This window comes from Triticum aestivum, chromosome 4D (genome assembly GCF_018294505.1).
Source record: "Triticum aestivum cultivar Chinese Spring chromosome 4D, IWGSC CS RefSeq v2.1, whole genome shotgun sequence".
NCBI classification, from domain to species: Eukaryota; Viridiplantae; Streptophyta; class Magnoliopsida; order Poales; family Poaceae; genus Triticum; species Triticum aestivum.
In genome coordinates this window covers 159,546,887-159,618,975 of record NC_057805.1, presented here as the reverse complement: position 1 = coordinate 159,618,975, position 72,089 = coordinate 159,546,887, and the positions used below count along the sequence as shown (strand labels likewise).

General features: G+C 46.9%; 1 long non-coding RNA gene across 1 annotated transcript; it reads left to right on the top strand.

The window, feature by feature from the left end:
* The first annotated feature begins 53,242 nt into the window (after nucleotides 1–53,242).
* Nucleotides 53,243–55,310, top strand: LOC123099823 (uncharacterized). Its single transcript, XR_006448241.1, has 3 exons — nucleotides 53,243–53,466; nucleotides 53,563–53,822; nucleotides 55,086–55,310. It is a non-coding gene; the product is annotated as an uncharacterized lncRNA (long non-coding RNA).
* The last annotated feature ends 16,779 nt before the right edge of the window (nucleotides 55,311–72,089 follow it).

The following is a 72,089-nucleotide window of genomic DNA, read 5'->3' as shown; positions in this document are numbered from 1 at the left end:
TCCCGTTGTAGGGCAAGGGGATCTCGGCTACGTCGAAGACGATCCTCTCCGTCCTGTAGTTCAACTCTCCTCCAAACGTCACGGGCAGTGTGACCTTTCCCTTCGGCTGGCTCCTCCCCGGATTGACCCCTTGAAACGTGCCCGTTTCCTCGAGGTCTCCATCAGGGATTTGCAACTTTTTGATCACGACAGGCGAGATCAGGTTCAGGCCGGCCCCGCTGTCAACCAACATCTTGTTCACTCTGAGGTTGCGTGTTGTTGGTGAGACCAACAATGGCAAACAACCGACCGCGGTAGTGCGGTCAGGGTGGTCCTCGGCGTCAAAGATGAGGGGCGTGCTGGACCACTTCAGCGGCTTCTGAGCGTCGAACGACGGCTCTGCTGTTGTAATCTGACGCGCCCACTGCTTGAGCTGGCGATGAGAGGTATGCAGCGAGGCGCCGCCATCGACGCACATGGCCTCCGTAGCCTTCTGGAACCCTTGCTCACCAGACTCTTCGTCCTCGTCATGATCATCGTCTTCTTGTTTCTTGTCACGGCCCCGGGCGGGCCTCCCTTGCTGGTTGTCCTTGCCGGGGCGGCCTCCTTGGCCGCCACGCTTCTTGCCGGACCCCTCCGCACCATCCTGGTCCTTCTCCTTGTCCCGCCTCTCGTACTCAGCCTTTTGCTTCTCAGCAAGCAGCTCGACTTGCCGGCAGTTCTGGAGGTCGTGGCCCTTGGTGCAGTGGATTTTGCAGTATTGCTTGCCAGAGCTTCCTGGTTTGTCGGTAGCCACCAAGGCCCAGCAGGTGGCGCACCCGGCAATCTCCTTGCCGGGGGCGTCTGCCTTGACCTTCTTGCCGGCACCGGTGTCGTTAGATCCCTCAACGGCAAGCACGGCCTTGCCTTTGCGTTTCTTGTTGCGACGCCGGCCCTTCTTCGTCGGGGTAGCGGCGTCTTCATCGGTGGAGTCGGTTTCCGCGCCGGCGTCTTTGTCGGGGTACTTCCTTCCCTCTTCAGCCCGAGCGCACCTATCGGCCAGAACATAGAGCTCGGCCACATCCTTAACTTTGGTCATCGCCAGCTCTTCGCGCATCTTGCGATTGCGCATGTTCTGGTGGAATGCTCTAATCAAAGCGGCGGGATGAACGTCGGGGATGTTGTACTGCACCCGGCTGAATCACTGGATGTACTTGCGCAGGGTCTCCCCTTCCTTCTAGGGAATGATATGCAGATCACTGGCCTGACCATGAGCTTGGTGGCCTCCCGTGAAGGCGCCAACGAACTCATGGCACATATCCGACCAGGAAGAAATGGAATCCGCCGGCAAGTGCATCAACCAAGACATCACATTGGGCTTCAGCGCCAGCGGGAAATAGTTGGCAAGCACCTTGTCGTCACGAGCTCCAGCAGCCTGCATCGCGATGGTGTAGATGCTGAGGAACTCGGATGGATGGGTCTTGCCGGTGTACTTCTCGCCGACGTGAGGTTTGAACGTGCGGTGGGACAGCCACTGGAACTGCCGCAGCTCACGGGTAAAGGCCGGGCAGCCCACCTCATAAGGTAGGCCGCCGGAGCCCCCCGGTGCCGAGTGGTCCATAGCGGGTCCCGCCCGCTTGTCCGACTAGCGGCGCGTTTCGCGCCGGCGCTCGACGGTGGTTCGAGCGTCTTCGTGAGCTCGTTCTCGAAGGACCTGGCGCTGGTCGCGAAGGGTCCGCGGGTCGGACGACGCTATGGAGATGTTATCGCAAGCGTCGTCACGACGGGCCACGCCCACTGCGGCTGGCGAGGAGGAGGAGAGTGCACCGTGGCCGCAACTCCCCCGGTCCTCCCAGCGCCAGCATGTGGTGGCTCGGTGGAGCGCCGACCCGAGGGCCCGCCGCTCGCGGATCGTCTTTGTTTGCGACGACGACGAGGCTTCGGATGGTGGCCCTCCACTCGTCGAGCTTCTCCGCAGCAGGAGGGAAGTCGAGGAGCAGCTGCGCGCGTGCCAAAGCTTCCGCTGGCGTGGGCGGCGGTGACAGCTGCGTGGATCGCGGCGCGCTTCGACTTCTAACTACGTTAGAAGGAGCTCCGTTACGACCCAGCGGCTGCGTGCCATTTTCGCCAGCGCTTCGGCAAGCGTGCTGAACCCCTTCATCTTGCGGATGACGCACAGGGCTCTTCTCATGGCGGTGCCCAGGGTCACCGACGTGGTGACGCTGCTCGGCGCACACCATGGGAAGAGCGCGCGGTGGTGACTGGTGTGGGCGTCCTGGAGGTCGCTGCGCCGCCCGGGGGTGGCACAGCAACACTCCTGGAGGGGCCCGCGCCGCCTGCGGGGGGCCCAGCTCCGTCTTTCGATCCGGCGACGTGTAGCTGGTCGTCTGGCGCGCGAACGACGCCGCTCGCCAGGCTCCGACTGCCTGGGCGATGCTAGTGCTCGCGGGCTGCGGCCCGGGTCCTGTCTGCTACCGGTCCGCTGCTCGTCCGCACCGGCGCGGGCCGTTCGGCTCCGAACGAGCCGATCGCCGTGGCCGTCTTCTTCTTAGGAGCCATGGCGATGAAGAACTGCTTGGCTAACTACCAGACCATATTCTCACAATTGCGCCCCCCTACCTGGCGCGCCAAAGATGTCGGTGTGGAACGACACCTATGGGATCACAAGAATCCCTACTACGGTTGCCGGGGCGCAGGGTTGCGAGGAGAGCAGGGCTAGTAGACAGCACAAGGATCGTTTACCCAGGTTCGGGCCGCGAGGATGCATAAAACCCTAGTCCTGCTTTGGTGGGTGTATTTCTGAGAGTTCTTGAGCTCTCGAACTAGCTGTGGTCAGTGCGTGGTTCGAAAGAGCCGAATCCTTCTCGAGTATGCTATGGGCCTCCTTTTATAGCTGGAAGGGGCTGCCACAGTGACACACAAGAGGTGGAAAGGCATACAGTGCTCTGAACTTATCGCTCGTATTACAGGACAAGACGCATTTAATGCGTAGTGTAGGTGTCCCCTTGCTTTATTGGCGACAGGGGCGAGGCCCGTCCAGTCCGTCGCCGCTCCTCCTCGCCTTGACACACGCCCTGGCCAGTGAGGTGTGTGGTGCCATGTAGGCAGCCAGGCAGCTGAGGTGGCGCGGTGGTGGAGCCTTCATGAAGATCTGCATGCCGCCACGCACGCGCTCGATGAGTTGGCCTGGGAGCTACATGTTGCCACGCAGGTGCCTGCCCAGCTGGTTGGGCTGGCAGCTGCATGTGAATAGTGGAAGCTTGGTTGGCGCGGGCCTGGCGGTGGCCCCGCTGGCGTCCTTGGCGAGGGCCTTGCCGGGTGGCCCGGCAAGGGTCTTGCCATGGCGCGTTGTCGTCCCCGGCAAGGATCTTGCCAGGGGTCTGGTGGCCTTCCTCGGCAAGGATCTTGCCGAGGATCGTCGTCTTCTAATCCTCGTCTGATCTTGAATATGTCTTCACAAAGATCTGCATGCCACCACAGAGGTGCCTTCCCGAGCCCTGGCCCCATGTTGATGAGGGTGTTGGGGGCCGTGGGCTCAAGGGTGGCTCGCTCTGTTGGTGTGGGGCGAGCTGTCCCGGCAAGGGTCTTGCCGGGGCCGCTGAGGCCGCCCGGCAAGGGTCTTGCCGGGGGAATCTGCTTCGTCCCTCTGCTCTTTCTGGTCTTGGCCTTGGCGTTACTTTGATTGTCTTGGGCTTCGGTCTTACCTTGGCTCACCTCCCCTGCTCTGCGTGGTGTGGTCATGGGCGCGGCTCCGACTGCCCGTGCACAGGTAAAGGGGTACAAAAGCGTGCCCTTCTTTTTGTACACCGACATGAAGACCGCCATGTTGAGGAGGAAGAACTATACCAACCACCGTCACCAAGAAGTAAACTTCCGCATCGAAGACCATGTGTATCTACGAGCTACTCCTGTCAAGAGAACCAAGCATTTTCATGTCAAGAGAAGCTCACACAAAGATTATCGACCCCCTCCGAGATCGCTACGAGACGAAGAGAAGATAGTTACCAGATGGAGTTACCACCTGAGTTACCCACTGTGCACAATGTTTTCCACGCGACACAACTCCGAAAGTGTTTTCAACTTCCTAACTAGCCCTATCTCTGTAAGGACATCGATCACCGAGCCATCGACCTCCAACCCAATATGACTTACGCGAGAGACCCCAATTGCAATCTAGATCAAGCAGGATGTCATACACGAAGCCACGCCATCGAGTACTTCAAGGTTCAATGGAGCACCATTCGGAAGCACAAGCAGTATGAGGACGTGAAGACTACCCCCACATCCAGTTTTCGTATTCCTTTCCACGCCTAGTTTGGGTATCTCGGGGACGAGATTCTTGTAAGGGGGGTAGATCTATCACACCCTGTTTTTCATGCCACAACACTTAAGTCAATAAATCATGCTAAAATGTGGTTTGGCAAAAACTTTTGAGTATTTTGGACTTTGCTTGATTTGCTTTTTGTTTGTTGTTTGCAAGTCCTCTAAAACTCAAATAAATCCTCCAACTCATATACTCCTTCTCCTTAATCCAAAAAAACTTTCCTCAATGATCATGCCATGTGTTTAGGACATAATAGTATTTTCTTACAAAAACATTTTGGCCAAAAAGTATTTTCTAAATTAGGTTTTCCAAAAACCCTGAATTGAGACTTGAACTACAAGTACTTAATTTAGGGCACGAAAAATATTTCAAAAATTATATTTGACTCCTATTAGATATAGAACTCCCAAAAACCACAAAGATATAATTTTAAAAGTTATTTTCTTATTTTATTTAAAGGCTTTTTCTTTAGGCCAGAAATGGTCTTTAATAGGTTAAAATTATTTTAAAGCTTCAAAAATATTTGAGAAAAATCAGGGAAACTCAGTGGACATCTATTTTCCATATATAAGAGTTTCAACACATGGTCATGTTCAAATTATTGGTCAAACCCCTCAAAAACCCTTTCTGGATATTTCTAGCTTTTGAAATATTTACAAAGGAAATTTTCTTCATTAATTCCAAGAAAATTCTGCCATGTCACATATGACATATTTGATGATCTTGCAAAGCCCCTCATCATCAAACCCCCTCAGAACCATTTCTGTCCATTTTGAAGATCAAGAAAACATCGTCAAACCCCCTCAGAACCATTTCTGTCCATTTTGAAGTTTGAGCAACTCTACATTGCCAAACATGTCCAAATGCTCTCAAACCTGGTGCACATGCTCAAATGGTGTAATTATGCATCTAGACCAAATAGCACAAGTTGGAGAGAAGGATATCTTGATCAAAGTGCCCCAAAACCCTTTCTGTCCAGAACCAAATTTGAACAACTCTACATTGCCAAGTGTGTCCTTTTGATCTGAATTTTTGTGGGCATGTTCAAATCATCAAATGATGACACTACACCAAGTGGTGCATCAAGGAGAATAGCTTTTGCATGACTAAATCTTGGAAAAGCCATTTCTATTGAAATCTAGGGTTTACCAAAGTTACATTGGCTACTTTGCCCAAATGAGCTCAAACTTGGTGGAACACCCTAATTCCATGTGCCATTTCATCCTGTTAAGTTTCATGTCAAGTGAAGTTAAATTTCTTTCCCAAATCACCATCAAATACCTTCTGGCAGAATTTCAAAATGCAAGTTTCAATCCCTTCCACTAATCTCCATGACCTGAAACTCTTCCCACAGCCTCATCTGGTCCTCCTCTAACTACTACATGCTTTGCTGCCCAAGGAGCAATGATTAAGGGGGGCAGAGACCCTTTTTTCTTCTCTGGACAGCCACTTTCCCCTCCCCTTCTCATCTCTCTCCCACTCCTGGCAAGTTCCAGAGCATCCAAAGCCTCCCTCCCTCTTGTTTATTCTCCCTGCACACGCCAGACACAAGTGGGCGCGCGGGTGCATGCAAAAAGCCACGGATGCCTGCCGTTTGCATGCTCTGGAGCGCGTGGCAGAGCACCCGAGCGTTGACACCGCGTCCCCCGACCGCCTCGAGCCTTCCCCTCGCGCCAGTCGAGGTGCCTCGACGTCTGCAACACGCCACCGTGCAGGCCCCCTCGTCTCTCCCTCTCTCTCAGCTCCTGCGGTGCGTGCCCAGAGCCGCCCGGCTCGACCAATGCTCGTGCAGCTCCTGTGGCCGCGTGCAGCTCACCCCGCTCCTCCTCTCTCTTCCTGGCGCCCCACTCAACTCCCACGAACGCCGTAGACAGCCCCTCGCCCTCTCTCCTGGCCTCCCGGGCCGTTGCCGCAGCCACCCATGCGCCGCGTCCACGGTGAGCCACGGGTCGGCTACTTAAGGCCACCCCTGAGCCCCCACTCTACTCCTTTGGCTCTCTCTCCCTCCTGTGCACCCCCTGGACCGACCCACTTCCCTCCTCGTGCCCTCCATCGCCCTCCATGGACGGGGAACCGCCGCCACCCCCGTGCTAAATTCGGGCTGTCCCGAGCCTCACTTCTCTCCCTAGCCATTCCGGTGCCTCCTCACCACCACCTCGCCTCATGCCCCATTTCCTCCTTCCCATGCCTGCCCCGCTATGCCGAACCTCGCCGACGGCCTCCTCCGCGGCCATCCGAGCCATCGCCGCTGCAGCCCTCCCTGGCGTGCGTGAAGCACGTGGATGGGTGCGGCGTGGCCTCCTGAGCACGCCGGTGGGCGGAGCATCACCGGAGACGCCCTATAGCGCCGGCGGCCGGCGTCGAACGCCTCCTCTGTCTCCCTTCGCGCCCACGCGGGAGGTTGGGGACGAACCTGCAGGCGGGCCCCGCTCGTTAGTGGCCCAGCCACCGGGCCACGCTGGCAAGTGGAGGCGGGTTTGCCCTCTCCCGCGTCCCCGCAGCGAAGGCGCACTCCGGCGAAGGCGCCATCGACGTGGCCCCCAGCACGCGCGTGGCCGTGCAGCTGGGCCGGCCCAGTGCGTTGCGGCGCTATGCTGCACCCAGTGCGCAGTATAGGTATAACCCCCCCCTTTTGTCTTTTTCTTTTTCCAAAAACTGGTAAAATCTCCCACATATTCATATTACCCCCAAATTTGATGATTCAAATTTCTACTAGTTCATAAATTCCTTCTCTATCATAGGGTGCAATTTGCACATTTTTCCAGAAACATTTCCTTCACAAATGTTTATGAAATTCTACTTTTCCATTTCTGTCATAAACTTTAGAAAATCACAGAGGGCTCAAATTTGATCCAAATGCCATGATTCAAATTCGTATATGCTTCTAAGTTCATAACTTAGTTTATGAACATTTTTATTAATACTTTCTGTACCACACAAAACTAATGAGCCATTTCTTCATATTTATCAACTTGGCAAATTCATAGGAAAATCATATGAACTCCAAATCCAGTGAAACCAACTCCTAGATGCTTCTAAAATCATTCTTTGTTCAATGGGTGCCTTTTCTCGTTTTTCAAAAAATATATTTCTGTACACTTCTTGCAAATCCATAAACCTCTTGATTCCATCCTATCAAAATGTTTAGAAATATCCACTGACCCAATTCCAATGAAACCAGTCTAGTTATTTTCCATATAACCAGAGATGTCCTAGAAAAGTCAAATTAATATTTTTAGAGCACTTTTATTTTCTGCCTTGTTGTGTTGCTTACTATGATTGTTTCCGACGTTAGTTGACGAAGTAGACGAAATACTCGGAGATGGACCATAAGATTTGAAGACTCTGATGAACTAGGCAAGCAGCCCTTTGACCATGAGGAACCATCTTACATAATAATAGCATTTTTTGCTTCACTGAGTGCATGATATACCTTGAATGGCAACCTTGCTAGGCTTGCCTCCGTTGCATACTCCATTGATACTTGCATTGTTCATGACTCTACCCTTGCTTAGAGTTGTGTTGGTGGGTTATAGAAATATGTTATAGTAAATGGCTACGCAAAGTGGGTCAGGGTTATGCATGGAAAGAAACAAGTGTGGTTTGACATACTTGCAAACAGCCCCAGTGGGTGCCACTGATGCCCCTGGGAGATGATGATGAACTAGGTCACTACTTGGTGGAGAAGTAGTGTACCGAGGCTTGATAAAAGTGTTGTTTACAGAGACGGATTAGATTTAATATTTGTCGACCCTCCCAACCAAACATGCGCGACCACTCTACCCTTATATGGGAAAGGGCTTTATTGATTACCTAGGCCGATACTAGCTTGGAGCCCGCATTACTAGTGACGGGAGAGTCGTTGTTGCGCTCCCTTGGGACAGGGTCGTGCCAGGTAAGGCGGCCATGACTGTTTTTACAGGCCACCGGACACACCGTTGGTACCCCGTGCTTGTGGTATGTGATTAATATGGGAGCGTGGCTCCACAAATTTTGAGACATGAATTGTTGGGCACGGGGGCTGCTACCAATCGAGTGGACTCTATGTTAGTGTTGTCTAGGGAAAGATAGTGATCGGGTGCTTACCCCGGGTACTTGAGGTACCGCGGGTCGTGGATGACACGGAAGTTCCCCGGATCTTGTGGGTAAAGTGTGCAACCTCTGCAGAGTGTAAAACTATTCGAATAGCCGTGTCCACGGTCAAGAACAGTTGGGTGGTGCTGCTTAGACTATGTCCATATGTTTCTGACAAACAACACAGTTTGGTAAATTTGTTGACGTGATTCGTGAGGAAGTCACGATGAGCTTGAGTATGAGTTGTTCACAACTCTATCCCGATGTTGATGTCTGCAACCTCCTGATACTTGTTGCAGATGCATTCATAGCCTTGATAAAATGTTGATCATACTTGCATGAGAAAAACTAGCATTCCGCAAAACTGCCAATTTAGCAGTAGAGCCGTGCATATTTATTCTATTATCACTCTTGGGTTGCTTGCGAGTAAATTCAAAGTACTCATGGGCTTGCCATTGGTTATTTTATTGGTAGGCATGAAAGAACAGGAATACGAGGAAGAGTTCTTTGGTTACGATCGTGCGAACTCGGACACTTCCCAGTCAGAATGCCTGTAGGGTTAAGGCAGATGGCATGGGTCCAAGTTACCGCCGAAGATTTCCACTGCGAAGTTATACTCAAGACTTGACCATAATGGTCATAATTTATGTAAGACGGTATGTATGGATGTAAGACTCTTGTTATACAGCTTATGTGTGTTCAGTGAGCATTGATCTCTGGGATCACTGTACACGTGCATTCGGTGATCACGACTTACGAGTCGTGGTCCCCACAGTACAATACGTTCGTTTCTCTTATGAACGTACAATATACTCCCTCTAATCCCACAGACCCCCCTCCCCGTGGGTCATTTCTATCATAGAAACAGACCACCTTTATCTCCTTGCACGACACGCAATTGATCTCTCAACATCAATCGATATCGTCAAGATGTGTCGGGGCATGAACCGAATGGGATGTCAAAACTAAGACTGGAAGCAACACGTAGTGAAGTCAAAGTGAAAATTTAAATGAACCGTTTGTGTGTATGCATGTCGGACAAATTACAACATTGGAAATACAAGCATTGTCCAGGCCGACATGCGAATGATACTCGGTGGAATGTTCAAATGATGCATGTGGGAGGATGGACTCGACCGGAGGGCGGCATGATCGATGGAGAAGAGGGTTGGAGACGAATAAGAAATAAGCAACGCCGCATGATTATACCTGAACTGCTTAAATAAACAATAAGTTGTCTCGTTTTCCATTCCGTCTTGGTCGTGGAGTAAGATACTCCCTCTGTTTTTATTTACTCTGCATATTAGGTTTGACTGAAGTCAAACTTCATAAAATTTGACCAAATTTATAAAAAAAACTAGCAAGATGCCCGTGTGTTGCACGGAACATCAAGATCTTGTGGGAGAAAAGGATGAACGAGGGAAGGCCTTATCTGCAAATGTGGAGAGGTGTGCGGGTAAATTGTCATAGTTTCCTTCCTATCCGTTTGATATAGATCAGACGGCCTATACTTCAGGATGGTAGGCACACCATCATCACCAACTCTGCTTTTTATCTACACTAGCAAGATGTTGATGCGTTGCACGGAAACATTAAGATGCATTTATATGAGTAGTTTATCTTGTGAGAGAAAAGGATGAACGAGGGAAGGCCTTATTTGCAAATGTGGAGAGGGGTATGGGTATCTCTTTGCAAAATTGCCATAGTTTCCTTCCTATCCATCAGATATAAATCAGACGGCCTATATTGCAGGATGGCAGGCACACCATCAACACCAACTCTATTTTTTATAAGTAGAGACTAGCAAGATGCCCGTGCGTTGGACGGAACATCAAGATGCATTTGTATGAGTAGTTTATCTTGTGGGAGAAAAGGATGAATGAGGGAAAGCCTTATTTGCAAATGTGGAGAGGGGTGTGGGTATCTTTTTGCAAAATTGCCATAGTTTCCTTCATATCCATCAGATATAAATCGGACGGAGTCTTATAAAAAACAGAGTTGGTGATGATGGTGTGCCTGCATTCCTGCAATATAGGCTGTCCGATTTATATCTGACAGATAGGAAGGAAACTATGACAATTTTGCAAAAAGGTACCCACACATCTCTTCACATTTGCAAATAAGGCCTTCCCTTGTTCATCCTTTTCTCTCACAAGATAAACTAGTCATACAAATGCATCTTGATGTTACCTGCAACACACGGGCATCTTGCTAGTAGGAGTAGAAATATGAACATTTACAATAGCAAATATATATGATGTGAAAGTATATTCAATAATGAATCTAATGGTATTGATTTGTTATTGTATATGCTATTATTTCTGTCTATAAACCTTGTCAAAGTTTACAAAGTTTGACTTTGAGCAAAGCTAAAATGCGGAGTAAATAAAAACAGAGGGAGTACGCAGGGACTAGTATAGTTACTACTACCGGAACATGGTAAGTTGGACCCCTAAATGCGGGCACGGACCGGGCACACCTCAATTATTCTTTCAAACAGACGGATACCTACATTTAGCACACCATCCGGCTACTTAATCAAGTGTTACGCTTCACTACTTAAAAAGGAAAAGGGTGGTACCGTACCCAAAACCACCACACTTGGGGCTAGGGTAACAACTTGGTACTGTACCACATTTGAACCAGGGCACAAAAACCACCTGTTCTGCGCCTAATGCGCAATGCGGAGCACTGACGCTCGAATATGGCCGGGAAAACAGGGAAACTGACATGTGGGGCACACCTATCGGGATGATGTGGCGCAGACTAGTCCAATGGAGGAGCTGGCCCACGACCTCCTCGCCACCGGCAACCGTTCATGTGGGTCATGGGGGGCAGCAATGTGGCGCAACTCCAACACCGCCTTTGGACAGCGCGACCGCGGTGAGCGACACGCTGATCATCGCTGGACACGGTCTGTTTCAGTGTGCCGAGGATGGCGTTAGCGTTGTGGCACGACCAGCAGATCAACACCCAGCTCATTGAGGATGCACGGGGAGCCGAAGTGCGAGTGCGCCGCGACGCGTCCGCGGAGTGGTGTAGTGCGGCCAACTGCATCCCCAGGACCTAAGACCATGCCAGGTCGTCTTGCTTTTTCAATGACATGTGGGGTCGCATGTGAGCTAAGGGCATCTCCAACGTTGCCACGACCGCAGCTGACTACCCTGGCACACCAAAAACCGTCGTCCCTCGCATCATCGTGCGGTGCGTTCCCGGCCGGCGCCAGCTGCCCCCATTCATGTCGTCCATCTGTATGCCATCGTCAAGAGGCTCGGTGCCCGAGAAACCAACTCTGGTGACCTAATGATGCACCCGGACGCTTTGGCCTCACCGGAATGCGCTACTTAAAGCAGCAATGCCCAGCTAACCTCCACACCATAGCGCATCATCCTGCAACCTAGCACCACATCCACCATGACCGCGAGTGCAACGCTCTGTGCGACAGCTTTGTCTTCGGGGATGAAGCTCGAGGTCGCCGCCCTCGCTCAAGTCGCCGCTCGCGACACAATAGCGGCGTAGCCGGACGCGGACGCGACTGCACAAGCGGTGGCCATGATGGCGGCCGACGACGGGAGCACCGTCAGCCATGCATCCTACTTGCCGCCGTCCAACGTCCGGCACCTCCGAGGTCGGGGACTCCTCCGAGGATGAGTAGGGCATGGGAGGCGGCAGGGCATGCTGTGCCAACTGGCCGGTACATCTCACGTGTTCTACTCTTCCTCGCCGGAGACCACACCTTCACTTCACGGGTCTTGAACCCCGCCCCCGTACATGGACATCGCAGATGGAGGACGTCGGTCGCCGTCGTAGAATAGGTTTAGGGTCGGGTTTCTTTTATTTTTGTGTCCTATAAAAGTTCGAAATGTAATGAAAATCTGCCGTGTTTGCATTAATGTCGGCCGGTGTATGTGAACTTTCACAATAATATAGTATATTGTAGGAGTACTAGCAAGATGCCCGTGCGTTGCACGGAACATCAAGATCTTGTGGGAGAAAAGGATGAATGAGGGTAGGCCTTATCTGCAAATGTGGAGAGGAGTGCGGGTAAATTGTCATAGATTCCTTCCTATCCGTTAGATATAGATCGGACGGCCTATATTGCAGGATGGCAGGCACACCATCATCACCAACTTTGCTTTTTATTGAACCGAGACAAAGCTAACATGCAAAGTAAATAAACACATAGGGTCTACATACACAATTTATCTTAGGCACTCCTATAGTACGTCCACTACACATTCACGCATTTCACATCTTTCTACATCTACGGGAACCTACAAAAGGGTTAACGTAAATTGCCTCTCTCTCTCCTCCCTGATTTTCATGGTGGTGGGCCCCTCCCACCCCCCAATCTACAATCTACGAAAGGGTCACATTGTGTTAATTACGTAACTGGGATTACGTAGGTGTAGCATTACTCGTCCAAAAAAACCAACTAAGCCAACTTCCCAGCATATCGCGTAGGAAAAGACCCGGCTGCGTCGTTTTAGTCGGGATTACCGGATTACTAGTAGTAGTAGCGATGGATCGCGCGAAGCACTAAGTTTTTTTGAGGGGGCGAAGCACCTAGTTTAAAAGGAAAAAAGGCGGTACACTCACAGCACCCCTGTCGTGGTCGCATTGCACCTCACACACATTTGGTCCTGCACACGGCTCACGCAAACGGAACGCGCTTCGGCTTGCCTCTTCACTGACACGTGGGACTGCACTTGGAGAAACCGACCATGCGCCAAACTCCCCCCGCCCACCGCGCGAAAATCCCCCCCAAATCCCAAATTCAACCGCCCTTCGGCCAACTAGCCAATAATATTCCCCAAACCCCCCTCCCCTCCCCCCCCCCCCGCGTCACCCTCCACTCCATTTGCTCCACCAAAGCCGCCCTCCCTGTTGCGTCGATACGTCGGCTCCGCGGTTCGTCGAGGGGACGCACGGTGATCCTCTCGCTCCCACAGTACGCTCTCGTAGACTGCTGTCCTCGAGCTGCGCCGCCACCGCTGGCGACGTTCGTGTGGAGGCGCACAGCGGTCAGCGCCACCATCGCTGGCGATGTTCGTGTGGAGACGCACGGTGGTCAGCTTCTCCCACGGTATGCGCATTCTAGACTGAGGCCCAGTGCATGTCGGTGTAGCGTTGAATGTTAGCTAATAGACGTTGTTAATCTCACTGTTTGCCAAAGTAGTTTACAGTCAATATGCTCTGCTTATGAAGCTTCCTTGCCCTGTTCTGCACTCGATTTGCTTAGCTGAGATGGCATGCCAAGCCCTATTAGTTGCTAAAATATCCTACCATATATTTATTGTGACGTAGATTGTCATGGTCTAGTAGCCAATCTGTTAGGTGAAATAGCTCTACACCATTTTATACTCGATCTTTGTTGCTGCGATGGCCTTCGATAGTTTGATGGTTGTGTGCTCGGCCTCATTGACTGCTGAAACAGCCTGCCATAATTTAGCACTCAAATCTGTTTGCTGAATTAGCTTTAAATATATTTTGTTACTTAGATCTGCTCGTCCAAATATCTTGCAGTAGCTTTAGACAATGACCTAGGTATTTTTTCTGGACTTCATAAAAAAGCATATATGTTTTTCCTGTAATATCTAGTAGAAGAACTAATTTGTATGTCTAACAGATGGACAGGACTTGGATAACTTCTGCTCGAAGATTCTCCGTTGCATATGTCGAGGGGGTTGAAAACTTCATGAACTTTATCAAAGCTGAGTACGGTGGTCCAAAATCAGATGTGCTCTGCCCGTGTAGCAGTTGTATGAATTCAGTTACAAGACCCCAGTGAACTGTGCAAAATCATATACACTTGTATGGGATGTCGGTCGCGTATACTAGGTGGGTTCATCATGGTGAAGTTGTGAACGTCAATGTTACTGACTACGTGGAAGCAGCAGATCACCATCTTGATCTGCCTGATGCTCAGGTGGAAGAGGAGGAGGAGGTGATGGTGGCGGAGCTAGTGAGTTTGACCAACATTGAAACAATGCTATGAAATGCTCGGGCATTTCGTGAACTTTCACCTGCAGAAGAAAAATGGTGGGCCCGCATGTTGGAACAATGCAACGTGGCTGTCACCCCAGGAAATAAGCTGTCGGTATTCTCAGCTACGGTCACCTTTCTTCAGGTGAAGACATCTGAGCAGATGACCAAAAAATTATTCGATGCGATGTTGGCTGCTTTCCGCAAAGCTTTCCCAGATGCGTCTGAGCTGCCACACACCTACAGTAAAATGAAGAATTTCCTTCGTGTAGTTGGAATTGGATATAATATGATCCATGTTTGTAAGAATAATTGTGTTCTGTTCCGGAAGGATTATGCCAACTTAAGTGAATGCCCGAAATGCAAATCATCAAGATGGAAAGATGGCGATGCTGTGAAGAGGATTCCTCGTAATGTTCTGAGACATTTTCCAATTACACCAAGATTGCAGAGGTTGTTTGATGATGCTGAAACAAGAGAGGATGTATTGTGGCATTCTAGGAACCAGGAGTACATAGATCAGAATAATGAGCCATCCATCTCATGGTAGTGAGTGGAAAAGCTTCAATCGGAAACACAAAAAGGTTGCTGCTGACCCGAGAAACATTAGACTTGGCTTAGCTTCAGATGGATTTAACCCATTCGGCCACCAGAGTGCCACACATAGCATGTGGCCATTGATTGTTATCCCTTACAACATGCCTCCAAATGTCTGCACCAAAGAATCAAACTAAATGATGGCCTTGCTCATCCCAGGTCCAAAAAGTCCTGGAAAGGATTTCGATTTATTCATGGAGCCTCTTGTGGAGGAACTTCAACAACTATGGAGGGGTGTTCTCACTCGAGACCTATATAGCAGCCCACCAGCTGATTTCTTTTTGCGTGCTGTTATAATTTGGTGCATCCATGATTATCCGTCTTTGGACACTATGTCAGGGCGAACGACACATGGTTACAATGCATGTGTTCACTGTGACAGGAATCCGCTGTCATACGCAATACTTAGCAAGATCTGTTACATTGGACACAGTTGTTTCCTTGCCAAGGACAAGCTACGTCCTACAAAATACCAAAGACCTGTGTTCAATGCAAAGCATGAAAACCTGATGCGCCAAAGAGGCTCACCGCCGATGAGTTGCAAGTGGAATTAGAGAAGGTCAGGCATATTACACCAGGAAACCATCCTGGTAATGGTAGCGGGAAAAGAAAGCGCGGCAAGGAAGAAGAGAGATTATTGTTTTCCCGCAGGTCCACTTTGTCGGACTTGGAGTATTGGAAAGATTTGGATCTGTGGCATAATCTTGATGTGATGCACATCGAGAAAAATATATGTGACAGCATTATCGGCACACTTCTTAATATTGAAGGCAAGACCAAAGATACCTTAAAATCTAGGATTGATTTGACATACCTGGGTATCAGAAAGGATTTGCAGGTGGAAGATGAAGGTAAACCACGGGATATGGCACCATCTGTGTACGTCTTGGACAAGGTAAAAAGAAAAGAATTTTGTGAGGTCCTGTCACGTGTGAGATTCCCACATGGATTTGCTTCCAACCCTAAAAGGAGAGTCAGTGCAGATGGAAACAAGGTACAAGGGTTGAAAACTCATGACTGCCACGTCCTACTTCAAAGGGTTTTACCTGTTATCCTTAGAGGATTGGGCCGCCCTGACTTATACAGAGCAGTTGTAGAGTTGGGACAATTCTTCAGGGAACTCTGTAGTAGAAATATCAGGGTAGATGCTTTGGAGCGTCTTAGAGACAAGATACCAACTATCCTATGCGACCTTGAGAAGATATATCATCCAGCCTTCTTTGATGTGATGGTGCATTTGGTTGTTCATCCACCTGATGAGGCACTACTTAGAGGTCAAGTACAGTATGGCTGGATGTACCCTATTGAAAGGCGGCTAGGCACTTTCAAGGGCTATGTGAGGAACAGAGCTAGACCCGAGGGTTCCATTGCAGAGGCCTACATTGCTACAGAAGCATTGACATTCTGCTCAAAATACATTGAAACAGCTGATCAGCTTAGCAAACAGGTGGGTGAAGACAATTCCGGGCTTAATGTTTTCGATTATTCTGTTTGAGTTACAGGGAAGAGTCGACAAGAGGACAAACCTAAAGATTTGGACAAAAATGATTTGGTATGTGTTGAATAACTGTCCTGAGATACTACCTTATATCAAGTAAGTGCTAAGTGTTGCAGCTTATACATCGTAATCTACTAAACTTGCAGCACATTCTTATATATTTAGATGTTTGACGCAATCACTATGTTGTGTAGCATCTACAAAAAGGAGTTACTTCCGCAAAATCCAAGAAACATTGACAAACTGGTTATGGCAGGATTTGAGAAATGGTTCAAGAGCCATGTAAGCTTTTGAATTGCATTGTCAGTTTTTTTAGTATATTGAGTACATAAGATGATCAGCTTGTCTATTTTCTAACCATAGGTTAAGAAGATGCGGGAGGATGCGCAGGCAGTTGATGATGCCCTTTACGCACTAGCAATGGGTCCCGATACTCGGGTAAGACATTATGAATCTTGCGTTGTTGGAGATGTGCGCTACAACACCCTTGCACGCGACAAAGGCAGGAAGACATAAAACAGTGCCATCATGAGCACGGATACGTACGACAGATAGACAACTGAAATGTATGCTAACATAACAGACATTGTTCAGTTGTAGTATATCTCTAGTTTCGAGGATCATCAGTGTGTGGTTCTGTTGTGCTGTCGTTGGTATAACCTGTTTTCTAGGATCGCAAAACCGAGAGCTGATGATTATTTCAAATCCATCAATGTCAAGGTGGCGTACCAGACCAACGAGCCTTTTCTTTTGGAAAATCAAGCATCACATATATTTTTCTTAGAAGACACATTTGCACGTAGCGATGACCAGAGAGTATTGCAGGTTTGAGCAGAGGAATTTGTTTAATGAAGTTGCACAACAAGATGATGCTTACACTGCTCCTGATGTACAAGATTTCACAGATGTTCCTAATATCTTTGAGAACCATCACGTCAATGACGCTGGCGAAAAGATTGCCTGTCGTGATGTGGACATACAAGAGTTGATCAAGAAGAAGCCAACGTTCGAGGACATTGAGGATGAAGAAGAAGATGCCACTCTGGGGAATTACGAATCAGACTGATACACATGGCGAAGATGTTGACGCTGCTGCTGCGGATGATGATTAGATTGCTTTTGTCGTATTTGCCAGTCAGAAGACGTTTTTTTATCTACTATGTGAAATTGTGTTTGCTATGACAACTGAAACCTGATGAACGTGTTGTTTAGTATTTTGCTATGAGAACATCACTTGTTATGTATGTTCATTTGTGTTTGGTGTGTATGACGACTAAAACATGATGACATTGTTGTTTAGTTGTACTCATATTTGGCTATCAAACTTGAATTTGATGACATAGTTTGTTGTTGGACTGCAATTTGCTCGACGTCTTCGAATGGGAACAAAGCTGACTTGACAGGGCCTCTGCTAATTTATTTATTTATTACCAAAAGGGCCTATGCTATTTATTCATTTATGAGCAAAAGGGGATACCCCCCATTTCTGTTAATAGAAATCATTAGATGTTCACAACACTACACCCAGCCTGCTACACAGGTTTCATTCATTACTAGTTTCAGCAAAGTGCTCATGTCATAGCCACTAAATACATCACAAGTGCTACATACACTGCAAATAAAGAGACAATCATCCTACAGAGCACATCGATTTTGCCCATTATCTTCACAAGATCTTCTATCTCCTCATTGTTGTCAAGGCTGTTCAGCAGCTCTTGCTTGGCCATGATCAGAGGAACTGCGTCTTTAACCTTCTGCTCTGCATCTTCCTCTTCTGTCGTTCCTTCGGTTACTTGTCCAACACCCCAACCTGCTGGTACTGGGATTCCTCGGCTAACCAAATAATCAGCGTAGTTGCATTCCCCCACATCAGGAACTTCCCAGAAATACAAATCACATGAATCTTCCCTTTTCTGCACGAATCAAATTGGAAGATCATCAACAAAACTATTAAAAAAATCAACTACTGAAAGCAGCAGAACAACACTTAAACATATTATTACCCCATGATTCGAGCATTCCTAGAAGACTCGGCCAGGGTTCAGGATTGTGGTTGAGAGGCGACGGATGACTGCGTGATTTGCAGCAGTGGCACCACACCAACGGCAGCGGGTTGCGATGAGCAACTCGCTGCGGTGCGTGTGCCGGCGAGGGTGTGATGAGACCCACAGGAGATGGTACGGGTGGCAACTTGGCGCATATCTGGTTGTTGCCTGCTGAAGAGCAGGTGGACGAGCAGCCAGCGGACATGGTTGCTGCGGCCATAGCTTCTGATGCTAGGACAAGTAAGTAGAGAAGAGGAGAAGCGAACGTTGGATATGTCAGTTTCATTACTTGCAGAGTAGCATAGCACCATATATAGTCATAGTCTAGGTTTGGATTCAAACCAGCTACAGGAGCACGTCTCTCTTTTTTCTAAAACTCAGCAACGTCTCTTTACTGGTACACTAGCTTGTTCTGTACGCCTTCTCAAGTCTTTGATTTTTTTTCTTTTTTTGCGAGGAAGGAAGGAGGACAAAATTGAGAGTTCATGGGACTCGAACCCAAGACCTCTCGGTTGAAAACCAAGGGTGCTAGTCACTTATATGGCGAACGTTCCCTAGGAGGAGGAGGGCAGACGAACGCATTTTCCTCGTAGTTTTAGTTGCGACGCAAGATCGAACGGTCGCAGTTTCGGGAATGTTATCAGGCGAACGAGCCCAGTTTTTCTTTTCTTCCTATATATAAAAAGTATGCTACTTGGTGTCAGCTTAGTTAACAAATGATTGTGCCAACCTTGACCGTTGGATTGACATTCAACGTCTGTCGTGTTTCTTCAGTCTCTTCTTCCTCCAGCCGCCAAAGCCAAACCAGCGCCGGCGGGACCGCCTGCTCCCGCCGCCCACGGCTGGTTATGCTGCCACGCACGCATGGTGGCCACATCGCACCCTAAAACTTTGCGCATCTTCCCCGGCTCCTGTTCGTTCCCATCTGAGGCCTCACCAATGTCCTCCGCCTTGGTTCGCTCGCCGCGGCGCCGCCCTCCGGTGTTGTCAACATGGTCAACAACTGAGAGGAATAAGGAGATGAATGTACATGGTGAGGATGACAGTAGGGACCCAGCAGCGCGCGCAGTAAATTTTTTTCAGGACGGAGAAGGGTATCAACTGGGTAGTTCGGGAGCTGTGGCCCGTCTGGCACATGACCAGCCCAGTTTGTTTTTTTCCTTTCTGAAAATGGCTAGCCCAGCTATTTTGTTTTTTGCAGAATAACCAACGTACACCTACTTGCTTTTCTACGCCCTGTTGGGCCGGAAATCTTTCAAGACGAGGAGGGATGCATTTTGCCCAGAAAATGGGCTATAAGTAATAAGAAATGGGCTATAAGTAATATTAAATGGGTTGTAAAATGAAAAATTACAACAAATAGGCAATTAGTTCCAAAATACTTTTTTCTTTCGGATTTTGATATTTTAAATTTCATTGTTTTTGTGCGGGTAAAATTTCATTGGATTTAAATTAAGGTATGTTTAGTTTTTAAATTAATTTGAATCTGGCTAGCAATTTCGGGTTGTATGCTGTTTGGGACAGATTTGGAGGCTGACTTGTGGGTCTACTAGGTTGACGTGTACGAAAGGCTTTGTCAACTTAGTCCACAAACGATTCTAGCAGCAGTGACCGTTGGATGTTAATCCAACGGCCGTGATGCTTCTTCAATATCTGATCTTCTTACTCCAGCCGCCCAAACCAGCGCCGGTGGGACTACCTGCTCCCGCCTCCCGTGGCCGGTTGTGCTGCCGCATAGGCCGCACCGCCCCACCCTACTCCATTGCTGGCCAGGCCATTCCTCTACTCACCCACACCTCCTGTTATTTTCCGGCGACGGCAGCCAGACTAGTAAACCCTCGTACTCCCCACCACGTGGGCAACCACTACCGAGTCTTCCCCGGCTCCGTGTCATTCCCTTCCTAGGCCTCGCCGTCGTCCACCGCCCTGGTGCTCTTGGCGTGCCGTGGTCAACGTAGTCAACGAACGACATCCATCGGACGTGGACTGTACGTGGAGAGGCTGACAGCTGGGTCCATGACCGCACACAAGGAAATGCCTCCTTCTTACACGCAAAATAATGATTCCTACACCTGACATCTGGGACCCACCGGAAGGGCCTCTATATTTCGCGAAAAAAGGTTCCCCCCGCTGACAGGTCGGACCCACCAGCTATATCTTCGCATGCAAGGAAGTGCCTCCTTATTACGCACAAAAAAATGAATACTCCCCCTGCTAGCTGGGATCCAGCATAGTGGGAGGCTGACATGTGGGTCTACTAAGTTGATGGGGACGGAGGGCTTTGTCAACTTAGTCAATATGAACGATTCTAGCTCCAGTGACCGTACGATGTCCATCCAACAGCCGTAGTGCTTCTTCAACCTATGGTCTTCTTGCTCCAGCCGCCCAAAGCAGCGCATGTTGTGTCGCCTGCTCCTGCCTCCCGTGGCCGGCTGTGCTACCGGGGAGGCCTCACCACCCCCCTACTACTCCCACCGCTGGCCAGGCCCTGCGGCTACGGCAGCCTCACACCACAGCCGAACCAGTGAACCCTCGTACTCCTCTCCGCGTGAGCATCCACTGTCGCGTCTTCCCCGGCTCCACGTCGTCCCCTTCCTAGGCCTCGCCGTCTTCCACCGCCTTGGTGCTCTCGGCGCGGCGTAGTCAATGTGGTCGACGATCGACTTCCATCGGAAGAGTACTGTACATGGAGAGGCTGACAGCTGGGTCCACGGCTGCACACAAGGAAATGCCTCCTTATTACGCGCAAAATAATGATTCCTCCACCTGACAGCAGGGACCCACCGGACGGGCCACCGTATTTCATTAAAAAAACGTTTCCCCCTGACTGCTGGGACACACCAGCTAGTCGCCCCTTTTAAAGTCAGTATTTATGCGGCGCTGAACTAATGAGCAGATACCTAACCTTCGAAGGAGAAGAAAAGACGGATGTGTCTTTCATTCATATCAATCAGATGTGCTTTGCTCAGGACTCCCATTTTACCATTGCTTAAGCCATATTACATAAAGCATAGTGAGTGATACGCAATGCTGGTACCACCATGTTTTTTTCCTCACTCTATGTAGCCACACTCGTTTGTCCATTTCTACTTATTATTATCTTCGCACGCAAGGAAGTGCGTCCATTCGGGCAAAAAAATGTTTCGCCCCTGACTACTGGGGCCCACAAGCTACATCTTCGCACGCAAGGAAGTGCCTGACAGTCGGGACCCACCTAGTCGAAGCGTACATAGCGTTGTCATTCTGGTCACGAACGTGTACGTACATATGATCGGTCTGTCTGTAGGCTGCAGCAATGAACCGTGGCCGTGTAAGGAAGGGCACGTGTCGTAGTAGAGGCGCGCACGTAGCATGTACACGTATGTACAACAGCCATGGTGCAAGAAAGTAAATACGGCCACGTACGTACATACGGGCGAGGTCTCGAACGCCTACTCGTGATACGTACAGCCAGGGCTCGTGTACATGGCTGGGTCAGAACGGAGAAACTGCGTCGTCGTCATGTTCATGGGGAGCCAACCGGCTGGGTCGGAACGGAATGCATCGTCGTGTTCATCGGGAGCCAACCGGCTTGGACGGAATAGCCAATGGAAACGAGGCCTGGCGTACCGCAGAACAGAGGAAACGGCCTTGTGTTCGACCAGCCACGGTCGAAATGGGATCTTGTTCATCGGGATGGGTCTGGCGTACCGCAGAACGGAGGATGATAGAGGCAAAGGTGTCCCGATGTTTCGATGAGATGGTGGCTATCGTTTTCTGTAGGAGTCGACCTTGACGATCTGACTACGAATGTGCGAGACATCGCGCCTTAGCAATCGCTAAACCAACTTCCGAGGGTTATTGACCACGCCGGAGCACGATCAACCTGACCACGAGGGCCTGTTTCCTGCGAGCAAACAAAGAAGAAGCAAAAAACTAAGATTGCAATCTAGATATTGCGAATATAAGAGGAAAGCTTTATTAATGAAGGTGGGGTTCTGTGACATCTTGGTCTGGTCGTTGAACACAAACGAAGTACGCGAAGTTGCAACTATGGCCAACTTTTGATCTAAACAAAACCCAAAGTCTAAACGATGCCCTAGGGGCTGTATATATGGAGGAAGAGGAGGGAATTTCGTGGCCCTTGGAGGAGGGGTCCGAAACCCACCCTAACTCTTGTTTCCCCACACATACGGACTCTAAAAACAGCCTATATTGAAGTATTTCGAAATTACATGGGCCTGGCCCAAAAATAAGGTGACGCAGCACCTAGAATAGCCTCTGGACGAAAATTATGAAGTGGCATCTTGTATATTTCGTCCAAGGCTTCATGCACTCATTATGGTGGCTTCAAAGTCCTGAAATCATCACTTGAAACTCTGTTCTTGTCTCCCTTGCGCATGCCATCAACTCCATGCTTGTTCTTGCTCCAATGTTCATCCTTCTCCAAGCTAGGCCCTTCATTTGTAAGCAAAACAAATGTATCCAATTTAGGCAGCATCATATTCTCATGAACATTAGAATCATTACCAAGAAACGAAAGTACCTGGTAATTTAATTGGCGTGCGCGAGCTCTAGTAATCGGTCCAGTATGTATAGTAGCAGGGGTTGTGGGTGTAACAATGGTATTGATGTCCTCATCATCCTCCCCTTCTTGAAATGAAGTCGTCCTCGACGGAAGCTCATCTTCCTCACCCAAATAAGGCTTCAAATCTGCAATGTTAAAAGTGGGACTAACCCCAAAATCTGCAGGCAGCTCAAGTTTATATGCATTATCATTTATTTTCTCTAACACCTTAAAAGGACCATCAGCACGTGGCATTAGCTTTGATTTGCGCAAATTAGGAAACCTATCCTTACGCAAATGTAACCAAACAAGATCTCCAGGTGCAAAGACAACATGTTTTCTACCCTTATCTCCAGCAAGTTTATATTTAGCATTCATACGCTCAATGTTTTCCTTAGTTAACTCATGCATTTTTAAGATCAATTCAGCACGTTGTTTAGCATCAAAATTAACCTTCTCCGAAGATGGAAGAGGCAACAAATCAATGGGTGCACGAGGTAGGAAACCATACACAATTTCAAAAGGGCACATCTTAGTAGTAGAATGCAACGAACGATTATAAGCAAATTCAATATGAGGCAAGCATTCTTCCCACATTTTCTTATTATTCTTCAAAACAGCCCTAAGCATAGTAGACAATGTTCTATTGACTACTTCAGTTTGACCATCAGTTTGGGGGTGACAAGTAGTACTAAAAAGCAGTTTAGTCCCCAACTTAGCCCATAAACATCTCCAAAAGTGGCTAAGAAATTTAGTATCACGATCTGAAACAATAGTATTTGGCACACCATGCAAGCGAATAATTTCACGAAAGAACAAATCAGCAACATTAACAGCATCATCGCTTTTATGACATGGTATAAAGTGTGCCATTTTCGAGAACCTATCCACGACAACAAATATGCTATCCCTCCCCTTCTTTGTTCGAGGTAAACCTAAAACAAAGTCCATAGATATATCCTCCCAAGGAACACTAGGTACAGGCAAAGGCATATATAAACCATGAGGATTGAGTCGTGACTTAGCTTTTTGACATGTAGTGCAGCGAGCAACAAAACGCTCAACATCCCGTCTCATCTTTGGCCAAAAGAAATGTGTAGCAAGTATATCCTCCGTCTTCTTCACGCCAAAGTGTCCCATTAGTCCTCCTCCATGCGCCTCCTGCAACAACAAAAGACGAACGGAGCTAGCTGGAATGCATAGCTTGTTAGCACGAAACACAAATCCATCGTTAACGACGAACTTGTTCCATGTTCTACCTTCTTTACAATTCTGCAATACATCTTTAAATTCAGCATCATGCACATATTGATCTTTGATGGTCTCCAAACCAAATATTTTAAAGTCAAGTTGTGAAAGCATAGTATAACGACGAGACAATGCATCAGCAATAACATTTTCTTTACCCTTCTTGTGTTTAATGACATAAGGGAAAGTCTCAATGAATTCAACCCATTTAGCATGTCTACGGTTCAGTTTTGCTTGACTTTTAATGTGTTTCAAAGATTCATGATCAGAATGTATAACAAATTCTTTGGGCCATAAATAATGTTGCCATGTTTCTAAGGTCCGAACAAGAGCATATAATTCTTTATCATAAGTAGAATAGTTCAGACTAGGCCCACTCAATTTTTCAGAAAAGTATGCAACAGGTTTGCCATCTTGTAATAACACACCTCCTAATCCAATTCCACTAGCATCACATTCAAGCTCAAAAGTCTTATTAAAATCAGGAAGTTGGAGTAAAGGAGCATGTGTCAACTTATCTTTCAATATCGTGAAGGCTTCTTCCTGTGCGGTACCCCAAACAAAAGGCACATCCTTCTTTGTAAGCTCATTGAGAGGTGCAGCAATGGTGCTAAAATCTCTCACAAAACGCCTATAGAAACCAGCGAGTCCAAGAAAACTCCTCACTTGTGTGACCGTTTTGGGCTGCGGCCAACTCTCAATAGCTTCAATCTTGGCTTTATCAACTTCAATTCCCTGTGGAGTAACAACATAGCCAAGAAAAGATACTCGGTCGGTGCAAAAGGTGCACTTCCCAAGGTTACCAAACAAACGTGCATCACGTAGAGCAATAAAAACAGCACGTAAATGTTCCAAATGTTCTTCCAAAGATTTGCTATAAATCAGTATATCATCAAAATAGACTACCACAAATCGTCCAATGAAAGCACGTAAAACTTCGTTCATTAGTCTCATGAAAGTACTAGGTGCATTAGTTAACCCAAAAGGCATGACTAACCACTCATATAAACCAAACTTAGTTTTAAATGTTGTTTTCCATTCATCTCCCAATTTCATACGAATTTGATGGTATCCACTACGCAAATCAACTTTGGAGAATATTGTAGAGCCACTCAATTCATCAAGCATATCATCTAGCCTAGGAATAGGATGACGATAACGAATAGTAATATTATTAATGCCTCTACAATCAACACACATACGCGACGTACCATCCTTTTTAGGCACTAGTATAATAGGAACAGCACAAGGACTAAGAGATTCGCGTATATAACGTTTGTCGAGCAGCTCCTGTACTTGACGCATAATCTCCTTCGTCTCCTCTGGATTGGTACGGTATGGTGCACGGTTGGGCAGCGATGCACCGGGAATTAAGTCAATTTGATGCTCAATCCCTCGAATAGGTGGTAATCCCGGTGGCACGTCTTGTGGGAAGACGTCAGCGAACTCCTGCAAAATGTTAGTGACAGCAGGGGGCAAAGAGGAAGGCACGTCCTCGAATGAAAATAATGCCTCTTTGCACACAAAAGCATAGCAAACAGATTTGCTAAAATCTAGCTCATCAATATCAGATTTGGTGGCAAGTAAACATGCACTTTTCAATTTAATTTCAGAAGCAACACCAGATGGTTTATTATTAGGCTTCATTTGTTGCTCAAATTCTTTTGCCACAATCTGATTTTTCACTCTTATTTTTCTCCTGTTTTGCTTTATTAGCTCTATTAATATCATCTTTCAAAATGGAATCAGGAGTCATAGGAAGCAAAGTAATATTTTTATCCTTATGAACAAGAGTATACTGATTGTTTCTACCATGGTGTACAGAATTTTTATCAAATTGCCATGGTCTACCAAGTAATAAGGAACATGCTTGCATAGGTACCACATCACAATCAACATAATCAGCATATGTAGAGATACTAAAATGCACACGAACAGTACGTGTTACCTTAACCTTGCCGCTGTTGTTGAACCATTGGATGTAGTAAGGATGTGGATGTGGTCTTGTGGTGAGAGATAGCTTCTCCACCATCTCCATGCTAGCCAAGTTGTTGCAGCTCCCTCCATCTATGATGACGCGAATAGAACGTTCCTTCACAACTCCCTTTGTATGGAACAAATTATGCCTCTGATTTTTCTCAGCTTGTGTAACCTGCACACTCAAAACACGTTGAGCAACTAAACATTCATACATGTCAGCATCTTTAGTAGCCATGTATTGCGTCTCATGATCAGAATCATCTCCACCGTGTTCTTCATGTGTAATAAGAGCCAAAGTCTCCTCAACATAGTCACTAGCGGACTCATACCCACCATCCTCAGTAGCAATCATCACACGCTGAGATTTGCATTCTCTCGCAAAATGTCCTGTTCCCTTACAACGACGACAAATAATATCACTTGTGTGCCCTGTTGATGCCATGGAAGAAGAAGAGCTCTGCGCAGGCCCGGCAGCTGTGCTCTTAGCAGAGAGTGGTGGTTGTGCCTGCTTTCTTGTATCACGGCTGGAGGTGGCACCTGATGGTGCAGTGGAAGTAGAGGATGCACGTGGTGTCCCTGATGAAGGTCGACCTGCAGAAAAGTTAGTTCGCGCCAATGCCTGTCGATCCTGCACGTCACGTTCAGCTTTACAAGCAAGATGGAATAAACGAGTGATATTATTATACTCCTTATACTCTAGAATGGTCTGAATCTCTCTATTTAATCCACCCATAAAACGTGCAAGCATAGCTTCGTTCTCCTCAACAATACCACATCTAATCATGCCAGTTTGTAATTCCTGATAATATTCTTCTACATAATTTTTTCCTTGTCTTAAACGCTGCAATTTTTGCATTAATTCACGTTGATAATATGGTGGAACCCAACGAGTACGCATAGCAGTTTTCAAAGCAGCCCAAGTAGCTGGAACAGGATATAATCTACAATGTTCAGACCACCAAACACATGCAAAGCTAGTGAAAGCATAAACAGCAGCAGGAACACGTCTCTCCTCAGGATATTGTAAACATGTAAATCGTTGTTCAGTTTCTAACTCCCAAGTAAGATATATATCAGGAACATATCTACCCTCAAATGGTGGAATATTCAATTTCAATTTAGGGAGATGGTCATGATCTCGTACCTGAGGGGGGGGCCCTAACATTGCCATTATTTGCATGTGGACGACCTGGTGGTTGTGGTGCTGGTGGTTGCACGTAGTTCTGATTTTGATCGACCTCATCCTCGTAATCTCCCGCATAATCATCCTCCGCATCAGCAGCAGGAGCCACGGAAGTATCAACAGCAGCACCAACAGTTTGGCCAGGCTGAAGAAGGACACGGCTCGCTCGGCGGAGGGTTGTTTCGCGACATGGAGGTAGTTGTTGTTGTTGTTGTTGTTGTTGTAGAGGTGCGGCAGGTGCAGCCGGTGGTGGAAGATGCGCAAGCAGTTCATTAAATCTGTTATCGAGCTTTGTTTCGAACGTCTTCTCAAGTCCAATGATCTTCTCCATGGCCTCTTCGAAATTGTTCAGCACATCTTGCACCTGTTCAGTCATCATTTGCTGAAACTTATCATGAAGCTCCTTGTTCGTTAAGTTCTCCCAGTCAATCTCGTCGGCTTGTGATCCTGGCATGGTTAGCAGCAATAGAAACACACAAGAGTATGATCCTACAGACTACTAACAAGTGGTGGTGGTGGCGGGTGTCACAAATCCGTCAAGCAAATCTAAAATTCTTACCAGTTCTTACCCAGCAGCAGGCGGTGATCGGCAACCGTTGTAGTCACAACTCTCAAAGCTTGGATAGAGCGATTACCAGGGAGAGTCAAACGCACGTCGTAGATGTATGTGGAGCTGGGAAGGCTTATAATATGGTAGCAAAAAGGGTCAGCAATAATCAATTCAGAGATGCAAAGTTGAATAAACGCTCAACGACGGTACTGTGCTGGTCATAGGCTAGACCGTGCTAGAGACACGAGCCTAGAACACTAACAAAATCACGTCGCTGCACGTAAACAAGGGAAAAGCACACTCTGGAATTTTTTTTCGCTCTGTTTTTTTGGCGTTCTTTTTTTTGCGAAAAATCACTATAATGGCGAGTGTCTCAAAACTCTTCCCAGGTCAAACTGACAGGATGGGCACAAAATTGTTTTTTGACTTTTTTCGGAAATCAGGGCAGCGACGACGAAAAAGTGTGACAAAAAATCACTATGATGGCACGTGGCTCAAAAGACTCAGAAAAGCCTAAAAATAGGATAGGGATTTTTTTTCCGAGACCTACTCAGGCAAGGAAACACGAAACGGAAAAAAAAGATGGATCTCGAAAACAAACCTAATATGAAAAGAACTCGGATTGGTGGTGGATATATGGTGGTAGGATATGGCAGCGGTGGTGGTATATGGTAGCGGTGGTGGTATATGGATACGGATTGGTGATGGTATATGGATACGGATTCAGAGCGGTGGCGGATAAGCGGTGGTGGTAGCTGGCAGGGGCGATGATGATGGTGCGGCGGCGGCGTGACAACTTATGACCAGAACTCGAAACTTTAAAAGACTAGACTCTAAGACCAACAACTTGACACGACGATGCAACCGCAAATTCAACAAAGCAAAAACCCTAAAAAGATTATGCAAAGGCTCAGATTGATTCGGATATGATGAACTAACCCTATTTTTTATGGCTTTTTCGTGGACTGTAGGTATGAAGAACAGACTCAATCTAAACTACAAAAACTGTAAAATCTCACCAAGCAACCTGAAAATCTAATACCACTTGATCGAGGCAAAGGTGTCCCGATGTTTCGATGAGATGGTGGCTATCGTTTTCTGTGGGAGTCGACCTTCACGATCCGACTACGAACATGCGAGATGTCGCGCCTTAGAAATCGCTAAACCAACTTCCGAGGGTTATTGACCACGCCGGAGCACGATCAACCTGACCACGAGGGCCTGTTTCCTGCGAGCAAACGAAGAACAAGCAAGAAACTAAGATTGCAATCTGGATATTGCGAATATAAGAAGAAAGCTTTATTAATGAAGGTGGGGTTCTATGACATCTTGGTCTGGTCGTTGAACACAAACGAAGTACGCGAAGTTGCAACTATGGCCAACTTTTGATCTAAACAAAACCCAAAGTCTAAACGATGCCCTAGGAGCTGTATATATGGAGGAAAAGGGGGGAATTTCGTGGCCCTTGGAGGAGGGGTCCGAAACCCACCCTAACTCTTGTTTCCCTACACATACGGACTCTAAAAACAGCCTATATTGAAATATTTCGAAATTACATGGGCCTGGCCCAAAAATAAGGTGACGCAGCACCTAGAATAGCCTCTGGACGAAAATTATGAAGTGGCATCTTGTATATTTCGTCCAAGCTTCATGCACTCATTATGGTGGCTTCAAAGTCCTGAAATCATCACTTGAAACTCTGTTCTTGTCTCCCTTGCGCATGCCATCAAGTCCATGCTTGTTCTTGCTCCAATGTTCATCCTTCTCCAAGCCAGGCCCTTCATTTGTAAGCAAAACAAATGTATCCAATTTAGGCAGCATCATATTCTCATGAACATTAGAATCATTACCAAGAAACGAAAGTACCTGGTAATTTAATTGGCGTGCGCGAGCTCTAGTAATCGGCCCAGTATGTATAGTAGCAGGGGTTGTGGGTGTAACAATGGTATTGATGTCCTCATCAGAGGAAACGGACCTCCTACGGTCGAAACAGGGTCCTGTTGATCGGGAGGGGTGTGGCGTACTGTCAACACACGGCGGTAGTAAGAACTGAACTGAGGCTTGAATCCAACATTCGTACAAGTCTATGGATTAGTAACACGTGATCCTGATAGAAAGATGAGAAGCCTAGTTCTTCATCCCCGTAGCAGAGAAAAGGATGACTCACATCAGAAGGACATAAGGTAAAGGAGTAAAAAGAGCCTTACGTTCCCTTCCACAATCAATTCCCTTATATAGCTAAAGCATTTCTAGACTCGACTTCGACCAGTCTGGCTTGGTAATCCTACAGGCAGTCAGGCTCTGATACCAAAGCTGTCGGGACCCCGATCCTAGGTCACACCAATCTAGCATGTATTCCCACGGGTGCCACCTAACCTGGCCCGGGACCGTTTGCGCCTTTTGGCTCACGTATATGATAGTGTCGCTAGCATCCATATGACAGAGAACGCGGGCCGACATGACTACTCATGAATCCAAAGTGGCACTAACTTACAGGGACAGACATACATGACCCAGCAACGAATGTGTCGATCATCAACGTATCAACCCAAGTTGTAGCAAGCTACAAGGACTTCAAGGAACAACGCGTGACATTTCCCTGAAGGGACACACACAGGAACGAAGAAGACACATGCCGACCAGCCTAAGTGTTCCGGAGCAGTAGCAAGCTACCATGGCTCAAGGAAGCACTAGGAGACATTTCCCCATAAGAGAGGCTACCAAGAATAAACAACTAGGTTGTCGGATCCCACACATACCAAGCATTTCAATAACATACACACAATATGCTCGATATGTGCAAATACAACATGGCATCACAACATAACTCTATGACTCAAAGTATTTATTCATTAGGCTCTGAAGAGCCAGATGTTACGAACATGGGTCTGATGACCCAGCATTCAAGTCATACAAGCAACAAGCACATGCGGAAGCATAAACATGTCTGAGTACAGACAACTACAAATGAAAAAGGCTGAGAAACCTGACTAACTACAAGGCCCTCCCAAGGGTACAAGATCATAGCTGAGGTAACAAGCTAAAAGTCGAAGTCCATGCGGAACTACTAGTGAGACTGAGGTCTCTCTGCAAAACATAAATTAAACAAACGTGGGTACAAATGTACCCAGCAAGACGTACATCAGAACTAGCTACATATGCATTACTATCAACAAAGGGGTGGTGGAGTTTAACTGCAGCAAGCCAGCTTTGACTCGGTGGCTATCCTGAACTACGACTTCAAGTAACTCTTTTGAGGTGTCGCACAAGAGTCTACATATTCACCAATCAATACACCACTATGGATCCGCTCCCGTCGCCCTACGATAAGGCCATCCATAGCACTCATGCTTATCTTGCGCATTTTAGAGTATCCACTTTCACTTTTCTATGAACTGTATAGGCAACCCAGAGGTCCTTTACCGCGGACGCAGCTATTCGAATAAATCATTTATAACCCTGCAGGGGTGTACGTCTTCACACACGCTCTCGCCACTTACCACCATGTACACGTCATGTATCTCGGCAACCTTCAAGCGGAATCCTGGCGAGGGTGTCGGCCACGACCTGACTAACCACTCAAGTCTCTAGTCTAGGTTTATCGCCTATTCGGGTTCCATCCACAAGGAGGCCCGGCCAGGGTGTCGCTCACGGCCCCAAACGATTTGTACAGGGTTCCCAAGCCCACCAAACGGGCGACGCTTGGTATACCCAGCCACGGTGCCTAGTCTGTCCCAAGCACACCTATACCGGGTGCCACTTGGTAGACTACTAACACAACCTACAAACACCAGAAACTAGTTGCAACTCCTGGACAGAGATCAGGTTGATTAATAAGTCGAGAGAGCTTGGAGTGCCCGGAGCCCAATGTGTGGTAGTAGCTATTCATGGATCACAAACACAGAATTCAGTTCCTGACGACGGTTCCAATGAGACAACCCACCATGTACTCCTACATGGCCTCTCACCGCTACATTTACCAAATCCTGTTCACACACTTAGCTCTCAACAATAAGACATGTTCACCACATTCCAATTCATCCCCGATGAATCAGACCTGACTTAACTCTAAGCAGTAGCAGGCATGACAACAAGCATGAATGAGTAGGCACATCAGGGCTCAAACAACTCCTACTCATGCTAGTGGGTTTCATCTATTTACTGTGGCAATGATATGTCATGCAGAGGAAAGGGGTTCAACTACCGCAGCATCTAACAGTTGAATCGTTGTTGTCCTAATGCAGTAAAAGAGAGCAGAAGCAAGAGAGTGGGATTGTATCAGAATGAACAATGGGGATTTGCTTGCCTGGCACTTTTGAAGATAGTATAGCTCTTCATCGGTGTCATCGAACTCACGATCGGAACATACGTCTACTGAGGGGAACAACCACCGGCAACAAAGAAAGACACAATCAATGCAATGCAACAATATGATGTATGATCATGACATGGCAACATGCTGTGATTTGAGCTAATGCAACTAGCAGTGATTTAAATGAAGTTGATTTGAACCAAGGGTTCAAATTCAAACCCTGTATGCGATTATTTAAATGCCAATTATGAAAATTGTCATATACAGCAACCTTAGGTTGTTCAAACATGCATGAAAATGGTACAGATGGAAAGATTGGATTTTTCTGATCATTTTTCATATATAATTTATTTCATCCTGAGCTACGGTTGATTTTCTATGATTTTTAGAAGTTTATAACATTTTCTGGAATTTCCTGGTTAATGCCAGAAAAGCTTTACTACGTCAGCAGGGTCAACGGTGACGTCAGCAGGTCAACAGGGTTGACCAGGGTCAAACCAGACATGCGGGACCCGCATGTCATTGATACAGCGCTAATCAGTGATTACGTTTAACCTAAACCAAATCTTAACAGGGCCTGGCCCCACCTGTCATGGACCCAGGGGGTCATTAGGTTAGTGCCTAATGGCGTTTTTGCCAGAGTTAGGCCGCCGGCCATGGCCAGACGCGACGGAGGTGCTCGGGAATTGGCCGCAGGGCTTGGTTTGAGGCATGCTTGGGCTCGTTCGAGAGCCCTCGCTGGCGCGCGTCGAACGGTGGCGGTGGTTGGGCCTGTGCTGGCCGGAGGCGACGGCGGGGAGCTCGGCCGCGGCGGCCGGAGCTCGGGCGTGAGTGCGGGCAGTGTTGCGGTGTGAAAACGAGCACGGGGAAGGAGGGGAAACGGAGGATAGTTCACGACGGGTCGGCGGGCATGCTCAGCGGGCTCGCGGAAGGACGAACGGCGACGGGGCATTGACGGCGATCTCGGGCGGCCAGGGTCGAAGATGGCGGTGGCGACGGTGATGCAGGCCGTCCGGGCTTGCTTCCTTCGGCTTGGAGAAGCTACGCGAGGATGCAGAGCTCGGGGGCACGACCGAGGGGCGAGGGGACGGCTGTGGCTGCGCGGGCAGCGAGCGGCGGCGATGGCAGCGGTTGGGCGCGGGAGAGAGAGAGATCCAGGGAAGGGGGAGAGAGAGCGAAAGAGAGGGAGGGCTCGATCCAGACGGCACCGCCGAGAAACTCACGGTGTCGCGCTGGCGGGGAGGCAGCAGGCAGGCGGGTAGGTGCGTGGCGTGTGCGCGGGCGCCGTGCGTCTCGTCGGGCACACGCCCTCGTCCTTCTGGCGCAAGGAGGAGGACGACTGGCATGGCAAGATGGGTCGGCTGGGCTGCACAGTAACCGGCCGTGGTAAGTGCCAGGTAGGTTTATGTTTCCCTTATTGTTTTCTTTTTCTATTTCTTTTGCTCTGTTTTGATTTAGCAATAATACTAAACCATTTCATAAAATCTTGGAAATAATTATGGGTGCTTTCTGAATTATTCCAGTGACCCTTAACAATTTCCAACATTTTTGGAGCATCTAATATATATATAGCCTTCAAATAGCTCCAATTCAAATATGATTGAATTAATTCAAGGTCCAAATATGTCTTACAAAAATGTAAACCATTTTTGGTAGATGCTTCCACCTTGATCCAGAAATGATGAACATTTTTAAAGGGCATTTTGAAATCATTGAATAAGATTTTAGTTGAACCTATTTGGATTCCTTTTGATGCTAGGGTTTAAACATCCCCATTTCAAATTTCCATGAAAGTTAAACATGATGCAAGCAAGATGCAAACAATAGGAAGCACCAGAAGCTACGGATGTGACAACTCGCCCCCACTAAACAAGAATCTCGTCCCGAGATTCAAGTGTATGGTAAACGGAAGAGGGGACTCGAACTATCAAAATCTTCATGATCCAACAGCCCTTCTCAAAGATGTTGATTATTGCATCATATTGATTGACGTCTTTGCCTTCAAGATCTTCATCCAACATGATGACGACAAAAAAGAAACTCTACAGGAACCGATCTTCTTGAAGATCGAGCAACTCACGATCAACTCATGGAATGAGGCATGATAACATCTCTCGAGCTGAGAGACAAAACACATATGAGGAGCGACGGGAAGAAGCAGACGATGAAGGTTCAGATTGGTAGGCAACAATTCCACACTTAGGTAGATGGTGCATGGTTTCAAGATAGAGATGAAATAATTGCAATGATTCCATATCGGGGCACCTTAGAAGAGGTGACTCGTAGAATTATTCCCTTAAGTGGAAAAAAGAATTCTTTTGATACAAAGATCATTGAAACTCTTTATACCAGCCTAAGGCAATCACAAACGATCGTGTGAAGGAGCTTGAAGAAATGGCATACTCATACTAGAATGGATGATGTGGGCTACCTTGTTGAAGACAACGCAATGGATGATTTGTGCTTATCATCGGAAATAGATGGGACCCATGGTAAGCCTACTTTTGAAGATGATCCTGAATAACAATTATTGAAAGTGCAGACCATAGCAGAATGGCACAATGGCAGGTGCAAGCTGGGAACAAAATGCAAATGTTGGGAATGTTCCAACCATCATATCTGCCTGAGATTTAGATCTGGTTGGTAATAGGATATTCCAGACAACATCTCTAAAAAGGAAAGGTTGCAGCACAATCGACGAGATGATGTTGCGAGATTCTCGGGAGATGCACTACGATAGCAAGCTCCAATACATGAGCTGGTTCTGCTACACGCATGTGAACACGCTGTCCCAGACAAGCATGACCACATAGTAGTCTTACAACACTACCGAGTTCTGGTTGGGAACCATCATTGCGGAGAGCGAAGCCCTTGCATAAGTCATATGATTAGCTCTTATGAAGGAACTTCTTCTCCTTGAAAAAAGTCAATCAGTGGCTTGGTGTGCTAGGGATTACATATGGCATGGAGATGATCAGTCTATCAGCCATAGAATGCTTCACACGTGCATGACTGACTTGGGATGATTCCAAAGGAAGCAAAAAACAAGATTTCTCGAATTCATGGCGGCAACTTGCTTCAAATGCACATGAACTAGAGGAAGTCACTTCTTTCATCCAAACATATGCTTCATGAAGGGGACATGAAGATAATGCTTACAAAAGTTTCCAACACTAACTTAGATGTCCAACATGAATCATGGGCAAGATGAAAATGTTGTCAATGGGCTCAACAACAATCCATCCGGGCTTCCATATAGGTGGAATTCCACAATTAAGTGAACGCGGTGATAGCATTGGTTAGACCAAAAGATGTAATGGTGTATGCTTAGGGATCAACCACGAGTCAGACAACATTACGAACATCGTTGGTCCTTATTTGATTTGACGATAGCCCATGCGCAAATCAAAGATTGGATAAGACAATAGCGCCGACAATTGATCACGAGGATCAATCAATGAAGATATCATCTTTATTCAACAAATACACAAACACAAGGATATCCCTTTGGAGATGAACTGAGCAAGACAAGCTTTCATCTTCCAACTCTCCAAGTTGTTGTCTAGCTCAACCAACTAGCTCAGGGATATCCAACACAGGTTCTTGGAGAAGGGGTGGTTTATAAGAAAACCAACTTGATCGCGAGCTCAACATAACGGTCAGGGGACAACCTTGTGATACTTCCGAGAGGATATTCAGAAAATCACAAACCACCGATATGTTATTAAGCTCGGGAATAATCCTGCTTTTCAGGGCAATACGATATGATCAAATAAGCGAGGGATTGGCACAATCCTAACTCATTGATCGAAGTGTGCACCAGAAATATGGACTAGGTAACACGATCAATCTTAGGATGATGATTCAATAACCAGCACGCAAAGAATGAGAGTATTGTCCATTAACTATCAATTCACTTGTCGGTATTCCGATTACAATAACACGGATACCGAGGAATGAACGATGATGGTGAGAGGTATCACTGTATCAAGAGTTCATAGGAGGTGGTGCAATTACCATGACATTCTTGACATAAAGATGGTAATACCCCAAGGTAGAACAGATCAAAGGCTGGATTGGCAATTTGATCTACGGAATACAATTGCTTTGACCCAATTCTAGATATGGATGACGTATTGGAGTTTGTTTCTCCTAGTCCTTCCAGAATAGAATAGCTTGACAGACCTCAAGAGTAAAAGGCATCGATGAACACGAATGCGCACATACTCTTGACTATCAATTGATACACGAGGGTCGGAATACAACCGAAGAGGGACAACTCAAAGGAACATAGCACTTTCTGAGTTGTGGATGCATAGATTAGTATGTTGAACAAGCTCAACATATTTCTTCCGGATAACCGATGTGGCAAGGTAGGATTGCAGAGTCACAACTATAACAAAGAACTCATTACGAGCACTCTGGTTGTGATCTTTTGGTTCAAAGAACTTCTGCCATAAGCAGTTCATGGTATTTGGAAGAAGGAAATACCACGGACATCGAGGACTATCACAAAGGTTACTAATATCCCAAAGGAACAAGCAACACTATCAACAAGAAGTAAGTAGAGTGAATCTTGGGTTCAAGGACCCGGAATAGAATGCCTACTAACTAAATGGCATCACGGGATGCTTTCGAGAATAATGGCCAGAATCATCACACTGGGGATACAAGGCATTGCTAGATTACTAGGTGGTTCTCTAAGACGCCTAGGGTCATAATAATAGTTCCAACATATATACCGAGGCAATGAAGTACCTCAACACACTGGTTAGTGTGGTTAATCTGGCCCAAAGGAACATCAGGAACGGAAAGAAGGGAGTTGCAAATGCATTAGACTATTTAGAAACCTGGGATGACTCGGACAGCATAACGGCTGTAAATGCTCAAAAAGATTTGAGACATCCTACAAAAATGGTGGCATAACCACTCAACATCATAATATCAATGTTCCGAGAGCAACTGTCAACACACGGAGGTAGTAAGAACTGAACTGAGGCTTGAATCCAACATTCGTACAAGTCTATGGATTAGTAACACATGATTCTGATAGAAAGATGAGAATCCTAGTTCTTAATCCCCGTAGCAGAGAAAAGGATGACTCACATCAGAAGGACATAAGGTAAAGGAGTAAAAAGAGCCTTACGTTCCCTTCCACAATAAATTCCCTTATATAACTAAAGCATTTCTAGACTCGACTTCGACCAGTCTGGCTTGGTAATCCTACAGGCAGCCAAGCTCTGATACCAAAGCTGTCGGGACCCTGATCCTAGGTCACACCGATCTAGCATGTAACACATCATATCACTTTGCGGCCTCACGCACGGTATTCCCACGGGTGCCACCTTACCTGGCCCGGGACCGTTTGCGCCTTTTGGCTCACGTATATGATAGTGTCGTTAGCATCCATATGATAGAGAACCCGGGCCGACATGACTAGTCGTGAATCCAAAGTGGCACTAACTTACAGGGACAGGCATACATGACCTAGCAACGAACGTGTCGATCATCAACGTATGAACCCAAGTCGTAGCAAGCTACAAGGACTTACAGGAACAACGCGTGACCTTTCCCCGAAGGGACAGACACGGGAACGAAGAAGGACACATGCCGGCCAACCTAAGTGTTTTGGAGCAGTAGCAAGCTACCATGGCTCAGTGGAAGCACTAGGAGACATTTCGCCATAAGAGAGGCTACCAAGAATAAACAACTAGGTTGTCGGATCCCACACATACCAAGCATTTCAATAACATACACACAATATGCTCGATATGTGCAAATACAACATGGCATCACAACATAACTCTATGACTCAAAGTATTTATTCATTAGGCTCCGAAGAGCCAGATATTACAAACATGGGTCTGATGACCCAGCATTCAAGTCATACAAGCAACAAGCACATGCACAAGCATAAACATGTCTGAGTACAGACAACTACAAATGAAAAAGGCTGAGAAGCCTGAGTAACTACAAGACCCTCCCAAGGGTACAAGATCGTAGCTGAGGTGACAAGCTAAACGTCGAAGTCCACGCGGAACTACTAGTGAGACTGAAGTCTCTCTGCAAAACATAAATTAAGCAAACGTGAGTACAAATGTACCGAGCAAGACTTACATCAGAACTAGCTACATATGCATTAGTATCAACAAAGGGGTGGTGGAGTTTAACTGCAGCAAGCCAGCTTTGACTCGGTAGCTGTCCTGAACTACGACTGCAAGTAACTATTTTGAGGTGGCGCACACGAGTCCACATATTCACCAATCAATACACCACTATGGATCCGCTCCCGTCTCCCTACGAGAAGGCCATCCATAGCACTCACGCTTATCTTGCGCATTTTAAAGTATCCACTTTCACTTGTCTATGAACTGTATAGGCAACCCAGAGGTCCTTTACCGTGGACGCGACTATTCAAATAAATCATTTATAACCTTGCAGGGGTGTACTTCTTCACACACGCCCTCGCCACTTACCGCCATGTACACGCTCATGTATCTCGACAACCTTCAAGCGGAAGCCTAGCGAGGGTGTCGGCCATGACCTAACTAACCACGCAGGTCTCTAGTCCAGGTTTATCGCCTATTCGGGTTCCATCCGCAAGGAGATCCGGCCAGGGTGTCGCTCACGCCCCCAAACGATGTCTATAGGGTTCCCAAGCCCACCAAACGGGCGATGCTTGGTATACCCGGCCACGGTACCTAGTCTGTCCCAAGCCCACCTATACCGGGTGCCACTTGGTAGACTACTAACACAACCTACAAACACCAGAAACTAGTTGCAACTCCTGGACAGAGATCGGGTTGATTAATAAGTCGAGAGAGCTTGGAGTGCCCGGAGCCCAATGCGTGGTAGTAGTTGTTCATGGATCACAATCACAGAACTCAGTTCCTGAGGACGGTTTCAATGAGAGAACCCACCATGTACTCTTACATGGCCTCTCACCGCTACCTTTACCAAATCGTGTTCACGCACTTAGCTCTAAACAGTAAGACGTGTTGACCACATTCCAATTCATCCCTGATGAATCAGATGTGACTCAACTCTAAGCAGTAGCAGGCATGACAACAAGCATGAATGAGTAGGCACGTCAAGGCTCAAACAACTCCTACTCATGCTAGTGGGTTTCATCTATTTACTGTGGCAATGAGAGGTCATGCAGAGGAAAGGGGTTCAACTACCGCAACATGTAACAGTTGAATCGTTGTTGTCCTAATGCAGTAAAAGAGAGCAGAAGTGAGAGAGTGGGATTGTATCGGAATGAACAATGGGGATTTGCTTGCCTGGCACTTCTGAAGATAGTATACCTCTTCATCGGTGTCATCGAACTAATCATCGGAACATATGTCTACTGAGGGGGAACAACCACCGGCAACATAGAAAGAACACAATCAATGCGATGCAACAATATGATGCATGATCATGACATGGAAACACGCTATGATTTGAGCTAATGCAACTAGCAGTGATTTAAATGAAGTTGATTTGAACCAAGGGTTCAAATTCAAACCCCATATGTGATTATTTAAATGCCAATTATGCAAATTGTCATATACATCAACTTAGGTTGTTCAAACATGCATGAAAATGGTACAAATGGAACGATTGGATTTTTCTGATCATTTTTCATATATAATTTATTTCATTCTGAGCTACGGTTGATTTTCTATGATTTTTAGAAGTTTATAACATTTTCTGGAATTTCCTGGTTAATTAAAATGCCAGGAAAGCTTTACTGCGTCAGCAGGGTCAACGGTGATGTCAGCAGGTCAACAGGGTTGACCAGGTTCAAACCAGACATGCGGGACCCGCATGTCATTGATACAGTGCTAATCAGTGATTACATTTAACCTAAACCAAAACTTAACAGGGCCTGGCCCCACCTGTCATGGACCTAGGGGGTCATTAGGTTAGTGCCTAATGGCGTTTTAGCCGGAGTTAGGCCGCCGGCCATGGCCAGATGCGGCGGAGGTGCTCGGGAATCGCCCACAGGGCTCGGTTCGAGGCGTGCTTGGGCTCGTTGGAGAGCCCTCGCTGGCGCACGTCGAACAGTGGCGGTGGTCAGGCCTGTGCTGGCCGGAGGCCACGGCGGGGAGCTTGGCCGCGGTGGCCAGAGCTCGAGCGTGAGCGCGGGCAGTGCTGTGGTGCGAAAGCGAGCACGAGGAAGGAGGGGAAATGGAGGATAGCTCACGACGGGTCGGCGGGCATGCTCAGTGGGCTCGCGAAAGGACGAACGGCGACGGGGCGTTGACGGCGATCTCGGGCGGCCAGGGTCGAAGATGGCGATGGCGACGGCGATGCAGGACGTCCAGGCTTGGTTCCTTCGGCTTGGAGAAGCTGCGCGAGGATGCAGAGCTCGGGGACGGCTGTGGCTGCGCGGGCCGCGAGCGGCGGCGATCGGGCGCTTAAGAGAGAGAGATCCAGGGAAGGGGGAGAGAGAGCGAAAGAGAGGGAGGGCTCGATCCACACGGCACCGCGGAGAAAACTCGCGGCGCCGCGCTGGTGGGGAGGCAGCGGGCAGGCGGACAGGTGCGTGACGTGTGCGCGGGCGCCGTGCGTCTCGTTGGGCCGGCTGGGCTGCACAGTAACCGGCCGTGGTAAGTGCCAGGTAGGCTTATGTTTCCCTTATTCTTTTCTTTTTCTATTTATTTTGCTCTGTTTTGATTTTCCAATAATATAAACCATTTCATAAAATCCTGGAAATAATTATGGGTACTTTCTGAATTATTCCAGTGACCCTTAACAATTTCTAACATTTTTGGAGCATCTAAAATATATATAGCATTCAAATAGCTCCAATTTAAATATCATTGAATTAATTCAAGGTCCAAATATGTCTTATAAAAATGTAAACCATTTTTGGTAGATGCTTCCACCTTGATCCAGAAATGATGAACATTTTTAAAGGGCATTATGAAATCATTGAATAAGATTTTAGTTGAACCTATTTGGATTCCTTTTGATGCTAGGGTTTAAACATCCCCATTTCAAATTTCCATGAAAGTTAAACATGATGCAAGCAAGATGCAAACACTAGGAAGCACCAGAAGCTAGGGATGTGACACGTACCGCAAAACGGGACTCCATGGGATACTGTTCATCTCCACCGTCGACCTCCTCCAGCCTCCATGGGCTACTATTCATCCACCGTCGACCTCCTCCAGCCTCCACCTACGACTGTTCATCCACGGGCTCCTGTTCATCCAGCCTCCACCGCACGCTCCTCCGTCGGCTACTGTTCAACCACCCCTCCACGTGCTGCTGTTCATCCAGCCCTCCACCGGCTACTGTTCAACCAGCCCTCCAGGGGGTCGTCCTGTTCATCCAGCCCTCCACGGGGTCCTGTTCATCCACCCCTCCACCGGCTCGATCGATCGGGGTCCTGTTCATCCAGCGGCAACGGCCTCTACTACCACGGGGTCCTGTTCATCCAACCCCCCACCGGGAACTATTCATCCAACCCCCCCCCAACAACGCTCACTGTTCATCTAGAGGCAGCATCGATCGACTTCAGTTAGCAACAGTAGCGAAGGAATCACTCGGGTTCAGTTAACAGAAAGGGATCGATCGATCGCTCGGGTTCAGTAACGCGTAGCCTGCAGTGCAATCGCTTGGGTTCAATTAGAGCCAAACGCCTCGCTCGGGTTCAGTTAGAGCGCAATGCCTGACACACACGCGCGTACATACGAGAGAAACGCGCATCGCTCGGCCCCCGACCACCCACCGTAACCGGGAACTCCCCCGATATTTTCCTCGCCCTCGCTTCTACCACGGTTTTTTCCGTCATGGACGGCCCGAAGAATGTCATGCAGCTACATCTCCGGCCCGCCCAGGACGAAAAGCCCATTTTCTGTCATGATTTTTTGTCAAAGAAGTAGGAGCCCACCACATCTATGATGATACCGGGTTTTGTCACAATTATCGTCATAGAAGTGTCATAAGAATGACACAAAAAAATTCGTTCGGCCCAAAATGTCACGGATGTGTCTTTTTTTGTAGTGCAAGGAGCTGGCCCGCCACGGCCTCCCCAGGCGATGACAACGGCCCATGCTACTGGCCATGCGGAAGGGGCCACCCCCATGGTGCAATCCCCTACGCGGCAGCCGGCGCGGGAGCCACGTGACCAAGAGCTCGACGATGTCTCGATGGCTTCATCCGACCCTCGAGCACGTCAAGGCCAACAGCAAGTCCTGAAGGACAGGCAGAGGGAAGGCGCGCGCGTCACCATCGGGCAACGCCACGACACCCACCCCCAGTCTGATAGGAGTGATGGCCCCAACGTCGACGAGCCCGCGCTCGATGAAGGTGGGTACCTGCCTTTCGAGGTTGTGTGCCCCCTTCACCCGTGAGTTGCGGCAAGTCCGTTGGCCGTCCACTCGCATGTTCAAGCCAGAAATACTAGAGAAGTATGATGGGAGACTGAACCCGGCAGAGTTCTTGAGCATCTACACCATCGTTGTTCAAGCTGCCGGGGGAAGAGACGAGAAGGTGTTCGCCAACTACTTCCCTTTGGCACTTAAGCCAAATGTGAGGTCTTGGCTGATGCACCTACCGAAGAACTCCATTTCAACCTGGGCTGACCTGTGCCATGAGTTCGTTGGCGCCTTCACGGGCGGCCATCAAGAACCAGGATGGCCCAGCGACTTGCAGCTCCTCTCGTAGAAGGAAGGAGAGACTCTGCGGAAGTACATGCAGAGATTCAGCCGAGTACAAAAGAACATTCCAGACATCCACCCGGTAGCTGTGATAGCTGCATTCCAGTCCAACGTACGCAATCGTCGGATAAGTTCCAAGATGAACGTTCGATTGCCCAAGACTGTGAAGGAGCTTTACACTCTAGTGGATAAGTGTGCTCGAGTAGAGGAGGGTAGGCGGCTCCCCAGAGAAGAGGATGGCGTCGACATTGACTCAGAGGATGATGACGAGGTCACCAGTCAGAAGAAGAAGAACAAGAAGCGCAATAAAAGGCGCAAGGATAAGGCAGTGATGACCATTGAGGGATTAGGCATGCCTAGTACCAGCAAGGCCAAGGCCGAGGTTCCCGGCAAGGAAGTTGCCGCGTGCACTGATTGCCAGGAAGGCGCGACTGCCGAGAAGGCTAGGAAAGGTGATGGCTCGTACTACAAGATCCATCGGACCAAGGGCCACGATCTCCAGGAGTGTCATCAGGTTGAACAGCTTGTCAAGAAGCGGAGGGATGAATATGAGAAGCGAGATAAGGATAAAGGTCAGAGTGGCACTAGAGGGAAGGGCCGGGGTGGCAGAGCAAGCCGCCCCGGCAAGGCTCCTCAGAATCAAGGGAAACCCGTCGAAGGTCGTGAGAAGGAGGATTGCAATGATGAGAGTGATGGAGGAGATGAAGAGGAAACCAGCGAGCAGGAATTCCAGAAAGCCACTGACGCCCTGTGCATTGATGGGGGCGCATCTCTGCACTCCTCTCACCGCCAACTTAAACAGTGGGCGCGTGAAGTCAATGTGGTGGAGCCAGCGACAGATTCTCGGAGGCCGCTCAAGTGGTCCCGCACACCCATCATCTTTGAGGAAGAGGACCACCCTGACCGCACCACTGCGGTAGGGTGCTTGCCGTTGTTGGTCTCACCAACAATCCGCAACCTCAAAGTTACAAAGATGTTGGTTGACGACGGGGCCGGGTTGAATATGATTTCTCCAAAGGTCATCAGCAAACTTCAGATAGCAGAGGAAGAGCTCGAGCTTACTGGCACGTTTCAAGGAATCAACTTCGGTAGGAGTCGTCCTAAGGGGAAGATCACGTTGTCGGTGACATTCAGGGGGAGTTGAACTTCCGGACTGATAAGATTGTGTTTGATGTGGTCGACCTCCCCCTGCCCTACAATGGAATCCTTGGTCGCCCAGCTCTGGCCAAATTCATGGCGGCATCCCACTATGCCTACAACACCTTGAAGATGCCAGGGCCAATAGGCGTCATTTCCATTCCGTCAGACGAGAAGGACACAATCATTTGCGTGGACAAGATGTAATGGGAAGGAGTCGCGGTAGAGGCCGCTGAAACCACTGTTCCCGCCAAGGAAAGCAAGAAAAAGAAGAGAGATAGAAAGGATGCCTGCAAGGAATCCGGGAAACGTACCTCTTCGGAGTACATTGCGCCCGTTGATGACTTGCCAAAGAGTTCCAATAGCAAGTGATCCAAGGCAGCTGCACCCGCTGTGAAAAAGGTCCCGGTAGGGCTGGCTGGCACTGATAGTACCTTCACTATCAGTGCCGCCCTCGATGACAAATAGGAAATCGCGCTCGTTGCCTTCCTGCAGGAGAATATCGATGTGTTTCCCTGGAAACCATCTGATATCCCCGATGTTCCCAAGGAGGTAATCGAGCACCACCTTGTTGTCTGCCCTCATGCCCGACCCGTCAAGCAGAAGGTCCGGAAGCAAGCTTTGGAGCGGCAGCAGTTCATTGCCGAGGAGATCAAGAAACATGAGGCAGCTGGTCTGGTCAGAGGAGTATTGCATCCAACGTGGTTAGCAAATCCAGTGGTGGTGCGCAAGGCTAATGGGAAATAGAGGCTTTGCATAGATTTCACGGATCTGAACAAGGCATGCCCGAAGGACCCATTTCCTTTGTCGCGCATCGACCAGATTGTGGATTCCACCTCCGGGTGTGACCTGCTTTCTTTCCTGGATGCGTACACTTGATACCACCAAATCTTTATGTCCAAGGAGGACAAAGAGAAGACGTCGTTCATCACCCCATGTGGCACGTACTGCTTTGTCCGGATGCCCTTTGGATTGAAGAGCGTCGGATCCACTTTTGCAAGGGCAGTCCAGATTGGCTTTGAGTCCCAGCTGCACAAAAACATTGAAGCTTACATGGATAACATTGTGGTCAAGACTACTTGGCTTCTTTGTGTCCCATCGGGTGATAGAGGCCAATCCCGACAAGATCAAGGCTATCAAGCAGATTCAAGATCCCAGGATAGTTAAGGACATAAGGCATCTGACTAGATGTGTTGCCGCGCTTAGCAGGTTCGTTTCCAAGTCTGCCGAGCGCGCCTTGCCGTTCTTCAAAATCTTGAAGAAGACATGACCTATGGAGTGGACCCCGGAGGCAGACGCTGCGCTACAAGATTTGAAGGCCTATCTTTTCTCTGTGCCCACTTTGGTTGCTCCCAAACCATAGGAGCCATTGCTGCTATACTTAGTGGCAACCAATCAAGTGGTTAGTGCGGACCTGGTGGTGCAGCGGGAAGTGGATGACGCGGCAGCCACAACCATTGTCCCCTCTGGAGAGGAAAGTGAACTCACCCCGAAAAGCTCAGATGTAGTTCAAGACGAGGGAGAGCGAGGCAGCAAAGACAGTCCCAAGGTTGCGGCAAGGAAGAAAGTGGTGCAGCGCCCAGTGTACTTCGTCGGCTCCCTATTGCAGGGGGCTAGATCAAGGTACTCTGGTGTGCAAACGTTGATTTTTGGCCTCGTCATGGCCTCAAGGAAATTGCGCCACTACTTCCAAGCCCACGAGATCACGATCGTCACCCGCTTTCCTTTGCAACGAATACTCAGAAACCCCGAGGCCACCGGCAGGATAGTGGAATGGGCCTTGGAGTTATCTAGCTTTGTTTTGAAGTTTGAGAGCACATAAACTATTTAGAGCAGAGCACTGGTTGAGTTTATTGCAGAGTGGACACTAACCCCTGATGAAGAAGTGTTAGAGACAGTTATTCCCATCAAGGAAGCGCCCCAAGAATGGATTATGTATGTCGATGGTGCCTTCTCCCTGCAAGGTGCAGGGGCTGCCGTGCTTCTCGTTGCTCCCACTAGGGAACACCTTAAGTACGTCGTCCAGATGCATTTTCCCCGGGAGAAGGCTACCAACAATACTGTAGAGTACGAAGGGTTCCTTGCCGAGCTCAGGATTATGACGGAACTGGGGATCAAGAAGTTGATCATCCGTGGAGATTCACAACTTGTGGTGAGACAAGTGAACAAAGATTACCAAAGTCCATTGATGGAGGCATACGTTGAGGAAGTGAGAAAGTTGGAGGAGCGCTTTGACGGATTGCAAACAGAGCACGTACCACGTGCGGAAAACAGCATTGTTGATCATCTGTCAAAATGCGTTGCACAAAAACTCCCTGTGGAACCAGGGTCCTTTGTTCTCCATCTGACTCAGCCCTCCATTTCCCCGGCAACAATGGCCAGAAAGAGGAAGAAACTGGACTCTGGCAAGCCTCTCCCGGTAGAACCTCTCGAGCCTCCCAGCAGAGAGCTTGGCGGGAACAACTCTCCTTCGGTCGCTGAGCTGCCCCCTCCCGCCAGACCACCGGTCCCTGCAGTCAAGGAGTGTGCTCCCACGAAGGAGGAGGTGTCACTAGTCCTCGTTGCCGAGCCTCAGGCTCCAACTTGGCGCGCGGCACATAGTCCATTTCCTCCAAACTGGAGAACTTCCCGAGGAGCAAGAAGAAGCTGAAAGAGTAGCCCGGAGGGCCAGTATGTATCAGTTCGTTGACGACACGCTGTATAGAAGAAGGCCCAACGGCGTTAAATTGAAGTGCATTTGCCGGGAAGAAGGAAATGAACTGTTGGCAGAGATACACAAGGGTATGTGCGGCTCACACATTGGATCGAGGGCTATGGTGGGAAAAGCCTTCCGGCAAGGATTTTACTGGCCCACAACCCTCCAAGATGCAGTTGAGCTGGTCACCAAATGTGAAGCCTACCAGTTACATTCCAAGCATACACATCTGCCTGCCCAAGCTCATCAGACAATCCCTTTGTCATGGCCGTTTCGGTCTGGGGGCTCGACATCTTGGCTCCCTTCCCCCGTGCTACCGCGGGCTTTGAATTCTTGTTCGTTGCAATCGACAAGTTTACAAAGTGGCCGGAAGTAGAGCCGGTGAGAAAGATGACTGATCAGTTAGCTGTCAAGTTCTTGAAAGGATTGGTGTGCCGCTTTGGAGTCCTTGCCCGAATCATCACCGAGAATGGCACCCAATTCACGAGCCACGCCTTCATGCAGTACGTTCATGCCCTTGGAAGCAAGATCTCATTCGCCTCTGTTGCTCATCCAAGGAGCAACGGGCAAGCTGAGAGGGCGAACGCTGAAGTGTTGCGAGGACTCAAGACAAGGACATTTGATAAGCTACAGAAGTGTGGCAGGCGATGGATCAACGAGCTGCCGGTGGTTCTTTGGTCCCTCAGAACAACACCAAATCGAGCTACCGGGCAAACTCCGTTCTCCCTATTCTATGGGGCTGTAACATCCCAAAATTTTCCAAATTTTGGAATGTTAATATTTATTATTACTAAGGGAGTTGCTACGATTTCAAGGGAAATTAAAACTTTTTGTGTTTTGTTTTTTTAAATAGAGTTTAGATTTCTTCTCTTTCTGTCTCCTATGAAATATTTTGAAACCATATTCAATACTATGGAGTGAGAATAAAATGACTTTCTCAAATGCGGTGGATAAAATTTTCATTTGAAGTTATTTGAATTTTGGAGTTCCAATTGAAATTGGATCTCATTTGAAATTTTAATCCCATTTAAATAGTTCCAATAAATTTAATGAGAGGAGATAATGCAACTTCTCCAAAATATATTTGGAAATATTTAATACTGCATAATTATCATTTCATGAATTTGCATAACTCTAAATTGAATTTTTGATTAATTCAATTATACCCATAAAGTGTCAATGGTAGTTTGTGCACAAACTTAATTTTATTAAATTCTGAAACTATTTGTTTTTTGTGAATCTAAATAATATTTAGATTAATGTATTTTTTTATTTCTGTTTTATTAAAACTTTTCTGTCACTTAAATAAATAACTAGTAAAGCCTGGTACTGACTTCTATTGGGCTGAGCCCACTAAGGTCTTCTTCTACATCTGTCTGTCCGTTTCAATCTTCAGGAACAGAGAGAAACAACCATGGCGCCTGTACCTCTTACTCTTCTCCTAGCCTTTGATTCCTTCACCCTTTCGACTTGCCACCAACACGAAACTTACAGAGGAACGTAAGGAGAACCCATTCAGAGAAATAAAACCCAACATTATTGCGTTAAATCGCCGACCTGATCCGGAAACGTTCTTGCACAAACAGCCATTAATGGTTGCACTAAGCTCGCGGTGGATCTCGTCGTATAGACTCCCCTCACACCTATAAAATGCACCCCGATGATCTCCTCATTCCCTGGCTTCCCCACGACCGAAAACCCCTCTCTCTAACTCTCTCTTTCGCGAGAAATTTCTCGCTGGACCCAAGCTGTGCCGCCGCTTAAATTGCCGTGCACATCAACTACGGTGAATCCCAGGACTCCCTTTTTATTTCTTTCGCTCCATCTCGCAACTGCGCATCTTTCTGACACACAGCCGGAGCGCACGAACTGAAGAACTCCGGCGTACCCACAGCCTCGTCCGACGACGATTTGGATGCGGCCGTTCTTCCGTACTAGACCCTCGAATCTTCCTCTCCACCGTGCACTTCCGGGAGGTCGCCCAGAACCATCATATCAACAACACCATCACCGCCGGAGCAGTGCGCCGCCCAACTCCGGCGACCGTACCTCCTCTCCCCGGTGAGCCCGGGTTCCGCTCCTCTGCAGTCGAACTACGTGCTGTAGACGTCCACATCGGCCGTTAATTCCCATTTGACCGCTCTAATTTCCCCACTTAATTCTTTTAAAAAAATAAAAACAAACACCCAATTTGTTTGCTGAAAAATCTCCTATGGCTGCTTGGCGTCAAATAGAACGCACGTTGGCGCCAAACAGCGATCTCTATGCCTTCGTCGCCAAACAGAACGCTGGCGCCAAACAGCAATCTATATGATCCCGCCCGTCTTCCCCAGTCTTCCTTGATCATCCTCTTTGTAGCCAGAACGTGACCAAGGTATATGTTGATCTATGGGCGGATAGAGATCCCCTTTTGCCCTATCTCTGTCCTCTTCACGTTGATCTGCAAGTTTATGTGGCATAAAGATCTTCCTGTTAACCTATCTCTCTACTGATTGTTCTCCTCACGCTGATCTGCAAGTGGTGTGGATGATCTCCCTTTTGAACTCACTTTTACCATCCATCTCCTAGCAACAAAAAAGAAGCTGACCAATCTCAAGGTATGTGACATGTGGTCTGATTCTATTCATGTTCTCAAGGCAACAAGAGAATTCCTAGACTGATTTTGCTATATGATCATAGATTACAAAAAAAGACAAGGTTTAGTGGAGAATATAATTAACGGCGACGAAGTTTCAAACATGTAACATTAATTTTTATAAATTCAGCAGCTAAATTGCTGAGGAGTCGAACCCTCCAAACAACTAGTAGAAAATCAGAAGTATTAAGGAAGGAAGGAGATCCAAAATTTATTCCTGCACCTTTTGGATGATGTTACAGTGAAAAAGTATATTTGAACAGAAGTGATCTCTATTGTTCTAAATAGCTCAAGATAAAATACATGAATGTAGTCAGACCTGTACATGCAAGTTGTACCATAGGTGCTTTGCTAACAGAAGTGATCTCTGTTGTTTTGAATAATCTCAAGATAAAATACATGAATGTAGTTAGATCTATAGATGCAAGTTGTACCATAGGTGCTTTGCTCATGAAATACTTGGAATTTCCAATACTTGACAGGAGATTAATGTAGATGATCTCCGTTTTGCCTCTTCCTTCTCCTAGCAAAAAAAAGACGATCAATTTTGAGGTATGTAACATATGCTCTAATTGTATTCATGTTCTCAAGGTAGCAAGAGAATTCGTATAGACTGAGTTTGCTATGCTATCACAGATTACAAAAAAGGAAACGAGAAGGTGTAATGCAGAATATGACCAACTCCAACAAAGATTCAAACATGTACACTCAATTTTTTAAAAATTCTCAGGCCATATCATCGTATTCTTGTAGTGTAACTAGACAAATAAATTAAGATATGCCTACTTTTTACAGGAGAAATATGATTCCTAGTTGGATGCCTCAAAATGGTATGAAATTTAATTCCACAAAAGAGGCTTGGGGCTTTTGGACTTGTTATGGAGGTCATATTGGTTTTGACGTAAGGGTAAATTATGAAAATAAGAGCAAACTTGATGGGGCAATCACTTCCGCGAGATACATTTGTTCCAATGAGGGCTACAGAAGAATAGACAAAAGAGATCACAACACCAAGCGTCCTCGTGCAGAAACAAGGGCTGGTTGTAAAGTTCGAATGGGAATCACCATCGACCGAGAAACATGAAATTACGAAGTACACGAGTTAGTCACTGAACACAACCATGTCTTGCAATTGTGTGGAACATGTCACTTGATGCCATCACAGCGGAAGATATCGACCTTGCAAGATTTTGACATTGAAACTGCAGATGATTAAGGAATTGTACCAAAAGCAGCCCATGAGTTGGCAAGTCGGCAAGTTGGTGGGTCATCAAAGCTTACCTACACACCTCGTGATCACAAGAACTATTTGCGAACCAAGCGTCAAAGGGAGTTGATGTATGGTGAAGCTGGAAGTATGCTCAAGTACTTTCGAGATAAAAAAACAAGAATCCTGCATTTGTATATGACGTACAACACAATTGTGATGAACAAATAGCAAATATCTTCTGGGCTGATGCGAAGATGATCATTGACTATGCTCACTTCGGTGATGTTGTTACGTTTGATACTACATTTGGGACAAGTACAGAGTACAGACCCTTTGGTGTATTTGTTGGCTTCAACCATTTTAGAGAAATGGTCATTTTTGGTGCTGCACTTCTATACAACGAGACATTTGAATCCTTCAGATGGTTGTTCAACACTTTCCTACATAACAAAAAGCAGCCTAGAACTATCTTTACTGACCAGGACGTAGCAATGGGTAATGCAATTCGGGCGGTATTTACAGAAGCATGGCATGGATTGTGCACTTTTCACATAATGCAAAATGCCATCAAACATTTACCTCATAAGAAAAAGACGAGGATGGCCCAAATGTACTTGCTGATTTTAGTGCTTGCATGTACAAGTACGAGGAAGAGGAAGACTTTGAAGAAGCTTTCACTGCCATAAGAATCAATGTGGATACACAGACTTGGTTGGACAGTATCTATAAAGTAAAAGAGAAATGGGCAAGATGTTACATGAGGAATGCTTACACTATAGGCATGAGAAGCACACAATTAAGTGAGAGCTTGAATAGTGACTTGAAAGACCATTTGAAGTCTGATCTTGACATTCTTTTTTTTTCAAGCACGTAGAGAGGGTTGTGCAAGGAAAGAGAGATAAAGAGGTAAATGAGGAATATGAGTCTAGGAAAAACTTACCTAGAGTTAGAATAAGAACTTCTACAGTAATACAAGCAAGCAAAGTTTACACACCTCACATATTTGAAGATTTTCAGAATGAATATAGAGATCCATCTCAGCACACATGAAGCCATCGGAGGAACACAATGTATATACTGTTGCAATTGCCAATCTTAACCCAGAATGCTCTTATGAAGAAGAATGCAAAGTTCTAGTTGATGAAGAGCAAAAAGTTCTATGTAGCTGTGGTCAATTTGAAAGAGTTGGTATATTGTGTAGTCATGCTTTGAAAACCCTTGATGTCATGAATATTAAGTATCTTACAAGCCACTATATTTTGAAGCGATGGACTCGAGAAGCACGAAGCGGCACTATTCAAAACAGCCATGGCAACATTGTTTTGGAAGACCCTAGATCGGAAGATAGGCAGCAGCTTAAGTTTTTCATGCATGAGTTCCTTGGCATAGCTTTCCAAGCAGTTGCATCACAAGATTGCATAAAATTAGTAGATCATGCTTTGAAGAATCTAAAGAAGCAAGTTGAAGACAAAGCTCCTACTACTACATGCAGAACTGAAGCTATATCTCAGGAACAAGACATTTGTTTGCAAACAGCTTGTCTGAAGAAAAAGGAAATTCAGCAGAAGACTTCAAAAAGGAAGAAATCATGGCTTGATAATCAACATCCCAGTAAAAAGAAAAAAGGGGCAGCTAAAGTCATTCCCGAAAAACAATCTTCTTTTGTAAATCTCTTATCACTTATCAAAAAAGCCTATAGATTTACTAATAACTCAACTAATGTTTATTCTGATTTATTTTTTGCATAGACAGGAGAGAAGTACATTCCAGTTGCACAATGCGAAGTACCTATAGAGGAAATGACTGGAACAAATGCAGATGGTTTGCAGGAATATGGGTACTATGCTCGTTTACTAACGGTATTCCACTTATCTTGTCCAAAATTCCTAAAATCCATTTGTAAGCAATATGATTTTTTGTGTGTATAAAATCTGTTATGTCTCTCTTTAATATACTGTAACATCCCAAATTTTCAAATTTTGGTATGTTAATAGGATCATTTTTTTCATCATGATTTCAATGCCTCTTTGAATTTTGTTTGGAGTTTATGGAATATTCTAATGAGAGGACTAAAATGACTTTCCCGAATATTCATTTGACTCTTATTTTGATTTCACAATTATTCGAATCATTTTCAACTCAAGGAAAATACGAGAGAAGGAAATATGACTTCTTCAAAACAATATGTTGGATATGCATCGAATAATAATATTTGGATTTTTATTTGCAATTGAAAAATATTTTATGGAACATTTATAAAGCCCTAAATAAATTTTGTAAAATATTTTGTGTATTATGTTTCATTGTTTTGTGTTGCGAAAATGTTCACTTTATTCTATAATATCAATAGTATTTTACTGTGTGTTATGGTAATTTTTAGTAATCTATTTGTATTTTACTTTTAAGCCAAATAGACCTCCTGTTCAGTATTATTACTCAGCCAGTTTACTATTCATCTGGGCTCCCAGCGCCAGCCCAGTTCTATCCATCGCTCGCCCGTGCTATGCAGCAGTAGGCCGGCCCAATTCCACACGGCCAGAGCCCGCACCCTGCAACTCATTTGTTTTTTTTCTTTAATTCTGTTTTCTGCTCTCTGCCACTGACCGATCGGGCCCATCTATCATCACCTTGCTTCATACGTGTTCTTCCTGGAGATCAATCCCGATCCAAATCCTCGGTGGATTCGGCTCGAATCTTGCACCTCTCGCACTCCCACCTCCATATATACTCCCCACGTCAGGTTTGTCCAATTTTTCGCCAAAACGGAGTTCTCCCGTGCCCTGGGGCGTCGTCCCGATCTTGCCGGAGACCGCCACCGCCTGAAGCTTCTGCTGGTGCGTTTCGTCCCCACCATCGGTTCCCAGCACCCCTGTTAACCTATTCTTGATCGCCTCGAGCTTCTGCCTCGACCTCACCTCTTAGTGGCACAGGGATTCACCGAACCGAGCGCTGCAACTTCGACCAGGAGCAGATCGCCGCCGCCGAGCTCTTTCTGGGCGGTGCCATCGCTAGAAGACCCAACTGAAGAAACCACGTCACCCACGTCATATTCGGGACCTCCGAGCTCCTCCGCATCTCCAAGTACCTTCCCTGAGTCCAGCAAGCCCCTTAGCCGTCGCTGTCGCCGAATCCCGAGCCGCCCCGCACTGTTCTTCTTCAAGTCCGGCGACGCACCCTGCCATGTTTTCCGGTGAGCATCTCCCGCCGTCCAATTCATGTTCGACCACCCGGATTAAGTCTCTATTGTTTTTTTTGTTGAAACATTTTTCTATTATATGCCGGCCGTTCGTCCGTTAGCCACAATAGCGGACAACTTTCAGCCACTCACACCTTGCCACGTGGCACATCCACAGCCGCAACAGTTCTTCGAAATCTATTTTTGACACAATATTCTTTTGGCAGATTCCATATCAAAATTTCATTTAAGTATATCTTGAGATCCGTAACTCCAAATTCATCGATTATTTTTCCTGTGTACTCGTAGAGACCAGGAGAATATTGTAAAACCAAAATTTCACATGTTTGAACTGTTTAAATTTGCATTTGCTCAAATTGGAAGTTAACCTTTCTGAGGCCGTATCTTTCAAACCGTTGATCCAAATTAGTTGATTCTTTTTGCATTGTGATCCTACTAGCATGTAGATAAGATATGCCTACTGATATGTTTATGATATTAAAGTTTTATTTGAACTATTTGTTGTTGAATTTATTTTAGTGTTATGTGAGTACGATTTATTTATCGGTGCATTCGTTGAACGTATAGATTGTCCGGAGTGCGAAGCGGATCAGAATTAATCGTTAGAGTACTTCAACATCGTTCAAGGCTTTGCACTTTTGATTTTGCTCATCCTATATTCTGCTATGTGTGTGTGGTTTTTATGCTATGACATGTGCTGGTTTGATCTGTATGTTCTCTGTTGTTATATTCTGGTATTGATTGTATTATGTGATGGTGTGATCAACTCGCTATGGTAGACGCGGGCATGTGCCGAGTGATCCATGAAAGTGGTGAGTGTTTATAGCCGTAGGCTCGGGATTATTAACCAGGTGAATGCGTCACCGGCATAGCGCTCTATTGTGCCTAGAGAATTCGCCATTGATAGAGCGCACTTGAGGCGAGGTATAGTTTTCGGAACTTAAATCAGGTGAATGCGTCCTTGGCAGAGCGCTCTATGGTTCCTAGAGAATGCGCCACTGACAGAGCGCACTTGAGATACTTCTGAAGTTCTTGTCATGTTTATTTAGAATCTTTGGGTTATCTTGGGCGAGTAAATTAGAGACGGTTGTCAGTTCAGGTAGTGGAGGTAGGTGAAGACATTCTTCTTCAAACTAACTTGTGTGTTTTGTTTGTCATACATTGCTTTGTGGATGTAGGTTTGCTATATCATATTGTGTGATTTGCCAATACATTCAATGTATTGACCCTTTGCGGCTGCAACTTATCATGTTGCAGGATTTTCAGATGATCAGTGAGATACAGTAGGGTCGCGAGTCTTCACTCAACATGTTCTCTAGTGGGCATTGATGGCCTCATCGTTTATTATGCCACCTTTCCGCTGTTATTATTGAATAAGTTAGCCATGTGCTATTCAGTTTGTAATACTTTATAAATTCTGGATCATACGTTGTAGTAAATGATGCACTTGTTATTTGATATTTATATGTATTGTGTGTGCTAGCGAGTCGATCCAGGGACTAGCACAGTGAGCACAGAGACATTGAATTTTATTAGATTCGGGTCGTTACATATACAGAGTGAAGCCAATGATATTTGGGACTTGGAAAAGAATTCATATTTTCCTCGGATATGACAATAGTTTGATAGAGAAATAAGAGGAGAGTCATGCATTTGTGTGGTTTGGCTCCTCTGCATCAACCTCAACTACAGCCGTGAACTGCAGCTAGTAATTCCTTCTATTTGTGATGTGTTTAGTACTTAAGGCAAATACAGAGAGAGAGCAACCTCTGCATCCTGTTATGGTATGTGAACAGGAAGAGCAACTTTTGCTTCTGTTTATCTATTTTAAAGTGAGGAAAAATAAAAGTAGAGTAGCACTTAGTTTTGCTGACGTGTGAAGGGGCAAGGACTTTGAGCATTTACATCACAGTATCCTGGTTTCCAAACAAGATGAACCAAAAACTCACTTACAGTATTCTAGAAATTTGCTAGTCAGAACCATGCCAAAATCTCTATGGAGAGTGAGACCACGACACAACGGCACAATCAAATCAAATGCAATTGCAGTAAGATGACAATCAGTACTTAGACCACAACACAGCAACGTTGAGAAATACAAGCTACATACATATAATTCTGAAGATTTGGATGGACAATATCAATGGACAGGGGACCAAACATATTGTCATGCTATACACACTACAAGGTAGGAGCTAGCCACATACTTACCGGCGCCTCTCCCGAGCTCAAGAAGCGCCCGCACGGCGATATCTCCTTCCTGGACGGTGGCGGCGCGGGGCCGGGCGGCCGACAGATCCCATCGGCGAGCGGCTGGAGGAAGCGGGCAGCTTCCATCGAGGTGGGGGACGTAGGGCAGCGCAGCCTGAGGAGGGTGGAGTCCTCCCACGTACCTGCCTTCCACGGCGTCGGCCGGTGAGCCTAGGGGATGGCGTCGGCCGGTGAGCCCAGGGAACAGCGCCTTGCGGCGGATCCTGGGAAAGCCGAAAGCCGGGGACACAGCCGCAGCGCAGCAGGCGGGCATGCAGGTCCATCCGCCGGACCGTCGCTAGGGGAGGGAGTGTGCTTGGCTGGAGATACGAACCCTCGCCGGCCGCGAGGTCGTCTGCTCACCCCTGCCTCAATCTCTTTGCTCCCCGGTCTTTACTGTGTGGTGTGCAGTGTGAATGGAAGCACTTATCTAAATACATAAAGGCTTTATTATTAACAGAATTAAGTAGAAAAAATGAGAGCGGTCAGATGGAAATTGACGGCCGATGTGGACGTCTACAACACGCGTGCTGTAGTAGTTCGAGTGCAGAGGAGCCGAACCCGGTGAGCCCTCTCCCTTCCGACCACTCGATCCAAAGATCGCTCTCCCTCCGTTCTGTTCTGTTAAAAAAACGTAGGGGTATCCACCAGTAAAAATAGGATACGTGGCAGATCAGATTTAATCCCGTAATTGATTTCCAGAAAAATACCCAAACTTCGGAAGATCATATCTCCTGAACCGCATGTCCGATTTTAACAAATAAGATATCTCCAGATTCGCTGGAACCTATAGTTTATTATAAAAATTATGTAATTTCACTTTTGAGCAAACTAAAATTTAGTTTTGATTTAATTACGAATTTGAGTAATTTTGCTATATCTTTTATTATGTAAATCATATAAAAATGTTTTATATAGGAAAGTTGGACCTTAGGACCTCACCTTTCTGCTGGAAACCATAGTATAATTTATCAACTATGCTTGGTTATCATTTTAGCTTGAACACCCCAAATTGACTCTCTTTAGTCATAATTCATTACCCTCATCCAAATAAATTTTGTTCTTGGATAAATCTTCTTAGATCGATCCGTAGAAAACCCCCTGGTTAGTTATTGTCATCGTAAAAAAATAGAGTAAAACCATTGTTAATTAGTTTAACAACAAGAACTATATGCCATTCATATGAACCGATCCAATTGCATAAACTTGAATCATATGAATATACTTGCTTAGATTTGTTTACTTGAATTGTGTGGTGAATGCTTGCTGGAACCATTGTTATGTGAATGTGGATATGTTGGGTGTCTTACTTAAGTTATCTATCGCGTTATATTGGAACGATTGCGAAGGTGAATTCTACGAGGAGGTAGAACCGTGTGACTGCGAATCCGAAGGCAAGTTGCAATTTGATCATGCCCTGACCTACATTTTTATATTATGCATATCTCTTTAAATTTAATACTATGCATGTTTTACAAAAGGTTTGCAAAGTATTATTACTAGCTAGAGCCTTAGGTTCAAGACTTACTACCATGCTTGGCCGCGCTTGCACAAATGGGTGGGTTCAAAATCAAACAAGTTTTAAACAAATAAACTTGCCCTCCTTTGGGGCAATGCTTTGTGAAAACATTTGAAAAACAAAGAACTATATACTATTTTACTTCTACTCTCTGGGCGGAATGGTATTGACGGGAGCGTCTACAAGTGATTGCGCCCATCGGGGTCTTGAAGTGAATGCGCCCGACTAGGGTCTTGCACACAGGTTTTTAGTGGGGACCGCCGTCCAGGGGACTGAGATCTTCCAAGTACAGTTTGATGTAGCTTCCAGTACAGCCGCATGCTACTATGGGCTCTAGCTGACTCATAATACAGCGGAATTATACGTAGTCGCTAAGTTAGGGCTCCATCAACGCCACTGGGCTCGTTGAGTGTAGACCATAACCCTATCGTCTCTTAATCTGTTGAGATCTGCGCATGACAGGTGCAGATGAGTACGTGGAATGTACTCGCAAGTTGCAAAGGAAAGTTTAACATAATATATATGCTGGGTAATTATTGGTGGAGGTTTCCTTTGCATAAAGCCAATTTTTTCTCCTATACTAAATTTTGTAAACTTCTTTTGAAATAGAATTAGTTTTTAGTATAAAAGGTAGGAGTGAGACACTTGGATATACGCACCAGTGCTCATTCTCCAAAATAGTTTAAAACATACATAAGGTTGAAGTGAAACACATTCACTGTGCTCATTCCTCAACTTTAACCCTTAAAACAGATTTTTAGAAAAGAGAGGGGAGATTCTTCTTCAGTCCTAGTCTTCAGTTGCTCAAAATTGCCCATAATCGGGGGCATGGCAAATCGATTAGGTTAAACCCTCTGTAGAGGTCATACACGTTCCCCACATGACAAAACCAACTCCATTTATCGTTACACACTTGGGTGTACGACTAGGAGGAGAATGTGACGAAGCCTTTCCGTAACAGCCCCCTATACCTGACCAAGCCGCCCGCAACTTAGGCAATGAAAGCCCCTCTCTGATGGCCGTCCTGAGGTAAGGGTTTCCCGTTAGTACTAAGCTAAGCCAGAGCCCATAGTAGCATGTGACTATATTGGAAGCTACATCAAACTGTACTTGGAAGATCTCATTCCCCTGGACGGCGGTCCCCACCAAAAATCTGTGTGCAAGAACCCAGCCGGGCACATTCACTACAAGTCCCCGATGGACGCAATCACTTGTAGACGCTCCCGTCAATACCATTTCGCCCAGGGAGTAGAAGTAAAAATAATATATAGTTTTTTTTCAAAAGTTTTCATAAATCGTTGCCCAAAAAGAGGGAAAGTTTAAACATTTAAACTTGTTTGATTCCCAACCCTTTTCTTTGTAAGCATGGCTAAGCATAGCTACAGGTACCTAGGGTTTTAACTAGCAATAGTTGTTTGCAAAACTTTTTAGTAAAACATGCATACTAGTAAATTTTAAAGAGATCATGCATATTACGAAAACATAGGACAAGGAATGATCAAGTTGCAACTTGCCTACGGTTTCGTAGTTACAAGGTTCTACCTCCTCGTAGAATTCACCTTCGCACTCGTCGCAATCTAACGCGATAAATCAAGTAAGACACTCGGCATATCCACATTCACATAACAATTATTCAAGCAAGCATTCAACACACAATAAACATCCAAATGAAGATCCAAATAATAACACAAATTATTCGATTGCCACTATCATAATTTCTAGGGCCTATTTTCTCCAAAACAACACAAATAAAGATCCAAACTACCCAGTGTGGCGCATCTAGCTGGAGTCAGCCCATCTTTTTCCTAACTATTTTCCCTATCCCTTGGGCCTATTATCCCGAAGTGAAAGCCCAGTCACTTGTGGTCGTCTTCCTCCTCTGTTCTGTACGTGAACATGAACATAACCTATAGAACCTCCACATTCATGACTTCCACCTCTTCCTCTCCTCCTCCCACTCAATTCATTCCCCATTACGACTAAGATAGAATTTTTCATCTTCAAGAGACCGAGGAAAGTTGCAACTTGATCATACTTTGTCCTATGCTTTTGAAATATGCATGATCTTTTTAAAATTTACTAGTATGCATGTTTTACCAAAAAAATTGCAAAGTATTATTGCTAGCTAAAGCCCTAGGAACTTATAACTATGCTTAGCCATGCTTACACAGAAAAGGGTTGGGAATCAAACAAGTTTTAAACGAATAAACTTGCCTTCTTTTGGGGCAACGTTTTGTGAAAACTTTTGAAAAACAAAACTATATACTATTTTACATCTACTCCTTGAGCGGAATGGTATTGATGGGAGCGTCTACAAGTGATTTTGCCCAATCAGGGTCTTGAAGTGAATGCGCTCGACTGGGGTCTTGCACACAGGTTTTTGGTGGGGACCGCCGTCTAGGGGACTGAGATCTTCCAAGTACAGTTTGATGTAGCTTCCAGTACAGCCGCATGCTACTATGGGCTCTGGCTTAGCTTATTACTAACGGGAAACCCTACCCCAGGACCGCCATCGGAGAGAGGCCTTCGTGTCGAAGTCGCGGGCGGCTTGGTCGGTATAGGGGGCTGTTACGGAAAGGCTTTGTCACAATCTCCTCCTAGTCGTGCACCCAAGTGTGTAACGATAAACGGGGTTGATTGTGTCTTGCGGGGAACATGTATGACCTGTGCAGAGGGTTAAACCTAATCGATTAGTCATGCCCCCGGTTACGGGCAATTTTGAGCAAATGAAGACTTGGACTGAAGAGGAATCTCCCCTTTCTTTTCAAAATCTGTTTTATGGGTTAGGTTGAGGACTGAGCACAGGGAATGTGTTTCACTTCAACCCTATGTATGTTTTAAACTAATTTTGGAGAATGAGCTTTGGTGCGTATATCCACATGTCTCACTCCTATCTTTATAAAAAAATCATTTTTTCAAAGAAAGTTTCAAAATTTAGTATAGGAGAAAATTGGCTCTCTGCAAAGGAAACCTCCACCAATACTTACCCTGCATATATATTATGTTAGCTTTCCTTTGCAACTTGCGAGTACATTCCACGTACTCATCTGCACCTGTCATGTGCGGATCTCGACGGATTAAGAGACAATAGGGTTATGGTCTACACTCAACGAGCCCAGTGGCTTTGATGGAGCCCTAACTTAGCGACTAAGTATAATTCAGTTGTATTATGTGCAAGCATTGCGTTGTGCCAATGGTACGTATTTGCTTAATTCTGGATCTACAGTTGTAGTAAAATGATGGTTTTATTGATATTCATTCTTGTTACTGTGTGTGCTAGCTATGATCCAGGGATAGCACAGTAAGAACAGAGACTTGGATTTTACCAAATCCGTGTTGTGACGAGCAGTTATCCCCACAGAACTCATTTACGAGTCACCTCGAGTGCTTGCCTACGATGAAGTAGCGCAAGAACAACACTGGCGTGACGACGCTGTGCTACTCGAGGAGAACCGTCTCTAGGCTGCTACGCGTGCTGCATGCTACTAGCAAGCCCTGCGTCGCTATCACAGCCGCAGGGTTCATGCCTGGAGTTTTGAGGAAGGCGACCTTGTTCTTAGGCGTGTTCAGTCCACCAAGGGTACAAACAAGTTGACGCTGAAGTGGGAAGGCCCTTACCGGGTAGTACGAGTCACCAGACCTAGCGCAGTCCGTCTGGAGACCGGAGATGGCATTCAGTTGCAAAACTCATGGAACATTGAGCATCTCTGTAAGTTCTACCCGTAAGGCGCGACTGTTGGGCCCTGCCGAGCAGCCACCCTTTTGTACAGGCCTTGCCAATGTTGCATGTAACCCCTTATACAAAGCCAGGCGCAGACCCTGAGCAATAGAGAAATAAATGAAGCGCTGGGGGGCGACAAATTGCATGCATGCATAAGCATATCATGAGCATATAGATAAGATCGCATGTGGCATCATTTTCATCTGCACTAAACTGCAGGCTCCTACCATGGACTTGATCCCGAAGAGGAGAAGAGAAGACAAGCCTACATTGTGATCACCGGCAAGCCAAACAGATAAGTTCTCTCTCTTATCTATACGTGTTCTGTAAGTAGGAACTTGTGCATAGGAAAACCTCGCCATCTTCAAAACTTAGGTGCTCCCATCCTTTGACTTGAACGTTGCTTCGGTCAGGATGGTTGCAGTGGCCTTTGGCAAGAAAGTTTGGAGGGGGGCTGGCCCCTATTTATAGTTTGTGCCCGGTAGGCATAGCTCCGCGACAACAAATTGAGGGTACTGGCAGGATAGCCTGCCGGGGAAAACTTGTTGACTTGGATGTATAGAGGCATTTCACCTCTACATGGACATGTTACACGCACAAGTACCCAGAAAGGTTTATCTTTTTCATTAAATATGCTGACCAGCTAGTACAGATCTTACAGAACACAAACATGGATAAAAAAATTACATAATTTGAACTAAAATTTGGCAAATGCCTACAGATTTTAGATTGAAAAAAGATAAGTGCCCCGTAATCCCCCTTTCTTGTTCCTCTTCTCCTAGGTACTGCGATGGGAAGCGAAGAGGGCAAAAGGAATGCCTGAGCAGACACCCAACCCGATCCTGTCAAGGGCTTGCCGGGCGTAGCCTGACCAGATCGGGAATGGCGAGGCTGCGAAGGAGGGGCAGGGGGAGCAGCTCGGCGGTGCCCTGGTCACCACCTCCAGGACCAGCAAGAAGCCCCACCACAAGCACCGGTAGGGGGGCCGCCGGAGCTCAGCTAGAAGACTGCTGGAGGAGGCAAAGGCACCAAGAGAGCGACCCCTTCCCCAGCGACCAGGAGGCCGATGATGATTGTGCCGGGGAGGGAGGGGAAGAGCAGAAAGACGAGGCGGCATGTCGTCAATACGAGATGAAGGCATCGGTGCCATCATACTCCGACCTGACGCCCTGCCACCCGCCTTCTCCGTCTTCCCTCATTTTCTCTCCATCACCACCACTCCAGGGAGACGCCAAACCCCCGGCCCGTCACCTTCCCTGGAGAAGCGGCCGACGGACAAGACGCCCAGGGCGCACATGGGGCACCGCTCCCCGCCTTAGCGGGCAGGAGGGCACCCCTCTCTTCAGTGTCACCCCCTGTTCCGCTGGAAGGAGAAGTGCTGGGATTACCAACGGTCCCGAGCCCTGCGTCCCGGACAGGCATCAGAAGCTCCAAGAACCCGGTCGTCAGGCTGACGAGCTGCAGCAGCTCATAGCAAGATCCAGCACTCACCACCAGACGGCCGACCCGAGTAGAGGGGACAAGCATTCCACCATAATGGGAAAGCTTTATATCTCCCGCACTATGAATGGCTCGCCCGTCGCATCTCCTCGGGATCCGGACTAGACTCACTCCCCAAGCATCGACGCGAGCATTCAATGCCATTAAACACAAGCTAGAGCCCGGGGCCTGGCCCCTGTCTCTCCCCTTCAGCGTAACCAGAAGAAGATGGCGAGTGGAGGAGGAGAGATGTGTGGATGAACACTCCCACTTCTCCCCCATCCCCTCTTTTATAGGCCGATCGAGGCTAGGGGGCTGATCCCTCGACGGGTAACTGCCGTCCTCCACCAATCCAAGAAGACTGGGGGCCTGCCTTGACGCTCTCCCGCACCACGCGCCTTCGTTACCTACCCCACTCAATGCATGCGGCATACGTGGCCAAGGATAAGAGCGTGGTGGGAAGAGTGAATTGGCAGTTACTCACCCGTGTGTTAAAGTCATTCACAGGCCATTACAAAGGTGGCCCCACTGCAATTGGCGTTACACGGCGCGCGGAAGAACCGGAAACTGACCTGGGCTTAGGTTAATGAAGAAGCAAAGAAGATCTCAAAGGACAGGCAGCTACTACCCTCTTGCCTGTGCACTGGTTAGGGTCTACCCCGACGACGCCTGGCAGCGTGTTCAGGCCAGGCCCGAGGGACTCTTGTCGGTGCAACAAACCCTGGGTCTGTTGCCCAAACTGTGCACAAGCCTAAGAGAAAGATTGCAACATCCAACTCCAGACCAAGCAGATGAGACCAGCACTTTGATGGAATCAGAGTGCAGATCAAGAAGACCAAGTCAAGCCAAAAGGACAAGATAAAACTAAGGGAAAACCTCCCTTGTCGGGCAGGCGAGCCTGGCAAGGTCAAGGTTACCCAGAAGACAAGCCTCAAGACCATCCCAACAAGCTTGCCAGGCCCTACGAAGGCAAACTACCCCGCCAAGGCTTCACCGCTCCACCTCACAGCGACACAAGTCATCGATCGGTGTGGTGTCAAGTCCCCAAGTGACTAAGTGGCTGTTTTTTGCCACATGGCAGCCACTTCCTATGGAAATCACCTACAAATGACACCCGTCCAGAGATGTGTCAAGCAGGAAGGCGAGAAGGTGGCCGCCTTGCTAGGCACGCCATGATGTGACACTAAGTGGCGCATTTAATGCGCTCTGCCCTATTTGCAGAGTTAGGTATGATAGCACTGTTTGCTATCTAATCAGTGCACAATGACTGATTTGCCACTGTGGCGACCCCTTGATCTATAAAAGGAGGCCCGTGACAACCATAGAAAGGATTTGTTCCCTTGTACACTCATACGCGCGTAGCCGCTCTCGCCCTGAGGCAACCCTGTCGGGCTAGAACGCTACATTTCCACCACAATCCACCATCATTGCAAGAAAGTAGGAGTAGGGTTTTACGCCTCGCGGTGGCCCGAACCTGGGTAAATCAACCGTGTGATCTCTGTCGTGCCGTGCTACGATTCTCCGCTCTTTGTGCAACGTGCTCATCCCCCTGCCGAATGACAAGGGGCTCATGGCCCCATAGGTGGTCGTGGTTTCCCACGACACAGACTATTGCTTTGAACCATATAAAAGTCCAAATATCCATGCTACAAAAGAAAAGAATATGTGATGAACATGTTAGTCAACATTCCACATCAAAAATTCTGTTTTTATCATTTACCTACTCGAGGACGAGTAGGAATTAAGCTTGGGGATGCTGATACGTCTCCAACGTATCTATAATTTTTGCTTGTTCCATGCTATTATATTATCATTCTTGGATGTTTTAACATCATTTTATAGAAATTTTATATCATTTTTGGACTAACCTATTGACATAGTGCCCAGTGCCAGTTGCTGTTTTTTACTTCGCAAAATATCAGTACCAAACGGAGTCCAAACGCAGCGAAACTTTTTGGAGATTTTTTATGGACCAGAAGACACCCAATGGGCCAATGAAGTACCAAAGGGGAGGCCCGTGGGGAGCACAACCCACCAGGGCACGCCCAGGAGCCTAGGCATGCCTAGGGGGTTGTGGCCCCCATGGAGCCCCCTACACCGCCTCTTCGCCCTATAAATTGCCAAATATTCCAAAAACCCTAGGGAGTCGACGAAACACATTTCCAGCCTCCGCAAGTTCCAGAACCACGAGATCCAATCTAACACCATCACAGAGGGGGTCATCATCCTCAATGGTGCCTCTCCGATGATGCGTGAGTAGTCCACCATAGACCTATGGGTCCATAGGCAGTAGCTAGATGGCTTCCTCTCTCTCTCTCTCTCTTGATTCTCAATACAATTGTCTCTTGGGGATCTATTTGATGTAACTCTTTTTGCGGTGTGTTTTTGGGATCCGATGAATTTTGTGTTTATGATCAGATCTATATCCATGTATATTATTTGAGTCTTCTTTTGAACTCTTATATGCATGATTATTTATAGCCTCGTATTTCTTCTTCGAATCTTTGGTTTAGTTAGGCCAACTAGATCGATTTTTCTTGCCATGGGAAGAGGTGCTTTGTGATGGGTTCGATCTTGCGGTGTTCTTTCCCAGTGACAGAAGGGTCAGCAAGACACACATGTATCGTTGCTATTAAGGATAACAAGATGGGGGTTATTCCTACATGAATAGATCTCGTCTACATCATGTCATCATTTTCATTGCATTACTCAGTTTCTCCATGAACTTAATACACTAGATGCATGTTGGATAGCGGTCGATGTGTGGAGTAATAGTAGTAGATGCAGGCAGGAGTCAGTCTACTAATCTTGGACGTGATGTGTAACACCCCGGATATAACTTTCCATATTTGTAACTCCAACTCTTGCCATTTTCGGCTATGTGTTATGATATTCCCTCCATGGTTGGGTTTTGTCTTTCGTTTTGCATTTTGTTCATGTCATGCATCTCATATCATGTCATCATGTGCATCTCATTTCCATACGTGTTCGTCTCATGCATCCGAGCATTTTCCCCGTTGTCCGTTTTGCAATCCGGCACTCCCACATGCACTGGCGCACCCCTCTTGTTTCTTTTCGTGAGCGGGTGTTAAACGTTCTCGGAATGGACCGAGGTTTGCCAAGTGGCCTTGGTATACCACCGGTAGACCACCTGTCAAGTTTCGTTCTCGTTTGATGCTCCAACGGTTAACCGGGTAACCGCAAAGGTCTTTTGTGTGTTGCAGCAAAAACCCCCTCCTAACAGTCCAATAACCCACCTAAGTCACTTCCATGCTCTCGGTCGTTTGATCACGATCGTGTGGGCGAAAACCGCACTCCATTTGGAGTCTCCTACCTCCCTCTACCTATAAATACACCTCCCCCTCCAAAAATTCTCGGGCAAACCCTAGCCTTCTCCTCCCTCTCGCCCGACGGACATGTCCGCGCGCCGCCGGACGAAACTCGCCGCCACCCCACTCCAGTGAGAGCACGCCACGTGGTAGGCGCGCCCGCCGCCGACCGCGGCCTGGCGAGCCCGAGTCGGGCCCCCCCGAGCCCATCTCCTTCCGCGCCAGATCCCGTGCGGCCCCGCGCCGCCGAAGCCCGCGCCCCGCCGCCTCGTCCTCCCGCCGGCGCCGCCGCCGCACCTGTGGCTTCTCCGCCGCCCGCCGTCTCCGCGCCGCCCCGCGCCCCGGGTCGCCTCCGCCGTCCGCCGCCTCGCCTTCTCCGCGCCCGTCCCCGACCGCCGGAGCCCGTCCTCGTCCCCTCCCTCCTCCTCCTTCCCCAACTCCGGCCGAACTCCGGCGATCCTCGAAGACCGCGCCGAATCTGGATCTGGAGGTTGACTTTTCCCCCCTCGTTTTCTGCTAAGTCCCGTATATTATTGCATTATGTGCTCGTGTTCATTGCATCATATCTCATCGCATACTGCTCCGTTTTGCGTGCATGATATATCGTAATGTTCATCACGAGATGCTCTTCATTTTGTTCCATTGTGCCATGCTCGTTTGAGTCCATCTTTATGCTAAAATCTCTGGTGCAAGAGTGCTATATGATGTTTACTGCTGTTACTTATCAGAAATTGATGTTTTGTTATTTTTGTTGCATTTGATGTGTGCATCTTATGGGCATGAGCTCTACAGGTTTTTTGATCTATGCCATGCCATCTTTACAGAGGTGTATGCCATGTATTTTTGTGATCTATGTGGTGACTAGCACAAGCATGCAAATTAGGCTTCGTGATGTTTCTGTTTTCAGGGACTTGCGATTTTTGCTAAGTCTGTTACTACTGTTATTTTGTTGCCATGTATCCATGTGTCTACAGTGAGATCCATGCTTCTTTTGGGCATGTTCAGTAAGGATGTTTTGTAGATATTGTTGTGGTCTTTCCATTCATGCCCCTGTTTGCAATTATGGAGTGCCATAGCATGTCTTAATCTTGCTCTACTTTTGCTATAAAATATTTCTGGCAGAATGTTAACATGATATTCAATTTTGCCAAGGTTGTTGTAGTTGATCCATACATGCTATGAACTTGCTCTTGCCATGGTTAGCTTCATAAACATGCCATCTTGCTGTAGGTATGCTTGTTTTGTCATGCATTGCTCTGTGATGAGTGCATCAAGCTCATCAAGATGCCCCTCATAATTTCGGTTAATGCCATGCTCTATTTTCTGCTAAGTCTGAAACCTGTTAACGAAACTTGCTATGTTTACATGGGTGCCATCATATCTTCTGATCCTTTTTGGCTCATGATCAGTAAGGGACTTTTGTTCTATGCATTTAGTAGATTCATGCCATGCCTTGTTTTGCTATGTTAAGTTCCTGTAGCATGTGTTTTTCTTGCTCTGAACATTGCTACCTGATGCTGTTTCAGCCATGTCCAGTAATTTCACCAAGTCTGTGAACCTGATATCTTTTGCACTTTTGCCATGCTTGTTTGAACCTGTTATGTGTGATCTAGCCGTAGCTCAGTGTTCATCTTTTGTCAAGCATCTCCTGTAGATTACTGCCATATGCTTTGTTGCTATGTTGAGGTGCTGTAGCATAGTTACTTGATGTATTCTAAGTGCTATCATGCTGTTAATCGCAGAATCGTGTCATTCTTGTTTTGCTTGCCATTTGCAAACCGTGCATCCGTTTCCGGTGATCTTTATATCGATTTCGACCGAAATCATCTCATCTTTCCAGTGGCATACTTGGTTTGCCAAGTTACTGCCTTGTTCATCCTTTTTCTTCCGGAGCACGCATACGCATCGCATATCATATCTCGCATATCATGCATGTATTGCATCATGTTGCTTGTGCATTTCCCGTGATTGATTGTGGTTCCATTGCTTGTGTTCTTGCTGTGGGTAGAGCCGGGAGACGAGTTCGTGAACGAGGAACCTGTTGAGTACGCTTACGAGGATCAAGCTTTCGACAACTCTGAGAACCTTGCAGCAAGATGACCATACCCTCAAAATCACTTCTATCTTTGCTTTGCTAGTTGTCGTTCTATTGCTATGCTGCGCTACCTACCACTTGCTATATCATGCCTCCCATATTGCCATGTCAAGCCTCTAACCATCCTTTCCTAGCAAACCGTTGTTTGGCTAAGTTACCGCTTTTGCTCAGCCCTTCTTATAGCGTTGCTAGTTGCAGGTGAAGTTGAAGTTGGTTCCATGTTGAAACATGGATACTTTGGCATATCACAATATCTCTTATTTAATTAATGCATCTATATATTTTGGTAAAGGGTGGAAGGCTCGGCCTTATGCCTGGTGTTTTGTTCCACTCTTGCCGCCCTAGTTTCTGTCATACCGGTATTATGTTCCTTGAGTTTGCGTTCCTTACACGGTTGGGTGATTTACGGGACCCCCTTGACAGTTCGCCTTGAATAAAACTCCTCCAGCAAGGCCCAACCTTGGTTTTACCATTTGCCTACTTAAGACTTTCTCCCTTGGGTTTTCGCGAGCCCGAGGGTCATCTTTATTTTAACCCCCCCGGGCCAGTGCTCCTTCGAGTGTTGGTCCGAACCGAGCCGCCTGCGGGGCCACCTCGGGGAAACTCGAAGTCTGGTTTTACTCGTAGCCTGTCTCATCCGGTTAGCCCTGAGAACGAGATATGTGTAGCTCCTATTGGGATTTGTCGGCACAGTCGGGCGGTCTTGCTGGTCTTGTTTTACCATTGTCGAAATGTCTTGTAAACCGGGATTCCGAGACTAATCAGGTCTTCCCGGGAGAAGGTTTATCCTTCGTTGACCGTGAGAGCTTATAATGGGCTAAGTTGGGACACCCCTGCAGGGTATTATCTTTCGAAAGCCGTGCCCACGGTTATGAGGCAGATGGGAATTTGTTAATGTCCGGTTGTAGAGAACTTGTCACTTGACTTAATCAAAATACATCCACCGTGTGTGTAGCCGTGATGGTCTCTTTTCGGCGGAGTCGGGAAGCGAACACGGTTCGGGTTATAAATGAACGTAAGTAGTTTCAGGATCACTTCTTGATCATTTCTAGCTTCGCGACCGTTGCGTTGCTTCTCTTCTCGCTCTCTTTTGCGTATGTTAGCCACCATATATGCTTAGTGCTTGCTGCAGCTCCACCTCATTACACCATCCTTTCCTACAAGCTTAAATAGTCTTGATCTCGCGGGTGTGAGATTGCTGAGTCCTCGTGACTCACAGATTCTACCAAAACAGTTGCATGTGCCGACGATACCAGTGCAGATGACGCAACCGAGCTCAAGTGGGAGTTCGACGAGGAACGTGGTCGTTACTATGTTTCTTTTCCTGATGATCAGTAGTGGACCCAGTTGGGACGATCGGGGATCTAGCATTTGGGGTTATCTTATTTTCATTTGGATTATGACTGTAGTCGGTCTATGTGTGGATTTTGGATGATGTATGAATTAATTTATGTATTGTGTGAAGTGGCGATTGTAAGCCAACTCTCGTTATCCCATTCTTGTTCATTACATGGGATTGTGTGAAGATGACCCTTCTTGCGACAATACCACAATGCGGTTATGCCTCTAAGTCGTGCCTCGACACGTGGGAGATATAGCCGCATCGTGGGTGTTTCAAGTTGGTAATCAGAGCCATCCCCGACTTAGGAGCCCCCTGCTTGATCGAATCGCTGGCGTTGTTGAGTCTAGAACAAAAATGTTTTGAGTCTTAGGATTATATATATCGGAGAGTAGGATTCTTTTTACTCCTCAGTCCCTTCGTCGCTCTGGTGAGGCCTCCTGACGTAGAAGTTTTGACTCTTCTCTCCTCAAATTTCACTAAAAAAATTTAGGATCACGCGGGTATCTTGGAATCGTTCCGATGGTTTTGTGACGAGAACATTGTTCTTGGTGCCTCCTGACATTTAGGGGTTGTGGCAGTGTCCCGAGGAGTTGAGCTCCGAGGTGTTGTCGTCACAATTTTATCGTTGCAGTTCTGGAATACCTGAGTTTCACCGACATGGAAAATCTCTTTTATGCAGTTGTTGGTGAGATCACCTCGACGCCACCCAGTACTGGGGCGGGAGTTCGGGAGTATTGCCATAACTCGTATAATGGATGCTTTTTGAAGGTTGAGGTACATGATTTCCGAAGGTTTCTTGGTTATGTGTTGATGGATGGATACAGCTGGATCTAGGGATTGCTAGTTTGGGTGATATATTTTGTGTCCCCTGTATCCCCAACACCAGATTGCATAACCAGAAAGTTTCGGGAGTTTATAGGTGGGATTCATGTAGCTCTTAGCATTTCTTCCCGCAAATATTTGGTTTGTGATTGGGTAATCCTTACCACTTATTTGTTCCACTCGTACCTTGTTATTTTATTCATCAATCTCTTATCAAGTGGCTTCTCACCTTAATGGAAGTGTGATGATTTACTATGGAATTCATTCGTTCATCCTCGTTCGAATGTTTATTGTGAAGACTATATGTTGCAATTTCTATCCGTTGATTCAACTTGTCTATTTGTCTATCAAGATGCTAACGGATGTCACCCTCTTCAGGATGGCTCCGCCAACGCGTCAGAATCCGGAACGCAATGAGGGGAGTCAGGCGAACCCTCCGCCACCACCTCCGCCTCCGGAGGCATGGCAAGCTATCATGGCAGCCACCAACGCCAATGCTCAGATGATTTTGCAACTCTTGCAAGAACGCACCCAAGGGCAAGGCAATCAAGGAAATCAAGGCCAAGGCAACAATCAGCCTCACTTCGCTACCCTCAACCAGTTCCTCGCAAATCAGCCGAAGTCTTTCAGCTACTGTGCCGAGGCCACAGACGCCGATGATTGGCTCGTGGACATCAACAAGCATTTTGAATGTAGCAATGTCAGGCCTGAGGACTTTGTCAAGTTCGCTTCTTTTCAACTCAAGGATCAAGCTGCCGAGTGGTATCAACAATACAAAGATTCCAGAGGAGGTCGTGTGATTACCTGGGATGATTTCCGCCGAGACTTCAAAGCTCACCACATTCCACAAAGTGTTGTTGAGAGCAAGCGTGAGGAGTTCCGCAATCTCAAGCAAGGCAGCATGTCCGTGTATCAATACAATACTCAGTTTCAGAAACTCGCTCGCTTCGCTAAGCAAGACGTTCCTGATGAAAAGAGCATGATCTATCAATTCAGAGGTGGCCTTAGAGAAGATCTGCAATTACCTCTCGTGCTTTTTGAGCCGACCAAGTATGATGATTTCTACAATATGGCACTGAAGCAAGAGGCTGCTCAGCTCAAGTGTGAGGCTTCTAAGAAGAGAGTCAGGGACGCAGTTCAGTCTTCTTCTTCCTCACTAGTGGCTGCTAAGCAACAGAAGTTCTGGTTGCCTCCTCCTCCTCCGTTTCGTCAGCCTTTCCAGCAGAAGAACAAAGGTGGCCATGGATCTTCCCACCCACCCAACCCTGGCTATCAGAACAAGTCTCAGAATCAAGCTCCAAAGTCGAATGCTCCTTATCATCGTCCACTCTCAGAGGTGACTTGCAACAAGTGTCAGCAGAAAGGTCACTATGCTAACAAGTGCTTCAACCAAAGGCGCCTTCCGCCTCCTCCTCCTGTGAGATCTTCCAGCAATGCAGTGGTCAAGCATAATCCCAAGTCTGCAAAGGTGAACATGATGAATGCAGCCCAAGCAGAGGAATCTACTGATGTGATAATGGGTAATCTCTCAGTTAATGATATTCCTGCAAAAGTCTTATTTGATACCGGTGCATCACATTCTTTCATGTCATATCCTTTTGCATCGAAGCACAATTTTGACACAGAGGAATTACCTAGAGCAATGCAAGTTATTTCTCCGGCTAAGCGTTTGACATCTACCATGTTGGTTCCGAATGTCGGTAT